The sequence below is a fragment of the Caenorhabditis remanei genome, chromosome II (genome assembly GCF_010183535.1).
Source record: "Caenorhabditis remanei strain PX506 chromosome II, whole genome shotgun sequence".
In the NCBI taxonomy this organism is placed as follows: domain Eukaryota; kingdom Metazoa; phylum Nematoda; class Chromadorea; order Rhabditida; family Rhabditidae; genus Caenorhabditis; species Caenorhabditis remanei.
This window is the reverse complement of record NC_071329.1, coordinates 15650704-15711651: the sequence shown is the minus strand read 5'-3', so window position 1 is coordinate 15711651 and position 60948 is coordinate 15650704. Positions and strand designations below refer to the sequence as shown.

The 60948-nt window shown below is 37.8% G+C and overlaps 14 protein-coding genes across 14 annotated transcripts in view; 8 read left to right on the top strand and 6 right to left on the bottom strand.

Moving 5' to 3' along the window:
* Positions 1–2528: 2528 nt before the first annotated feature.
* GCK72_007209 (uncharacterized protein) lies at positions 2529–3818 on the top strand (the record flags this gene model as incomplete). Its single annotated transcript, XM_053726039.1, has 1 exon — positions 2529–3818. The coding sequence occupies one exon, from the start codon at positions 2529–2531 to the stop codon at positions 3816–3818; it is 1290 nt and encodes a 429-aa protein (XP_053590233.1).
* Positions 3819–4309: 491 nt separating this feature from the next.
* On the bottom strand, positions 4310–7279 carry GCK72_007208 (uncharacterized protein; the record flags this gene model as incomplete). Its single annotated transcript, XM_053726038.1, has 3 exons — positions 4310–4777; positions 5913–6075; positions 7224–7279. 3 exons carry the CDS (start codon positions 7277–7279, stop codon positions 4310–4312), a joined length of 687 nt encoding a protein of 228 aa, XP_053590232.1.
* Positions 7107–7937, top strand: GCK72_007207 (uncharacterized protein; the record flags this gene model as incomplete). The annotated part of the gene is made up of 1 exon (XM_053726037.1): positions 7107–7937. The coding sequence occupies one exon, from the start codon at positions 7107–7109 to the stop codon at positions 7935–7937; it is 831 nt and encodes a 276-aa protein (XP_053590231.1).
* Positions 7938–7993: 56 nt separating this feature from the next.
* Positions 7994–10735, top strand: GCK72_007206 (uncharacterized protein; the record flags this gene model as incomplete). Its single annotated transcript, XM_053726036.1, has 5 exons — positions 7994–9910; positions 9967–10029; positions 10081–10161; positions 10341–10548; positions 10596–10735. The coding sequence occupies 5 exons, from the start codon at positions 7994–7996 to the stop codon at positions 10733–10735; spliced, it is 2409 nt and encodes an 802-aa protein (XP_053590230.1).
* A 582-nt stretch (positions 10736–11317) lies between these two features.
* Positions 11318–12603, top strand: GCK72_007205 (uncharacterized protein; the record flags this gene model as incomplete). Its single annotated transcript, XM_003103784.2, has 4 exons — positions 11318–11505; positions 11557–11696; positions 11989–12376; positions 12432–12603. 4 exons carry the CDS (start codon positions 11318–11320, stop codon positions 12601–12603), a joined length of 888 nt encoding a protein of 295 aa, XP_003103832.2.
* A 1446-nt stretch (positions 12604–14049) lies between these two features.
* GCK72_007204 (uncharacterized protein) lies at positions 14050–15205 on the bottom strand (the record flags this gene model as incomplete). The annotated part of the gene is made up of 3 exons (XM_003103771.2): positions 14050–14544; positions 14592–14782; positions 14833–15205. The coding sequence occupies 3 exons, from the start codon at positions 15203–15205 to the stop codon at positions 14050–14052; spliced, it is 1059 nt and encodes a 352-aa protein (XP_003103819.2).
* Positions 15206–17285: 2080 nt separating this feature from the next.
* On the top strand, positions 17286–18008 carry GCK72_007203 (uncharacterized protein; the record flags this gene model as incomplete). Its single annotated transcript, XM_003103850.2, has 2 exons — positions 17286–17474; positions 17520–18008. 2 exons carry the CDS (start codon positions 17286–17288, stop codon positions 18006–18008), a joined length of 678 nt encoding a protein of 225 aa, XP_003103898.2.
* A 3696-nt stretch (positions 18009–21704) lies between these two features.
* Positions 21705–22971, bottom strand: GCK72_007202 (uncharacterized protein; the record flags this gene model as incomplete). The annotated part of the gene is made up of 3 exons (XM_053726035.1): positions 21705–22187; positions 22755–22852; positions 22902–22971. 3 exons carry the CDS (start codon positions 22969–22971, stop codon positions 21705–21707), a joined length of 651 nt encoding a protein of 216 aa, XP_053590229.1.
* Positions 22972–24170: 1199 nt separating this feature from the next.
* Positions 24171–25175, bottom strand: GCK72_007201 (uncharacterized protein; the record flags this gene model as incomplete). Its single annotated transcript, XM_053726034.1, has 3 exons — positions 24171–24587; positions 24637–24931; positions 24982–25175. The coding sequence occupies 3 exons, from the start codon at positions 25173–25175 to the stop codon at positions 24171–24173; spliced, it is 906 nt and encodes a 301-aa protein (XP_053590228.1).
* A 10802-nt stretch (positions 25176–35977) lies between these two features.
* Positions 35978–37151, bottom strand: GCK72_007200 (uncharacterized protein; the record flags this gene model as incomplete). Its single annotated transcript, XM_003110678.2, has 3 exons — positions 35978–36391; positions 36439–36733; positions 36946–37151. 3 exons carry the CDS (start codon positions 37149–37151, stop codon positions 35978–35980), a joined length of 915 nt encoding a protein of 304 aa, XP_003110726.2.
* An 11782-nt stretch (positions 37152–48933) lies between these two features.
* Positions 48934–49739, top strand: GCK72_007199 (uncharacterized protein; the record flags this gene model as incomplete). Its single annotated transcript, XM_053726033.1, has 7 exons — positions 48934–48975; positions 49027–49100; positions 49147–49186; positions 49264–49359; positions 49407–49500; positions 49556–49640; positions 49691–49739. The coding sequence occupies 7 exons, from the start codon at positions 48934–48936 to the stop codon at positions 49737–49739; spliced, it is 480 nt and encodes a 159-aa protein (XP_053590227.1).
* Positions 49740–50855: 1116 nt separating this feature from the next.
* On the top strand, positions 50856–52037 carry GCK72_007198 (uncharacterized protein; the record flags this gene model as incomplete). The annotated part of the gene is made up of 3 exons (XM_003103735.2): positions 50856–51156; positions 51395–51880; positions 51928–52037. The coding sequence occupies 3 exons, from the start codon at positions 50856–50858 to the stop codon at positions 52035–52037; spliced, it is 897 nt and encodes a 298-aa protein (XP_003103783.2).
* A 2585-nt stretch (positions 52038–54622) lies between these two features.
* Positions 54623–56233, top strand: GCK72_007197 (uncharacterized protein; the record flags this gene model as incomplete). Its single annotated transcript, XM_053726032.1, has 3 exons — positions 54623–54831; positions 54895–55189; positions 55610–56233. 3 exons carry the CDS (start codon positions 54623–54625, stop codon positions 56231–56233), a joined length of 1128 nt encoding a protein of 375 aa, XP_053590226.1.
* Positions 56234–56795: 562 nt separating this feature from the next.
* The window catches only part of GCK72_007196 (uncharacterized protein), a gene marked incomplete at both ends in the record, with an annotated part of 9655 nt that continues 5502 nt past the window's right edge, over positions 56796–60948 (bottom strand). Inside the window, 6 exons of the mRNA XM_003103836.2 lie at positions 56796–56952; positions 57052–57119; positions 57180–57327; positions 57872–57975; positions 58025–58193; positions 60510–60602. Of these exons, the coding sequence (XP_003103884.1) occupies positions 56796–56952; positions 57052–57119; positions 57180–57327; positions 57872–57975; positions 58025–58193; positions 60510–60602 (739 nt within the window). The remainder of the gene's footprint in view (positions 56953–57051; positions 57120–57179; positions 57328–57871; positions 57976–58024; positions 58194–60509; positions 60603–60948) is intronic.

Here is a 60948-nt window from a genome sequence, read left to right as displayed (position 1 = left end):
GGAATTGAGTAGCCGGCCAGAAATCTGGTCTCTTTCTTATGAATTCATTTCTCTGGTCTTCAGTCACTCCAGGTATCAATCTTCCTCCATAAAACAGGTCGCTGAGAAGATGTGTTACTCTGGGATGACATCTGTAGACTTCTCGAAGCATCGCCTGCGGAAACATGTTGCCTATCACGGCTCTCTCCATAGTATTCCCGATTCCGTAGTCCTTCAGCTTCCCATTGAGATTTGATTCACAGTACGGTGGAAGCTGTTGAATATCTCCTATCAACCCATAGCTTGCATTCGGAAACGAAGTGAGAAGACTAATGAAGGTGTACTCCGGAACTTGAGAAGCCTCATCAATTTGAATAGTCTGCACGGAATGTGGCAACAAAACTTCAGATTTGAGAAGAGCTTGAAGAGAATCGATAGTTGTGATGACAAGATCAGGCTCATAAAGACTGAAAAAAGCTTCCAGAAGAAAACGAACCGACGGATCCCTTTTTTGAAACCGAGGAAAATTAAAAGTTTGAAATGCAGCTCCAGTGAAGTGTTCAGGGAATAAGAATTCTCCATCTAGTAAGAAATTTATCATATTCTCCATGTGTGGAAAGCTCAATAGTTCTGAGTTTTTCTCCCCTAGTGCCCAAGACTTGAACACTTTCCCCATTAACTTTGGTAGATCATATTCCGTCTTGCAGTCATCCGACAATTCTTTCCAATTCTTCTCAGAAATATATCGGACGAACTTGAAATCTGAGCGGATTTCCGGTCGAATCTTCTTCGCTATTTCAACCAAATTGACACTTGCGTAATTGCTTTGGGTCAACATCAACTGTTTGTTGTACTTTCGAAGCAAATTTTCCTCAGCCGTATTCTTATGAATCTCCACTGCAGCAGTGACAATAGTCATTGATTTTCCGCATCCAAACGGAGAACATCCCACGACAATTGGAGTGTTCTCCATCATCATGTCCACATAATCACATTGATATTGATTGAGTGCAATTGGAACTTCCGATCGAAAATCGTAAGACCTCGTACGAGTCGGGTAATTATGAGTTATTGGCCTGCCTCCATAGAGAGCTTCCAGAATTCGTCGCCCGTTTTCATTCAATCCTGTTTTGTGAAAGAACCCCGTTCTTAGAACCTGATTTTCTTGTGATTCCTGCTGGGATACTATATGAATTCCTCTGTCGAATTTGTTGTTATTTGGGACATTGCTTGAAAGTCTTGCAGTGATCCAGAGCTTTCGAGGATCAGTTATAACAATTGTCTCTATGATAGCCATCACATTGGTCAAAGGACAATCAATTTTGATTCTGCAGTTAACCAACCATTTCCCTTCCGTCGGATTTTCTGGAGGGTTTTCGATGGAGAACTTCAAGATGAGACCCTTTCTCGAGATATTTTCCATCGGCAATGCTCTACAGTCAAACCGTCCGTTGTTGATAGAGTTAGCGGCTGCATACCCCATTAGAACGCATGTCTCCATTATTTCATTAGGTGTGTTTTCAACATGAATCACTCTTTGGTAACTGGAAAAAGCCTTCACTCCGATATTAAATGCTTCTGTAAGTCTTGGTGACTCTTCGAAATTAAAAATGGATCCGAGGGCAATTGGATATTGATGAATTTTTGAGCATTTCGCGGTAATAGCATTCTTTTGAGACCGGCTTTGATCCATTGTGAAATGACGAAATATCTTCTCTGGAACAAACGCTGTCCCTGTATACAATTTTCCTGGTTCCAAAGGAAGGGATTCAGAGTTTACAACGTTCATCACTTCAGTGTGATCCTTCACAACAGCCGTGCCATTAGATAGCATTGAAAAGGTCACGTCTTGCAGTATTTTTCTTGGGTACACTTGAATGTTGGTGGCCATCCAAATACATTGACCATCCATTTTTGACTGAAACACGTCGAATTCCTCGAATTCTGTCAGTCTCGCCAGTTGCCGGTGGCAAGGTACCCTCATAACCCTGTAGTTCCCCGAGTCCTCAAAATAAATACGCAACGACACTCCGCCAAAGCCTCACGCGCCTACCGTAACCTCAGCGCGTCAGTTCACGTGGACACGTGTACTCCACGTGGCAAAAGTAGTTTTCTGAAGTCGGTTGGCTTTCAGAGTTTAGTTCTAGTTTTAGCGTTGGTTGTTTCAACCTTTGTTTTGTAAGTTTATGCTCTCTTATTTTATTTTCTTGCAATAAAGTAAATTTATTGTAAGAAACTGTGTTCTTTGTCGTCATATTTTATCTGGACCCTATCACCCCGTATTCGTACGCGGGCAACTTGGGGGCCGAATCGTGTCAATCGTTTTTCGTTCTTCTTCCTTGTTTTTCTGTAATTTTCTGGTTTTATTTTTCTTCGGTTTGAATAAACGGAGGAATTATTTACTGGTTTTTGGCAGTTTCTTTCGTTGGATAACGTGGAAACTTGGAGGAATTCTCCGAAGAATCGAAGTAATCTTCGTCGATTGGATAATCAACGAAAAGTAGACAGTTTTTGAATAAAAACTTAGTTTACGGACAACAACGCAGAAGATGAGCGACAAAACATCGTCGAAGCAGTCAACGTTGAAAGTAGACGACAATCGGATGATTGTTGTGGAAACTCAAATGAGCGGGAAGGAGAGAAGAAAGAAAGTGAAGAAGTTCACTAAACTTATCGCTAGCAGCGTCAAAGTGGAGGACGAAACAAGGTTTCAACTCGGGGAGTTGACAGCAAAATGCAGCGAACAGGAGGCGGATGCGATTCTGGAGCCGATGAGAATTTTCCACAGAGAGTTGTTGGAAAAGTTCGAAGAAATCGGAGGAGATGAATGGCCGCGATCGGTGATTCGAGTCATGAGAGAGTTCAAGCTCGAATCGGTGGAAGAGTTGAGAGAGGCGTGTGCGAAGGCAGCGCAAGTGCAAGTCGAGGAGAACTTGTTGACGGAGTGCTGGAATGAGGAAAAGGAGATGCTCGGGGAGCAAATCCGAGAAAGCCAGAGAGAAAAGGAGATGCTCGGGGAGCAAATCCGGAAAATTCAGAGAGAAAAAGAGGTGGCTGAGGCTCAGGTCAGGAAGCTGGAGAAGGCGCTGACGAAACTGAGGAAGAAGCTGGATCAGGAGGAGCGTAAGCCGAATGGCTTGCGGGAGGAAGCCCAGGAAATCGCTGTGGAAACAGTGACGGGTGACGAAAAAACAAGTAGTGAGGAAAAAGAAGGGGTGAAACCAAAGAAGAAGGTGTTCACGATAGGAAATCTTGGAATCCGTGTTGGAAACATGGATCCTACCAAGAAAACTGCGGAGAAGAGCAAGGAAATCGCTGTGGATACAGTGACGGAGGAGAAAAAAGAAGGGATGAAGCCAAAGAAGACGGTGATTAGAGAATCGAAGATTCTCATAACTCCGAGAATCGGCGTAAAGGGAAAATCCATCTTTGAGTATCGGAAAAGTGCGCTGAACACGTGGAAGGATAAATTCGATTTTGCGAATGTAGAATCGATCGTATTCTCGTTAGAGCTCACGGATGACGAGGAGACGAACCAAAAGTTGGGTAACTTGGTTCGAAAGTTAGCTAAGGAAGTGAAGGAGATCACGATCATTCCATACAAAATGGATTGGGCAAAATCGGGATTGGTGGAAAGTTGGAAACGGAGTTGGATAACTGCCGGTCATGTGAAGTGGAGCGATTCGGCTGCGAGTGCGGGCGAAAAGTTCAAAACGTGGGAACAACTGCTGGAGTTCCTGGAGGCGAGGACGACAGAGAATGTGGTGGTGGCCCAACTGAGAAAGGAGTCTGTGACTTCGGAGCCACGGATAAAGGAGGACAAATGGAGTCACCAGTGATGTCATCTTGGTGGACAATCCAAATTGTTAATTAACTATTTTTGTTTTAGTAGTTTTTATGTTAGGGTGGTGTGACTGAGTTTAGGCTAGGTGGTGTGAGATAAGGGGAGAAGAATGTAAGTCGTATCTGTGAGAGTACTCGAACCGGTCGGGGCCCGGTTTCTGTAAAGGGGGGGAAGTTGCCGGTGGCAAGGTACCCTCATAACCCTGTAGTTCCCCGAGTCCTCAAAATAAATACGCAACGACACTCCGCCAAAGCCTCACGCGCCTACCGTAACCTCAGCGCGTCAGTTCACGTGGACACGTGTACTCCACGTGGCAAAAGTAGTTTTCTGAAGTCGGTTGGCTTTCAGAGTTTAGTTCTAGTTTTAGCGTTGGTTGTTTCAACCTTTGTTTTGTAAGTTTATGCTCTCTTATTTTATTTTCTTGCAATAAAGTAAATTTATTGTAAGAAACTGTGTTCTTTGTCGTCATATTTTATCTGGACCCTATCACCCCGTATTCGTACGCGGGCAACTCGCCAATCCAGTGACTCCAATAATATCTCCAAGGAACAGTTTTCCAACGATACTCGTTGTTTCATTACTCTTTGTCACAGTCCTGTCATTGACTTCTATATAACGAAGATCTCCTCGATGATATCCATGAACATTAGCGTGACAAGGAGTCAGAATATACCCATTTGGATTCTCAATGATTACTCGATAGAAAGCATGAATACGAGGGACGTCACGACAACATGTGATGAAATCAATCGGCAATCTAGTCAGCTCGGGATAGGAGAGGAAATTTCTGCTTTTCCAATACAGAGATTCTTCAGCGAATCTCAGGGCACCTTCATGTGTGTCGGCTCTCAGGAGTCTCTGAAGATCCGACAACTCTTCCTTCTTCTTACAGACTTCAGGTTCACCTGGATCAGCGTAGAATTCTGTGAGCACATTTTTCACACGTTCCATGATCTCAAATTAAGATAATATTTAATGATTCTATCGAAGCACGGGGAAGAATTGCTATGAAAATCGAAAAGTTGAGAAATAAAGAACTGGAAAAATGTTCAATTATAATTAATTTACTAGCTGATAAAAACATTCAACTGAAAAAAAAGACTCCAATCGTTCACCGCTCTCTTATTTATTCAGCTGTGAACATCATGAGGAAAATTGGTAAAAATTGTTATTGAAAACACAAAATAGGAAACCGAGCTGTTTTTTGGAAGAGGTGGAAACTGGAATGAAGGAAATCACATATCCCAAATATCAGAAGGAAAAGTCACATGGTTATTGAAACGAGCAGTGAGAAATATAAAAATGAAAAGAGTAAACTAAACATTTTTGAGTGAACTGGATAATAGAGACCAACTGAAATCGAATTGAAAAAAGGGGAAACAAAACGAATCGAAAAACTAGTGTCTCCTATCGCCAGTTCTTTTTTCTCACTTTGGCTATCTGCGTTTCAGGTGTTTTAGTATTAGTATATAGATCTGCAAACTGCTAAAAATGGATTTGTTGATCTCTTGGTCAACAAACAGATTTATATTTCCTCAACTTCATTTCATAATATTTGGACAACTGAAGGGAAATTTAGTTTACAAAACAGTTGGGATCAAGAAATAAGAAATGTATATTGTGTATTCGGTTTATAATTGCAAATTGGATGAATAGAAGTGCTTCATGCAGAATCTTTAACAGGTAAATTATTTGAGATTAAATTGGATTCCCCACAAAGCGATGAAATTTGGAATCAAGAAGGCGATGAAAAAGTTTCCTTTAAAAATTTCAGGTTGATGGTCAGCATGATTGGGAGACAAATCTGAAATTGAAGGTTTTGGCATTTTCGATTTTTGATTTCTGGCGACAACATAATATTATGAAAAGGAACTATTGTCGAAATAAAAAAGTTCCGACTTTTCTTTCACGTCAGAATGCAGACTCAGTAGTAATTTTGCACTGAACCCGCAATTGTCGTGAGAAAAAATATCGCAACATTTTTGTTTTGATAATAAATACCTTTAAAAATCGCAAAACATTCTGGAGGTATGGGGAATTGAACCCCAGCCCTCTCCCATGCTAAGGGAGCGCTCTACCACTGAGCTACCCCCGCACGACAAGATGGTGACAAGTGGCATATATTTGTCTCTTGTTTGTAGATGGCAGAGACAGAGTAGAGATGACATAATGGAAGACAGGTGGCGGCAGTGACGTCATCATCGCGGAGGCTTATCAAGATTCTTTCTTCTTTCTCTTCTTTCATGTTCAACCTGAATTATATTGAAATTTGGATGCGTAGCATCAGGAAAATATTAAAATAAAAGATGGTAATATATCTAATTCTTTCCAATAGTAATGTTTTGGTTTTTGACCTTATTTCTCTTTCCGACTTCCCAACGAATATCAAGATGAAAAATGCAAAACATCAAGCCACCTAGGGGACTCGAACCCCTGACCTTAAGATTAAAAGTCTCACGCTCTACCAACTGAGCTAAGGAGGCCCTGCAATGACCGCAACAAAGAACATTCAAGAAAGAAGAGAAAACGGAAGAAGGGCGAAAGAAAAAGAGTAAAAAGGGTAAGCGGGCGCATTGAAAAGAGAGGAGTGGAGCTATAGGGGAGTGAGTCATTCGTGTTTCCACTTTAAAAATCAAGCAAAAGAAGAAGAAGAAAAAACCTGACAAACTTCAAAGCAACTCAAAAAGATAACAATAAGAATAAAAATTGAACACATATGAAGGAAGGTATTCCCTTCTTCAAGTTTTCCGTCATAAGCTAGACACAATTTGTTTTGTTTCAATTTATTCACGTTCTTCGACATTTCTTTTTGTTCTTATAAATAGCTCTTCTCTTTTAAAAGTCTATCTGCTCTTTAATTGAGTTCATCATCCTTAAGCTACTTGAATATATGATTGTGATATGAAATAGAGAAGCATGTATGTCGAATTAGTGATCAATAATTAAAATTTAGGGATGAGTAATTTAGTACAAAGTTCCCGACTATAAAAGTGAATGTAAACAAACCGAGCGAAGAGTTACGAGTGATAAGAGCAACCATAATTTTTCAATATTAGTTTTTCCTATTTTATTTTTTTCGGTCGCTACTGAAAAGTTTTTTGTTTATTTTTTTAGTCCATATTTGTCATTTGATGGGCCGGCCCAGTCCGGTCAGCCCGTGTGGAAAATATTTTTTGACATTATCATAAATAATTCTTTTCCATATTATTTTTGATAACCACAGGTTAACTGCTCTAACATGACCTTGTACCATTAAAATCTATAATTGTTTTAGATTGGGTCTATGGAGGGTCTTAAAAATGTGCTCACGGAATACTACGTTGGTCCCATCGACAATGGAAACAACAAGGAGAAGAAAGATATCTCGGATCTTCAGAAGCTGCTGAACGCCGACACTCACCAAGCTGCTCTGAAATTTGCCGAAGCTTCACTGGAATGGAGAGATGATTTCTTCATTCATCATCCAGTTCTACCCAGACTTACGACTGACTTCATAACGTGTTGTCGCGAAATCCCAAGTATTCATGCATTTTATCGTGTGATTGCTGAGAATCGAAATGGATATATCATGACTCCTTGCCATGTCAATGTTCATGGATATCATCGAGGAGATCTTCGTTATATAGAAGTCAATGATAGGACTGTGACAAAGAGTAATGAGAGAACAAGTATCGTTGGGAAGTTATTTCTTGGGGATATCATTGGAGTTTCCGGATTAGCGAGAATGACTGAATTCAAAGAGTTTGATGTGTTTGCGTCAAAAATGGATGATCAATGTACTTGGATGGCCACCAAAATTCAAATCTACTCAAGAAAAACACTTCTTAACGTAAGCTTTTCATTGCTTTCTAATGGCACGGCTGTTGTGAAGGATCACAATGAAGTGATGAACGTCATAAATCCTGGATCGCTTCGTCTGCATCCTGGGAAAATGTACACGGGGACAGCGTTTCTACCGGAGAAAATAACTCGTCATTTTACAATGGATCACGGGCGGAATCAGAAGAATCAAATAATCGCGAAATGCTCAAAAGTTCATCAATACCCAAATGCTCTTGGATCCGTATTCAACTTCAAAGAATCTCTCTCACTGAAGCATTTGATATTGGAGTGAAGGCGTTCTCCAGAAATCGAAACAATGTTCACGCTGAAAATACAGCAGAAGAAGTTATGGAGACTTGTGTACTTATGGGATATGCTGCTGTAAATTCAATTAACAATGGAAGATTTGACTGTCGTGCTCTGCCTATGCATAATATTCGGAGAGAGGGAGTCCTCTTGAAGTTCTCAATTGACAATCCAGCAGACAACCCAACAGAAGGAAAATGGATGATCAATTGTCGAATCAAAATCAGTTGCCCTTCGACTCGAGTGATGGCAATCATTGAAACAGTGACTATCGACAACACAGGAAAACTGTGGATCACAGCAAGATTCTCTCAGTCTGTCCCGAATAGCAACAAGTTTGACAGAGGAGTTCATATTGTATCTCAACAGGAATCATTTGAACACCAGGTCTTATCAACAGGATTCTACAATAAGACAAAAACAAATGACAATGGGCGACGAATTCTCGAAGCTCTCTATGGAGGAAGAGCAATAACTCATAATTACCCGACTCGTACGAGAGCTTACAATTTCCCATCGGAAGTTCCAATTGCACTCAACCAATATCAATGTGATTACGTGAACATGATAACTGGAAATATTCCAATCGTCGTGGGATGTTCTCCGTTTGGATGTGGAAAATCAATGACTATTGTGGCGGCTGCGCTGGAAATTCATAAGAAGATGGCCGAAGAGAGTGTGCTTCGAAAATACATGAAACAGGTGATGTTGACACAAAGCAATTACGCAAGTGTCAATTTGGTGGACATTGCTAAAAGGATTCGACCTGAAATCCTTTCTTATTTTAAATTCGTTCGATATATTTCTGAGAAGAACTGGAAGGAACTATCAGAGGATTGCAAAACGGAATATGATCTACCAACACTTATGGCACTGGAGTTCAAAGCATGGGCTTTGGGAGAGAAGACTTCAAAAAAACTGGATTATCCTCAAAAGCTGAATATGATCAACTTCTTATTGAATGAAAAACTGTTGTATCCTGAAAACTTCAAAGGAGAGGCATTTTTAACATTTGAAAACGGATGTAAACGATCAGAGCCATGGCCTAGTTATCTTCTCAAAGCTTTTTTCAATCTTTATGAGCCTGATCTTATCATCACAACTACAGACTCCCTTCAATCTCTTCTCAAATCTGCAGTCTTGCTACCACATTCCGTGGGAGCAATCCAGATCGATGAGGCTAGCCAAGTTCCCGAGTACGCGTTTATCAGTCTTCTTACCACTTTCCCGAATGCTTGCTACGGATTGATCGGAGACATACAACAACTTCCACCGTACTGTGATACTAATCTGAGTGGGAAGCTGAAAGACTACGGTATCGGTAACACCATGGAGAGGGCAGTCGCCGGCAAACTATTCCCTCAAGCGATGCTTCGTGAGGTCTACAGATGTAATCCTAGAGTGACCAACCTTCTCAGCGACCTGTTTTATGAGGGAAGATTGATTCCTGGAGTGACTGAAAACCAAAGAAATGAATTCATAAGAAAGAGACCAGATTTCTGGCCGGCTACTCAATTCCCAGTGATGATTGTGAACAACGAAGATAGAGGATCCAGAGTGGGAACCTCATATCAAAACAACTCGGAAGAGGAAACCGTGAAAACTCTTTTGAATCGTCTTACAAAGAAATACAATGGATATAAACTCCAGCCATCGGACATCGGTGTTATTTCCTTCTACGCTGCTCAAACTTCACTTCTTATTGGCAGTCTACGTGACAGAGGAGTCAAATGTGGTACTGTAGATGCATTCCAGGGAAGTGAGAGAGAAGTTATCATTCTTTGCTGCACCAACGAGAGGATAAGTCAGTTCATGCAAATGAGCAAACGGATTAATGTTGCCATGTCGAGAGCGAGACAAGCGACAATTATCATCGGGAATGTGAATGGTTTGAAAGTGGCAGGATATTGGAGAGATATTGTCCGGGAGGCAGAAAGACACTATTGTATAATTCAAGCGGTGAGGTTTCCACAAGAGTAAAGAGTTGCTTCTAATAATCTATAAACGAATTTCAGGAGTCCCTCGGTGATATTCGAATTCAGCCTTATCGTGCTGCCCAAAGACAAAACACTGAAGAGGTGGTTTGTTATTCTTACCTATTTCATATGTTGATCATTTTTATTTTTCAGTATCACAACAACCGCACCCAAGTTCCCAGAGTAAGCAACCAATCATTAATTTCAAATCAAATGGGTGTGTTGAGCATCTCGGTGAGTGTTTTATTATCACTTCTTTTATTGAAAGAAGTTCGACAAATTGAGTATAGGAAAATTTGGGGCAGGACTTTGAATTTGAAACGGAAAGCACCGTACATATAAGCTCAATCATTGTAACACAATGATCACCAAAAAGGTCGATCATTCAACAGCAAAGGTTTTGTTTTTTCTAGTCTCCAAATCCCGAACTTTCTACACTCCTATCTGCCGAGGTGATGGTCCTGAAAAAAGAATTGGAAGATGCAAGAAAAACTGCAGATCTGTTGAAAAATGAGCTGAAAAAAGTGCAAGAAAAGTTCCAAGAGAAGGAATGGAATCTTTGTGAAATTTGTGTCAGTCCTTACCAACAAGGTGTTGCCGACAAGACACCAAAGTTTTTAGGTGAGTTGGTACCTGTGAGTGTTGTAGCTACTCAATTATCATTTCAGTCTGTGGTCACACCTTCTGCCAGGGATGCATAATTTGTATGACAAGATCTAATACAATTGATTGTCCGACTTGTCGATTTGCATCCCAAGGACCAGCAGAACAACTGAAAACCAACTTTGCTATTTATAAGCATCTTTGACTGAAAGATGAAAATGTCTTAATCTAACTTATTGCGCTCTATTTGTAACTGACAACTTTTTTTCCAAATTAATTATCGTTTCGTATATGGCTTTCTTAGTTTTCATATGCTCTTTTTTTGAATTATGCTCTTCCGCCCCCTCCGTCACCTTTAAATGTAATTCTCCGTATTTTCAGCTCCTGGCCAAAAAACCACTAAAAATAAGTGGTTTTTAACGGTACCAAGACTCGGTATACATTTTTATCTACTAATAAATTATTATTTAGCACATGCCTGTTATTTCTAGCATCAGGTTTCAGGTTTTAAACTCAAAACATAAACAAATGGCACAAAATCGACCAAACTACTAATATTTTATTCAGAACCTGATGTGTTTTGGTTCAGACCCTATTTTTAGCCCCTTCTTCCTCCCTCTATCCACCATCTCTTTCCGAGACGAAAAAATCCGCTGAAACCGCACGGAGACCACACCAGGAAAATGACGAATCCATTGGCGCAGTTTCACCTGTTCTTCTTTCAGGAAACAAAATGCAATCATATATTTCTTATAACTCTAATATTTTCTCCCTTTCAACATTTACAATGTTTTCCACTGTTGAAAACTTAACATTTCCCGGCGTCTTCCACAACTTTTATGACAACTTCGAGGATAGTCTGAAGCCAGTTGGCCAAGTGAAGTCTTTCTTGAAAGTTGTCTCTTTTTTATCATGTACCTCCACATTCATCACAGTATTGATAGTCTGGAATGCAAGCGGGCGGCTTAAAATAGAGTAGGTCAAATAAAAAAGAATTAGGAACACCAAAAGAAAAGTTTTTTCCAGATATCGAAATATACTACTTGCTCAGTTGATATTGGCATTCTGCGGGTGTTTTCTGATTAGTTTGATTTCTCCAAGTTTCCTACTACCGTATCCAATGATCTACCTATCCGGACCATTTGCTATCAACTATCGGTTTACATGTAAGTGAAAATGAGCCTCTGATTAGGGACGGCTCCCGAATGACATTGGAGTTATAAGACGTGAAGTCATTACTTTACCGACGCGTGAAAAATATCGGTAGCGTGGCACGACGGTCCACACTTTGACCTAGTTTTTCTCGAATACCAAACCTCGAGGGCAAAAACTGAATATATATATTTGGAATCAGCGTTTTCTCAGCTTTGCAATGATATAGGTCACGTCCTATAACTCCACGGCCACTCGGGAGCTCCCCCTAGTGACTACAGTAACCCCACCCATCCAATTTTACAGTATACCTATCCTCCCTGGTCGTCTTACTGTACTTCTTCCCCACAATGCTTCTACTATCCTTTGGTCTTATCTACAATTTTATGTCGCTCAAACAAATCGCCTCTGCTTGGTTCCATATCTCCGTCGAGCGATTTCTAAAATGTCTTATTGCCCTTGTCACTCTTATTCTATTCTCAGGAAATTGTTTTCTGATATCTCAAGTATCAGGAAGCCAGATGGCAATGCAGAAGGAGATAGTGGATACTGTAGACGAAAGATGTGAAAAGTTATTCGAGAAACACGCGATTTTTGTATTTGATATCTACAGTATTCCTATAAAACTAGCGTCACTGGAAGCACTGATGTTATCTTTTCTTTCAGTAGTTTTCTGTATCATTTTGACGGCTTTGTAAGTTATTTTTCAAATTTTTTCAAATTAAATTTTATTTACTCTCTGTTTTCAGATCATGCAAACATTTCGAGCGTCAAAAGTCGAATATGTCACAAGCGACTGCTAAAAATCACCGAATGATGATGTACATGCTAGTCTCCTACGTGGCACATTTTTTGATCTACTTCTCATTTCCACTCGCTGCATTCACAATGGCAATTCATGAAGTCAAACCTTTTTTGTAAGTTTTTTAAAAGTCGTTTTAATTTCCAGTGAAACAAGTAGAATTTCAGAGGAAACCTTACATTTTTATTAATCATTAGCCCCGCCCATTTCTTGGGAATCAGTTTATCAGTGACATATTGTTTGATAATAAGTCCTTATCGGAGGGTATGCATTGGAATAATCATGCTGCTGACGTGTACTTCTCGTGGACCGGATACTAGGAATCAGAACTCAAATTCGAACTCTTCAATTTCAATAATTGATAATATAATGAGAAGACATTCGTATCGGGTTTCTTCAACCACTACATAAATAAATATTTGAAGTCTTATTATATTTTGGATACTGATCTTGGTATTTCTTAGACTTGTCACGGTTCGGCTCGGCTCTTGCACTCTGAATTTTCGAAAAACCCCATTTTGTAAAATTTTGACCGGACCGAGTTTCGAAAACTCTGGTATTTCTGATGAGAAATCTGTCTATACGTTGGTTCTGTTATCCATCAAGAAAAATTAAACCATGTGACCCTAGTTAATTTTAGCATCAGAATTTTCAGACACATTAGAACCACACATTCCGATGACAACAGGCTAGACATTTTCCTATGACTTCCGGCTTCCCACCACAAGGGCACACAAAGTCACACTTTTCAGTTTCGAGTCACTCTGACTTTCTGAATAATTTGAACTTACATTTCTGTTTCATTTCCACCTGTTTTCCTCAGAAACATCTGTTTTATTGTGATATTTAAACTATTCGAATCGAATTAAAATGTCTTAAAATTTAAATTTAAATTTATTTATTTCATCGAAGGGCCAATACCACTTACACGTGGAAATGAATTGGTTTTGGGAGTTACATGAAAGAGATGGTTAATAAGTAGGAAAAAAAATAGATAATCGGGATTGGGAGCAAACGGGGAGTAGAACAGAAAGAAAAAGAGGGGTAGAGGGGAGTTATGGGCCTATTGACAAAGTAGCAGAAAAGGAAGCAAAAACCTATTTTGTGAGTATATATAAAAAATAGTTTTTTGTATTTTCTGCTACCCTGTGAGCAGCTCCATCACTAATTGAAGTAAGACAAGAAATATAGTTTGATCACACGAATTGATATTAGCTAGAACCATAAGAGGCGAAGGAAAGATAGTAATTTGTTGGATTTAGTGACAGGAAATGGTTAAGGTTGTAGTGATATATTCTACTCTTAAAGACAGCTGTGGACGGTTTAACCGGAAACACCAATTCAGATAAAGGATTCCAACAACGGAGAACTCTATTAGATAGTATTTGAGAAGATAATTTTGTCGAGTTCCAGGTTAGTGATTTGAGATAGTATCTATGCCGACGTAGTTTTGAATGGTCTAATAGTTTAAATAGAGGGTCATCGATAATCATTTCTTTGGCAACCATTAGTTTATAAGTAAAGTCTTACATGATTTATAAATTGAAAATTGGTTGTGAAGGGTCTCAAGTATTTATAAATGAATCAGTGACCACATGAACGGTCTGCAAGCTCTTATTCGTTTTCTTGCAGCAGAATATAGACTTCACAAAACTCCGATATGGATGGTGCACCAATAATATGGACAGACTAGTTGCCCCGTCTTGAATGGAAACTGTGATAATCATCAGATTATTCTGCACTTGATCATAACTTCCTTCGTTTTTCCGAGAGCTCATGAAAATCATAATAGGGATCGAAAGCAATAGAATGGGAATCATCGTTTGAATAACAACTCCGAAAAAAGCTCGAATTTGTAGTCGACGAGTTTGAGGTGACACATGGGAACTCGTTGAAATGAACAGGTAGTATATACAACAACATGCAAAGAACACGGCTTGAATTGTGAAGCCGAGAAAGACAACAAGACCGTTCATATTCAAATAGGCATTCCAGAAACCATCTTTGGCAGAGGCAAATAGTTTTTCGGAAAAGAATTCTGTTGTTGGGCAGGGACACGTCTGAATAGTCTAATGTGTTCGTCAGTGATTTCTAACACAAAAATTACGTTCAGTACCAACATCTTCGCTTCCATTTGATCTGGCTTATTAAACGCTGGCGGTAAAATTATTGTCATAAACCATAAAATATTCAGAAGTATCCAGATAAACCTATGGGCAGTTGTTTTGATTCTGAATCTATTCCTTGCAATTAAACTGCTTCTATTCTCGAATAAAATTGTGATGGACATAGTAACTACTGAAAAATTGAAAATTTTGTTAGACTCCCGAAATAAAGAAGAAACGTACCAATATTTATAATGTAGTCGATATAAAACTGAATATTAGTAGGGACACCCCAATCAGCGAGTAATCCTATTGTAAAACCGATTTTATACGGATGAAATGAATATGGACAGGCAAAAAAAGCAAATATTATAGAGGAGACCATACACCAAAAGTTCAAATTATTGATACTCCCTTTGATATTTTTCATATTTTCTGGAGTTTTCTTGAGGATACAGTAGGCAGTGAGTAGTTGGATGGGAAGAAATAGTAGGACGATCACACGACTTGTATTCACAAGTCCTTGCTTGGAAGATAGGAATCTGCTATCCGGAATACACAGATGGGGATAGACATTCTTGAAATATTGGGCCAGTGCATCAGTTGTCTCTGTCATTTATTCAATGAATGATATCTTCTGAAAAATAAGAAGATAGGTGTTAGTAGTGTTACTAGACTAATTTCCTATCATAACTTCCTCTGACCAGAGTTTTTACTCATTAACAGTTAGGTTACGAAGGGGAGGCATGTCTGGGAAAACAAAAAGTTGTAATGCACGAATAGTTCTGACCACTGCGTGTCTAAAGAGCAAAAACAAATCAGATGAATCATTATGATCTGAACAAGTGCGTGTCTTTGAAAGATATTCGAAACGTTTTTCGAAGAATTTTTAATCAATCACATAAGATTGGGGCAGTGAGGTTCGCAAATTTAAGTTTGATTCAATCTGGGGCAATCTGGGGGCTTTGCCCGTTTTTAAACCCCTGAAATCGACAAATTGAGATTACGGTACAATTTTATTACTCCTTTTGACACCATGTTCAAATCGAACTTTGCAGCATATCACTCGTTGACTGACGAAATTCTAAAAAATTGTTATTAAAATATTATTTTGTGTTGGCGATACTTACTCCAATAGATAGTCTTTTACCCATTTTTTGCAGAACTGTTTACCCATTTTTTGCAAAACTTCCATATTTTCCTTTTGTCGTCGTTTATCATTATCTGAAAAAGTTTACGACGGAAAGTCAAGTGTATCGACTGTTTCCGTTGCAATCCTCGTAATGTTTTTAAACCATGATTTTCAACGACCGTGAATGAAAAAAACTTAAAAAATGAGAAAATGAACAAGAAAAATGAACACTTCAGGAACAAAAATCATATGGAAAAGGGTGGAATTTTTAGCCTCCCAACCAGTCGGTATGGGATATGGGATCCGTACCCGAATTCGTCTCCTCTATATATTTGGTTTTTTTGCCTGCCCATGTTATTTTTATCCGTACAAGACTGTTTTTACAATTGGGCTTCTCACAGAATTCTTCACAGATTTGTCTATCAGGACCGTTCATTGTCAATAATTCATTTATAAATACTTGAGACATTTCTACATTTTACAAACAATTTCCAGTTTATAAATCATGTGAGACAATCTAGTTTGAATAGTTTAAATACTGTTTATTGTTAATTACCGTAATAATATTACGACTTCAATTGTCGTGAAAAAAGTCAGATCAAGAAAATGTAGTCGAATGCAGTGCCATTTTTTTCTGGATGCACGATTTTGTTAGGTCAAACAAGTTAGAAACCGGTTGACAAAAAATGACCTTCGCAGTTTGTTTTTCAAATTGCTATGACTAGTTCTAACAGGTTTCATACTTTCGGGGGTTATATTTTGAAGAATCCAGTAGATGGAAAAGATTCTGTTGGTGCCAGTTCCAGGACTTTGACATAAGAATACTCGAACGCTGTTGTACCGTATATTTTACACTAAAACTACGGATCTTCTGACCAGAACTGGATAGTGACTAGGTTGTTGTTCGTACCGCACATGAATTTTTCAAAACCATTTTTCTCCCTAAATCTTAAAAGATAGTCCAAGTTTTTTTAACACAAACCACTATGAAACCAAACATCAAACTCCTATTTTTTGAACGACAGACAAACTTTTCGGTGCACTGCACTGCTTTTGATTTTGAGAAGACAGAAGAGAAGAGAAATATTTATATTCTTAACGTACTAGTATCATTCCGTACCTCTCTCATGTCTGAAAATATTGATCCCATATCCCAGTACTATAAAAATGTCTATTCATCGATTTGCACTCCAGATGACAGATTTCTGGCTTCCAAACAAGGATTTGTGTATACCTGTCGTGTTATTGAATTGATAGCCTTCCCAATCCAAATCCTTTCTACCTACTGTATCCTAAAAAAGACGCCTGAAAGTATGAAACCTGTTAAGACTAGTCTCATCAATTTGAATATTTGGTGTACTATTAATGCAATCACATTCGCTTTTTTCATTTGCCCTTTTTTGTGTTATCCATATTTCGCCGGGTTCAGCATCGGTATACTCAGTAGTCTTGGTATGAGCATGAGTCTACAATTTTTCATTTTAATTGCAGTCAATTCAGGCGAGTTTTAAGTTTTAAGATGCAAAGAATATTCCTAATTTCCTAATTTTACAATCTTTCAGTCATGGTCATTTCCGTCATCATGTTGTTTGAGAATCGAAGCAGTTTGATTCATAGAAACAAGTTTCGTTTCAAGTCAGATACAACTAGAATCCTATGGATAATAGCAAACACAGTTGGATGCGGTGGAACGTTTGCTCCAGTATTCTTCAACTTGCCGGAACAATTGGAAGCAAAATTGTTAATATTGAAGGTGAGTTAAAGACCTCAATCCTTAAAATTTTTTTCCCATTTTCAGGGAGTTCCCTGTCCTGCCAAAGAGTTTTTCACCGAGCCAATTCAAGTCCTGACTACCGGAGGATTCTGGAATACTTACATGACTGTTACGTGCACTTTCATCTACATATTGCTAATCTTCCAATTAATTTTCTTCACTTCCTGTTGTATCTACTATCTTTTTATATCAAAGACGTCACAAGTGTCCTCTCAAACACGTCGGATTCAAATCAGAGGGTTTTACGGGATAGTCTTTCAAACATTTATTCCAATTTTATTGATGATGATCCCTCTGACTATTTTCGCCAACAAGAAAAAGGATGGAAGTTATGATCAAGTGCAGAATAATGTGATGATTATCACAGTTTGCATCCAGAACGGGGCAACTAGTCTGTCCATAGTATTGGTACATCATCCATATCGGAAATTCCTCAAGTCGATTTTTTGGAGATCTAAGAAAAATGAGACTTCAGTGGTTCATGTTACCAGTGAAGTATGTACTAGAAGTTAATGTTGAAATTTTTGTACCATGAAGAATCTTTTGAACATAAAATCTGATCTGATAAAATTGTCGGTTTTCTCGTCTTCCATCTCCACCTGGAAATGACAAAATTATAGTTGAATGGACATCTGGAGGGACCGCTGGCAGATAGACATGATCTCACAGATTCAGAATCCTGGCGTGCCGCAGGCGCGTTTTTGTCGAAGTTCTGATTTTTTTTCTTAGAACGTTTTAGTCTTTAGATTACATTTGACGGCATACGGTCATCCGGACATCCGGACACACATACAGACTGACTTTAAAACTTATTGGTTTCAACAGGCAGGTTGTCAAGTCTGGCGCGCCTTCGACGCGGTTTAAGTCGAAATTTTTTGGTTTTTGCTTTTGATAAAAACTTTGGATTTTACTGAAAACTCTCACGTTTTACCAAAAATTTTAAGTTATTAGCTCGGCAGTTGTTACAACTGAGCTCCATCGAAATGCTCTTGAAAAATGTCTCATTTTCTCTGAGTCTCTCAATTTCGCCCACACTTTTCTTCGGTTCCGGTAGAGCGCGGTTGTGAGAAGCGTACCGTGCTATTATTATCAACAAAAACGATGAAAAACTAGGCAAGCAGTTAAAATGCTAGTCTGGCGCGCTTGGTCATTAAATATATAATCTGATCAAACTGAAAGATCTCGTTAAAAAAAAAGTCAGCGTTTCCCTGCTCTCAATTTTCTGATGAATCGGTTGACTGAACTAATGAATGTGACTACAAGGCGTGTGTTTTCCGCTACAGGAAATGTTATGACAAGACCGGAAATCAGTTCTATGAAAGTAAATTTCTAGATATCTTCTTCAATTGCTCATAGTCTATGAACATGTCTGATACGCTTAACCCACTGTTCCAATATTTCATAAATGTTTATCCTAACCTGTGCATTTCTGATACCAGATTCTTAGCTACCAGACAAGGATTACTATTCATATGTCGCTCAATCACTATATTCTCCCTTCCTATTCAACTTCTCTCTGCCTACTGTATCCTCAAAAAGACTCCGGAAAACATGAAACTTGTCAAAAGTAGTCTCATTAACTTGAATGTAATGTGCATAGTCTCTTCTATCACATTCTCTTTCATTGCCTGTCCATACTTTTGTTTCCCATTCCTCGCGGGTTCCACCATCGGGGTTTTCACTGATTGGGGTGGTCCAATGAGTGTTCAATATTATTTTGTATTAGCTGTTAATTATGGTGAGTTTTTCATTTTAAAAATTCAAAAATATTAGACAAGTATGCAGAAATGTTTCAGGAATGATAATTTCAATCATAATGTTATTCGAGAATCGGAGCAGTCTGATAACAAGGAATAAGTTCAAAATCAAAAAAATTTCAAACCGCTTACTATGGATAATGGTTAACTTCTTTGGATGCATGGGACTCATGGCACCAATATTTTTAAACTTGCCGGACCAAGTGGATGCGAAAATGGCAATTTTAAAAGTGAGTTACCGTACCTCTCAACAGGTTATCAACTTTGGATTTTCAGTGGAAAATGACCAACTTTGACAGTGTATTTCGATCTGACCTGAGTGTCTAATAAACTCAACTTTCTATGGGCTGAACATAGCAAAAATAGCACATCATTTTTGTAGTTGACCATTTTTTTTGTAGGGACACTACCATGAAAGTTATAGGTCATCAAAGTAATTTATCCCTGAAACCGACTAATATCAGTGCACAGTAGCGAAATTTAGGAGCTTTTTACTTTGAAAACCTGTAACTTTCAAGATAGTGTCCCTACAAAAATATGGTCAACTACAAAAATGATGTGTTATTTTTGCTCTGTTTAGTCTATGCAAAGTTGAATTTATCGGACAGCCAGGTGACACCGAAATACACTAGCAATTTGGCCATTTAACATTGAAAACAGCCTAAGTTAATAATCTTTTGAGCGGTACTGTATTCAGTAAATGACAAGAATATAAGACGGTTGAAATTTCAAAATTTTTTGCTAGCGAATTAAAAAATAGATTTCTATAAATAATCTGTACTGAAAGTACAATATTTCCGTGAATTTGAACGATTATGCAATAAACTGGCAATTGCTAGAAAAAGTTGCACGTGAAGCACAGAGTTTTCCAACTTTGATCTGTTCACGTCATTTTCTGTTCTTTTTTCAAAGTTTGTTCAAAAGTACAAGTACAGAATCGGTATCAATACCGATTCTGTGAAATTCCTCCAGATTCGGTATGCATACCGATTCTGTACTCTGCATAAAAGGTCACGTGAAAAAAAGGATTTATCCAAGTTTATTCAAAAGTACAGAATCGGTATCGATACCGATTCTGTACCAAACAACAATTCTGTATAAAAGGTCACGTGAAATATTGAAAATTCACGGTTTCGCATTGTCAAATTTTATTTATGATATTTTCGTTTACGTGGATTCAAATCTGATGTTCATTGAGTGGTCAAAATGACAAAAATGACAATTTTCGATGAATAATCACCTAGATTTTGTTATTCGATTTTGATCAACTTCACATTTTCTTATTCAACAACACAAAAAAGTTTGTGTTAATGAACATTGCAAAAAAGGTTTTGAAGTGTTTCCTTTTATAGTAAGAAAATGTGAAGTTGATCAAAATCGAATAACAAAATCTAGGTGATTATTCATCGAAAATTGTCATTTTTGTCATTTTGACCACTCAATGAACATCAGATTTGAATCCACGTAAACGAAAATATCATAAATAAAATTTGACAATGCGAAACCGTGAATTTTCAATATTTCACGTGACCTTTTATACAGAATTGTTGTTTGGTACAGAATCGGTATCGATACCGATTCTGTACTTTTGAATAAACTTGGATAAATCCTTTTTTTCACGTGACCTTTTATGCAGAGTACAGAATCGGTTTGCATACCGAATCTGGAGGAATTTCACAGAATCGGTATTGATACCGATTCTGTACTTGTACTTTTGAACAAACTTTGAAAAAAGAACAGAAAATGACGTGAACAGATCGAAGTGAAGCAAATTTGTTCTACATCATGATTTTTCACACATTTTTGAACGAAGTCTAAAACTAAAAAATAAATATGTACTAGTACAAAATTTCTCAATTTTTAAGAAAATAAGTTCGTGAGCAAGAAATTTTGAAATTTCGACCGTCTTATATCGCCAAATATTGGTTTAGATTCTACCTTGTCCTAACATTGAATTCTTCACCGAACCAATTCTCGTCTTAGCCGAAGGTTCTTGGAACACTTACATGATTGTTGTGTGTACGTTGACTTACATCGTTCTGACCATTCAAGTATTATTCTTCACGTCATGTTGTGTCTACTACCTATTTATATCGAAGACGTCACAAGTGTCCCTTCAAACTCGTCGGATTCAAGTCAGAGGGTTCTATGGGATATTCTTTCAAACTTTTATTCCAATCTTGCTGATATTGGCACCTCTCATGATTCTGATGAACAGACGGAGAGATGGTTATGATCAATTGGAGAATAATATAATGATGTTTACCCTCTGTTCTCAAAGTGGTGCTACCTGTTTGTCTATATTATTGGTGCACACTCCGTATAGAAATTTTATTAAATCATTAATTTGGAAACAAAGAGAAAATGGAACACCGATAACTCATGTCACCAGTGATTTGTCTATAAGGGCGTGAATTTGTTTTTAAATTTTTTAAATTTTATAAACTTTTATTCAAATCCGTCTTTCTCCAGAAACATTAATCACATTAACCTTCTTCCCTCCTCCTCCTCCAACCAACGATTTCAAAAAGTTCCGATAAGGACTATGAATCAAAAGAATTGAGAGACTAGTCGCTCCATTATGCAATATAATCGAAAGTCCCATCAAATTATTATTGAACTGATCATATTCAACTCGTTTCTGTCTCTCTAGCTGCACAATCATCGGAATAGAATCGCATAAAACTGGTATAAGAGTTTGTCCCAACATTCCAAAAAACGATTGAATCTGAAGGCGTCGAGTGGCGATGGACACTTGGGAGCTCTTGAATATAAATAGATAGTATACACAGCAAACGAAAAAGAACACAATTTGGGTCAAAAAATTGAAATATATAAACATCACGGTGGCAATCATATAGGTATTCCCAAAATCTTCACCAGCTAGCACAAAAGTTGGCTCGGTGAAGAATTCTTTAGCAGGACAAGGAAGCCCCTAAATAATCGAAATGTTTAAATTTCAGATACAGTACCGCGCAGTAAGATATACAATTTTGCCGTTTGGAAATTGTCCAAATTTTACAGTGTATTTCGGTGTCACTTGATTGTCCGATAAATTCAATTCTGTATGAGATGAACAGAGCAAAAATAGCACATAATTTTTGTAGTTGATCATTTTTTTTGTAAAAACATTACCTGCAAAGTTACAGGTTGTCAAAGTGAAAACCTCCAAAATTTTGCTAATTGAATTTAGTCGGTTTCATTGATAAATTACTTTGATGACCTATAACATTCAAGACAGTGTCCCTACAAAAATAGTCAGCTACTACAAAAATGTGTGCTATTTTTGATCTGTCCAACTCATACAAAATAAAATTCGTCGGACAATCCGGCGACCATTTTCCAATTTTCACTGAAAACAGCCAGAGTTGATTACCTTTTGAGTGGTACTGTAGAAGAGTAGACTCACTTTTAATATATCCAATTTGGCTTTCATCTGGTCCGGAAGGTTCAAGAAAAACGGGATCAAAAGAAGTATACTCCCGAAAAAATTAACACATACCCAAGCGATTCTAGTAGAAGTTTTCGAGATGCCAAATCTATTCCTTGCTATTAAACTGCTTCGGTTCTCGAACAAAACCATTACAGATATAAGAATCACTAAAAATTTTTAATTTAAGTTTATCCATTTCCACATTTCTTCAATTACCAAAAGTCATAGCAAGTCCAATAATAACCTGAACTATCGCAGATGCTCCAAGATCCACAGCGAATCCCATAGTGAAACCAGCGAGATATGGGAAATAGTTGAATGGAGTCACGAAAATGAGAGAACAATTCCAGCTAGAATTGCACAAATATTGACATTCAATAGGCTTGATTTAACATAATTCATAGATTTCGGAGTCTTTTTCAGAATACAAAAAGTAGTTAGAAGTTGAATGGGCAGAGAAATGGATTCAATGAGACGAGAGTAGAAAATAACACCTTCTTTTGACGCCAAGAATCTAGGATCCGGGATACAATTAACGGGATAGACAGTTTTGTAGTAATTTGCCAGATATTCGGTTTCCATTGCCAGTATCCACACTACTGAACAACAAGTTTCGGCCCAGAAATTCTTCTGATCTCACGAATTACATTAATGTTCAGTGGAGCGTAACAGACCATTATGTCGGAGATATGTTGAACTCAAAGCATGTTTTGGGGAGAGCGGAAGTATGAATACACAAAAAAGCACAAAGATTGTGGTTCAATGAGCTAATTAATTTTACGATAATTTCAGACAAGTTTGAAATTTTCTGAAAGTTCAAAAAAATTTTTTTTAAAAAATTTTTTCATGTCGTATGTTTTGATCTGAATATCCCAATAAGGGCTGAAACTTCGTACCGAAAAAATCGACAAAAAATTTTCGAAAACCTCGAAAAAATATTCAAGAATACTGCCTGAAATAAATTCGGAGGCGAAAATCTTGAATTTGTATGGAACAGACCCCCCGAAACCTGTTTTTGATACCAAAATTAGAAAGCATTTCAGGAAAAAAAAGAAAAAAATCACTATTTTTGTAACTTAATTTTTGAAAATTTCAGCAGAATTTTCAAAAATTTTTCGCCGTAAAATTGTTCAAAAACCACCGAAAAAACCTGAAGAGTTTTTGTCCGAAAAGTTTTTCGCACAGCCTTGATTCCAATGTCAAAGTTCACAACTCCAGGACTACTACGTATTTCTGCTGACTTTTCTATAAAAATCCTTCCGGTCTTGGCTGATTTCTGTTTGTCCGGATGTCTTATAACCTGGTACTATATGTCACAAAACGGATTTCAAAAAAATATTTCAGAAAAACTTTATTATTTCTCACTTGGTGTCATTATTACCTTTCAATCCAAAATTATCATCACAATTCAAAATATAACCCGTTTGTAACCAAAAATATGACATTTTAAACAACGTAACCGTAAAAATTTAATATGGAACCCCCTTATTGTATTCGTGCATTAAAACTACCCCATCCCATATACATTGGGTTCTGTTGCATAGCTGGTTGATTTTGAAAGACGTCAGCAACTGGTGGCATGCTAGAATTCATAGGCACCCCTGGAGCCATTCCTGAACTCATTGGTGGAACCATAGGATACATTCCCATTGGCATCTGCCATGGGTACATCGGATACATCGGATACATATCGTTGTAACTCATTGGAGTCCATGGGTTATACGGAGGGGTCCACGGAGCTGTTGGTGGGGTCACCGATCCATACACTTCTGGTGATGTGGATTGCCTTTTGACTCCACGTGGTGAGGATCCAGAATCTCGTGATTTGTTGTGTCCTCCTGTGTCCTTGAATCCGGAGGCAAATCGGTTCATTTGAATTTTCAATTCCTTGATGTCATTATTCTGAAATTGAAATAGTTTAATTGGGACTAGATAAAGAAATATAACCAACCTGATAAGCAGTCACAGCCATGAACTCTGTGACCTCCAATCGGAATCCCTCAATCTTCGAATCTCCCATCTTCTGAATCCCAATTACAGGCATAAATTTGTGCATGCTTTGCAACACAAATGTATTCGGTTTTTTGAGATCCGGGTCATTAGTGATTCTCACATGCTCGAATGAGATTGGTTTTGTCATCCAATAACTTCCCGCTCTCCACCCATCCAGATGTTGTTCCGCTTTAATCGGTCGAACTTCATCGCCTTTACCAAACACATTCCACTTATTATGAAGGAATTGATATCTGAAAATGAGATATAAATTTGACATTCCCTCTGAACTCAATCTACTCACCTGTTTATATCTACTCTCTCGAAGTGAATGAAAATGCCATACAGCTCATTTGGATCCAACCCTTTCAGACTGTAGTTCAAGTGTGGGAACAATTTACGACCTTTTCTCGTGACAATCATTTCAGTTTGAGGGTAGAATTGCTTCCATTCGTCTGGGTTGCTCAAGGAAAGTTCGATTCCGGATGCGGTGGTCATCTGGAATATATTTAAGATTAGTGTTCGATTTTCAAAACACAAAAGAATCAGAAAAGGAGAGGGAGAGGGAAAATGAAGATTTGGAGAAGATTGAATCGACAACCACCAGCCTCTTGATTCCTGGTGAACACTGATGCTCCTAGGAAGACATGAGTAATGGCATGGGTAATCGAGACGAGAGAACAATACGACCGTTCGCCACGATGCAATGGGCAATAAATGACTGAGAAAAGACATCCGTCGACGTTGTGCAAAAAATATGGGCGGAGCCAAATAGACACCAGCCACTGTGAGATGGTCCCGCCACCAATGACCATCTGTCCTATAGTTACTGGCAAATGGCCAAATGATTGTAAACAATATGTGAAGATGAGGAAGAACACGCTTATTAACTGTGAACACGTAATTCTAGAACATTGGGTTTGGGAAGATCGATAAGTTATGAACTAAGAATAGGAGTGAGAATTGGAATACAAAATAATAGTGAATAAAGAAAGTTAATAAAGTCAACTATGGAAATGTCACAAGTACTAAAAATTCCTGGAAAACGGGAACAACGTGAGCAAAAATTTGGAGCATTTTGATTTTTTGTTCATTTGGTGCAGAGAGGTACATCAGCCTGGATGAAACTTTTATTGGATCAAGTATACAGAAACTGCCAAAATTTCAATTTTTCTTTTCTGTCAGTAACTTTGGTTTCAGCGAGAGTCTCAGACCACGAGAACAATTAATCTTCAACAAGAATCAAGAATTAAGACTGGAATTGAGAAGAATTGATTTTGATCTTGGAAAGGATACAGTAATCCGAATATCGAGAAAACTTAAGTTTTCTGAACCCGTTTAAAGCTACAGTGCTGTCCAAAAAGGTAACATAGTTTGTCTGGAAAGTGAATTCCATCTTTAAGAGTGTGTAATGGTATAACTGACTAGGGATGGATTCCGGATCGAAATAGAATTACAGGTATCACTAGAACCGAAATTTTGCTCTGATTTCAAATTTGCAGTCTGTTTTTGCTGAAGATCTCGTGAAAAAAGTTAGTCTCGTTTTTGTGGATTATCAGCACGTTTTTGAAATCAGCGCTAAAGTTCCGTTCTAGTGATATACATCTCGATCTGTAACTTCATCTCAACCCGGAATCCCTTCCTCGTGAGTGCCCCAAAAAGTAAACTTGTACAAATCACACATATCAAAGAACGGACACTCCCTAGAGAGTTATGGTCATTTTAGGGGGACAGCACAAAAATCATTATATTTTTCCGTGAAATGGGACGATTTGAGGTAGAAATTACTTTGTCAATATGTAACTTGCTAGGGAGCGCTCGGACAAAAAATTGATCAACTACAAACATGAAGCTCTACTTTTGATCTCTCTGATTTATAAAAAGTTTACTTTGTGGGTCAATCAACGTTGGCCATTTTCAACTGAAAAAGGAAAAACGTAGTATAAATATATTTGATGGGTACTGTAGATCATAATTCTCGATTCTTCATTTGCTAAACCATTATTGAGTCAAAAGAAGACGACCGGTGTCTTTTCGATGTTCCAAGTTTGGGATGTGTAAATGACATGAGGATTACATAAAAAGAACACACGTCATATTTGGGAGACGTGGATGGGAAGACGTGAAGAACACGGGTGATACGTGAAAAGACATGGATGGGAAGAAGACAGTGATGGAAGAGGGCAAGTGGTGGGGAAAAGACACTGGCCACACCTGGGGAATTATTGACTCTTTTGGGGGAAATAAGAATCCGTTCTAGCTTCTATATGAGTTCAAAGAGTTGAGAACTTTGTAGCATAGTGTGGGAAATCAGGAAATCACCGAGGATTGAAAACAGAGTTCCAATTTATTGGTAGCATACACTATACAAAACATCGTCTGCCTAAAATCCAAAAATAAAGGATTTGTCAGGACCAGCTGATTTAGGATCAAGAACGACACTATTCAACGACTTATGAATTCCAGATTGATCTGCTCAAGAGGGCACAATGAAGGTAGTGGGGAATAAGCATGAACAGATTATGATCTCGGAATCGAGACCAGAGTTGAAACAGATTTATATTAGGTTGATGCATTTGTTTCCTTTTTCTTTTTTTGGGTAATTTTTGGTATGAAATTTCTAGAAGAGTAATAGTTCACATAATAAGAAACATTGTTGGTTAGTAACTATAACTCATTGTGAGGAACCCTTTTTTGCTACCACTTTTCGTCTTCATTTTTTTCCTAGAAAATGTTGACAAAAATGGGTGAGCTATTCAGAATTAAAGCAAGCAAGAAAAGTTATTTATAAAAAGCAAATAAAGGCATTCCAAATAAGCAACGATAGTTCAGTGCGGGTCCCTGATGAAAGGTTAGGATCAGCAATTTAGGAGTGTGCGAGTATTTTCGATATTTCTTTAACTGTAGATAGGGAAATTGGTGGAAATGTTTATTTTTGAGTAAAGTAGACATTGATGTTTCTAAATTTATTTTGTTTCCAATATTCACATCATTTGTCCTTTTTCGCAGGAAGCCCGAAGTCAACATCATCAAAATCACTTGATTTTTGAGTTTGATGAGGCCTACTGCTCCTACCTCTAAAGCAATCCACTAGATATTTTGCACATTTTTAGATCAATGTGTGTACTATTGATTACTTACAATAAAATAATTCAGACTTATTTGTGAGCGTTCAGAAGAGGCCTAGACTCCACTTATTTATTTTTTCTTATTTTGTTGTAATTAGCCCTTGAAAATGGTTGAATTTGTGTTAAACTTGGTTTTATTTGGTGAAAACTGATAGGTTTACGGTAAAAAACCACGAAAAATATCAGGAGGCGAACAAAATTTTCAAGCTGATACCGTTGAGGCGATTGGAAGTGATAGCGATGGAGCTGGCGTGTCTTTGGCGCGTTTTTTCTATTAACTTCAAGATTGGTGGAAAGCTGAGGCGCCTTTGACGCGCGACGGGGCTGGCGTGCCTTAAGAAGAAGCGGAATTCCGCTCGGCCCTGTTTCCAAAAGAGTGGATAATTAATTGTATCAAAAAGGCATGTCTTAAAACGTCAACTTTCTCCGAACATTTTCATGAAAATTTCTCAACTCCCTGACTCAATTTTTACAGTGTGAAATTCATATCTACCTATCAAATATTGATACGAAACTTCTCAACATCATATTACTATAGTGAAACCAAAATAATCAATTGAGTGCGACGACAAAAATGAAACCGATAACTGAGAAAATGACAGAGCCAAGAAATAAGGATATGCGTTGCTCTCACAATTATCTGTTCACACTTTCTTGTCATCTGAATATGTTGGGCTTCACACTTTAAGTTTCCGAAATAATTCCCAGTTCACACTTTTCCATTTCACTGTAGTGTTAACGGCGGTCTCTCTGTGCTCACAAGATTTGGGTACACAGAAAAGTGTGAAACGTCAAAGGGGGCAGTCGATAGGGGCCAGACACCTGGGAATTGGAAAATATGTGAGATTGTGAGTTGGTTTTTCAGGATTTTCTGGTAGAAGAGTGACTTATTTCAGATTTAGAGTTTACCCCGGATCCATTCCAAATCACTCCCTTATAACCCCACTCCTATCTAACTTTCCTGCTACTCATTTTCCTGAGTGAGCAATTGGTTCGATTTCACATGAGAAATTGAATTTTGTTACGAGAGAGGGTCAGAACTTCCAACTTTTGCGAAAAGCTGCTATTAATACTTCAAGAGTGCAGGGAATGCGGTTTTTAAAAAAGCGGAAGGCGGAATAAAATTGTATTTTTTCGAAAACGATTTTGGTCTTATTTTATTGTTGCTAGCCCTTGAAAATGGTTAAATTTGTGTTAAGCTTGGTTTTATTTGGTGAAAACTGATAGGTTTACGGCAAAAACCTCGAAAAATATCAGAAGGCGAACAAAATTTTCAAGCTGATATTCTCTAGGCAGAATAGGGGAAAAACCTAATACAGTCGTGCCGTTGAGGCGATTTGAAACAATTGGAAGTGATAGCGATGGAGCTGGCGTACATTTGACGCGTATTTAAATTAAACTACTGTCTGGCGTGTCATTGACGCGTTTCGTCTATGAAATAGACGAATTTTGGTCAATTTTTAAAGTGTGAAATTCATATCTACCTATCAAATATTGGTACGAAACTTCTCAACATCGTAATACTGTAGTGAAATCAAAACAATCAGAAGGGTGCGACGACAAAAATGAAACCGATAACTGAGAAAATGAGTGAGCCAAGAAATGAGGATATGCGTTGCTCTCACAATTATCTGTTCACACTTTCTTGTCATCTGAATATGTTGGGCTTCACACTTTAAGTTTCCGAAATGATTCCCAGTTCACACTTTTCCATTTCACTGTAGTGTTAACGGCGGTCTCTCTGTGCTCACAAGATTTGGGTACACAGAAAAGTGTGAAACGTCAAAGGGGGCAGTCGATTGGGGCCAGACACCTGGGAATTGGAAAATATGTGAGATTGTGCGTTGGTTTTTCAGGATTTTCTGGTAGAAGAGTGACTTATTTCAGATTTAAAGTTTACCCCGGATCCATTCCAAATCACTCCCTTATAACCCCACTCCTATCTAACTTTCCTGCTACTCATTTTCCTTGTTTTGAAACAGATCATCAGTGAGTTCTATGCAGATCAATATTTTCCATCACCAAATCAAATGAGTGAACTAAAGCGATACACACTAGCTCTCGCTCAGACTTTTGAACTCATTTCACCATGTCTGAAAATATTGCCAACTACCTTTTCGAAAAACGTCCACTCTATTTATTAAATACGCTCCAGATCACGGATATCTTCGAAATCTGGTTTACGGTTTTACCTATATCCAGGAATATATCCACTGAAACATGATCTGAAAGTTGCAATGAAAATTTCGAACATTTTTATTTTATTATTTTGTGTACGTATGTTTCAATTGTTCCCTGCTAATTCTGTTATTCACCCACAAGTGTCTTCCCATCCATGTCTTTACGTGTCACCCGTGTTCCTGTGGATTCAATCCTTATGTCATTTACACATCCCAAACTTGGAACATCGAAAAGACACCGGTCGTCTTCTTTTGACTCAACTATGATTTTTGCCTTGTGACAATCTCAAAAAAAGGAACATCGAAGAGACATCGGCCTCTCGTTCTCACTGTCTTTTTGTTTGTTTGACCGGACCAGTCTAACTAATAATGAGAAAATGAACACGGGTAGGATTAATCGATCAAGGAATAGAAGGAATTATGGAAGTAATTAAAGGGGGTGAAATTTCGGAATAATTCAGCGAAGGGTCGAAATGGTCGCCCTTGTCAGACTTCAGTTGTCCCTAGTAGATTTTTAATTTTGATATCAGACTTTGTGCTCCCTAGCTGATCTCTCCTCAAAACTGTTTTCTATATCTACCCCCATGTTCTTTTCACGACGCTTTATAGACACGTAGTGGACACGTTTCTCACGTCAGAACTATTCGTGCATTCTCCCAGACGGAGACACGTCTCTCCTCGTTAATGAGTAAAACCTCTGGTCAGAGGAAGTAAAGAGAGGAAATTAGTCTAGTAACACTACTAACACCTGTCTTCTTATTTTTCTGAAGATATCATTTATTGCATAAATGACAGAAAAAGCTGATCCAATGGTCCAATATTTCAAGAATCTCTATCCCCATCTTTGTATTCCGGATAGTAGGTTCCTATCTTCCAAGCTAGGATTAGGGAATACAAGTCATGTGATTGCCCTGCTGTGTCTTATAATCCAACTACTCACTGCCTACTGTATCCTCAAGAAAACTCCGGAAAATAGGTAACATCAGTCGGTTTACGTCGCCTGACGGCGTCTAAACCTCCTTTCCTTCACCACCCTTTTCAGTTTTACAGCGCCTGCGGCGCTTCTTAGCTGAGCAGCCCGTTCCAACAAAGCACAATTGTGAAATCTCTCCTTTCCAGACTCAAGTTCCACAAAGCTTCTCAATGACTTTTCCTATCCTAATAGAATATGGAATTTAGAATGAGCTGTTTTTGAATTTACCAATTTGAGCTTTCTTCCTATGTTTTCCTTATTTCAAAACAATCTCACAGAAGGATGTGAACTTGATAACTCTTCTTGCTTCCCTCCCCAAAAGGCGAGTGATCATACCGATATGAGTTTTTTGACTGATCGGCGGCGATGCCGCCTCCCTCCTCGGAATATGGTAGACTAAAACCACATGTTTTTACAAAAGTTCAAGAACTTGAAAACTTTTCTATTCACATCTTCAAAAAATGGATTCAAAGTATTTTTTCTAAAGTTTTTGACTGATCGGCGGCGATGCGGCCTCTCTTTTCGGAAAATGGCAGCTAAGACGGTGTTTTAACAAACCCTCATCTTAGAGTTCATTTTTTTAGGTAGCCGAGCAACGACAAATTAGCTTATTCACAAACCACCATCACTACTTGAGTAGCATTCTTCCATTTAAAGGCGTATTGTCGTCTGTTGTGATGTTTTCATATTTTAATGTATGAGTTTCGGCGAGTTCATTTTCATATTTCAAGAATTTTTAATTCGGTTCACAACCCGCTGAGAGCGAGCGCCGGAAAGTTTGGTCATTGAAAGGGTCGCAGAAAATTGGGGGCCGTGGCCTAGAAATTCGATGATTATTTTTGTTGTATTTCTTCAATAATTTTGATAGAAAACGGCAAATATTAATAGGAAAACACTAAAAACTATCGAAAATAACGGCAGAAATAGCAGAATACTGAAAAAACCAACGGAAAGTTTGGCCAGCGAGAATTTTCTAGAAATTTTACTTCTGTAAAGTTGTTTTTTCAGTATTCTGCTATTTTCGGCGTTATTTTCGATAGTTTTTAGTGTTTTTCTATCAATATTTGCTTTTGTCTATCGAAATTATTGAAGAAATACAACAAAAATAATCGAAAATACCGTCAAAATTCAAAAAATAAACTTTTTCGAAGTCGAATTTCTAGGCCACGGCCCCCAATTTTCTGCGACTCTTTCAATGACCAAACTTTCCGGCGCTCGCTCTCAGCGGGTTGTGAACCGAATTAAAAATTGTTGAAATATGAAAATGAACTCGCCGAAACTCATACATTAAAATATTATGAAAACATCACAACAGACGACAATACGCCTTTAAATGGAAGAATGCTACTCAAGTAGTGATGGTGGTTTGTGAATAAGCTAATTTGTCGTTGCTCGGCTACCTAAAAAAATGAACTCTAAGATGAGGGTTTGTTAAAACACCGTCTTAGCTGCCATTTTCCGAAAACGATCTTGGACCAGATACATTATAATGATTTTGAACCTCTGATGTAATTATACTGACATGGAATGACTCCCGACTGGCTCCACAAAATTTGTGATTTTTTTGGCTCATTTGATAGATTCTGCAAAAAAAAAGACAAATCTAAGAGCTTTTCCGGTGACTGGACCTAATTTTCGAGATTTTCAGATTTTTAGAAAATAAATTTTTTCAATTTTTTTTTCATCATTTTTTTTCTCAATGTTCTCCCATCTGGCGAAAAAAGCAAAAACAAGTAAAAACTACAGAATTTCATAGGCTTTTTGATAGAATATGAAAATTTTTTTGTTCATGTTCCTACTTTGACCAGACCCCCGAAAACTGAGAGTCAAAAAAAATAATTTTTTCTGTGAAGTCGTTGGGTTGTTTTAAAAAGCTTTAAAAAATAGAAGAACTCATGCAAACAAATTTTTAAAAAAAAATTTGGGGGTAATCGCGAAAAAAAAAGAAATAAATTTTGTTGAAAATTTCGGTTTTTCAAGATTTTGATGGCTATATAGGAAACATGTCATTTCTTCTGTTTAAGCTTTGAAAACGTTGGTATATTCAAAGAAATCAATAACCACAGAGTTTTAAAACCTGTATCAAGAAGTTTGAATGTTTCCTGATCAGTTTCCAATTCGTAGCAGAGGCTCATAAAATGCATTCTTTTGAGGTGGTGAAAATTTCAAAAGCTTGCAACGTGCTTTAAACGTCAGATAAACGATTTTCGCTTCGAATGCAAGCTTAAAATAGAAGATTCAACAAATTCGGTCACTTTAAACAAAAGTTTAAAATTTTCATTTTTTTGAAAATTTCAGAAGGGGGGACCACATGAAATTTTCATGAAAAATGAAAAATTTAAATTTTCGTTTAAAGTGACCGAATTTGTTAATTCTTCTATTTTGAGTATTTTTTCACAGCGAAAGTTGTTTATCTGACGTTTAAAGCACGTTGCAAGCTTTTGAAATTTTCACCACCTCAAAAGAATGCATTTTATGAGCCTCTGCTACGAATTGGAAGCTGATCAGGAAACATTCAAACTTCTTGATACAGGTTTTAAAACTCTGTGGTTATTGATTTCTTCAAATATATCAACGTTTTTAAAGCTTAAGAGACAATCTCTGACTGGCTCGAGCATAGGCCTACAGGCCATGTTACACATGTACCAAGTTGATCCGTTTCGGCTGATTTTTTGATATGTTAGTACATTAAGAATTCTAAAATTTTTATACCATACCAGATTAGGCTCCGTCCCCTTTGACCTACCGAAACGATCGATTGAAGTTGAAAAATGAAATTTTTTCTTTCGAAAGATAGGATCAAAATCGCTTCAGAAATGAATTACCAGCCTTATTTTGTGCATTTTATAAGATAAACTATTTTTTCTAGCTCCCCTGCATCATACAGAAAAAATCTTTTTTTTGAAAAAATTGCCAATTTTTTCATGTTTTTTGGATTTTTCGGCAGGTCGAAGTACTGTGGTCCGAAGTAAATTTATGATGTTTAGATACATATTTGTGTTGGCTATTTGAAAATATGAACACCTTCCCAAGATTTTAGTGGCTAGCCGAGTTATGATCAAAAAAGTGACGAAATTTGATGCATTTCAACGTACCCCCCTCCATGGTATAAAATGGTTGGGTGACGAAAATTAAAAATATTTTGGATTTGAGTTATTTAAAGCTTAAATGATTCTCACAGAAATTTGCAGACAATTCTGACTATGCTTCAGTGAATTACAGACACTCATCCATTTTTTCGAGTCAAAAAGTTTGAGCTCTCGTAGCTTTCCAGATTATGGCTCAATATTTTAGAAACACCTGGAAAACAGTGAAATATACTTTAGAAACAGAAATACATAAATGAAAATTAATTTTAAGATAGAATGCTGGTATTTCATGTCTCAAAATATCTTACTCTCGTAGATCCATGAAGCTATCAGATATGAACTGAAACGAAAGTTGAACAAAGCGACAAAAACTGACTCTCAACTATTTATTTATGTCTATAAAGTATATTCCACTATTTTCTCAAAATTTCATAAACTTTGAGTAATAATCTGAAAAGTTTCGAGAGCTCAAACTTTTTGACTCGAAAAAATGGAGGAAGTGTCTGTAACTCACTGAAGCATGGTCAGAATTGTCTGCAAATTTGTTTGAGTACTATTTTAACTTTAAATAACTCAAATCCAAAATATTTTTAATTTTCGTCACCCAACCATTTTATACCATGGAGGGGGGTACGTTGAAATGCATCAAATTTCGTCACTTTTTTGATCATAACTCGGCTAGCCACTAAAATCTTGGGAAGGTGTTCATATTTTCAAATAGCCAACACAAATATGTATCTAAACATCATAAATTTACTTCGGACCACAGTACTTCGACCTGCCGAAAAATCCAAAAAACATGAAAAAATTGGCAATTTTTTCAAAAAAAAGATTTTTTCTGTATGATGCAGGGGAGCTAGAAAAAATAGTTTATCTTATAAAATGCACAAAATAAGGCTGGTAATTCATTTCTGAAGCGATTTTGATCCTATCTTTCGAAAGAAAAAATTTCATTTTTCAACTTCAATCGATCGTTTCGGTAGGTCAAAGGGGACGGAGCCTAATCTGGTATGGTATAAAAATTTTAGAATTCTTAATGTACTAACATATCAAAAAATCAGCCGAAACGGATCAACTTGGTACATGTGTAACATGGCCTGGTGGCTTGAGCGAGACATTGTCTCTTATACAGAAGAAATGACATGTTTCCTATACCCATCAAAATCTTGAAAAACCAAAATTTTCAACAAAATGTATTTCTTTTTTTTTCGCGATTACCCCCAAATTTTTTTTTGAAAAATTTGTTTGCATAAGTTTTACTACTTTTCTAAGCATTTTAAAACAGCCCAACGACTTCACAGAAAAAATTATTTTTTTTGACTCTCAGTTGTCTGGTCAAAGTAGAAACATGAACAAAACAATTTTCATATCCCATCAAAAAGCCTATGAAATTCTCTACTTTTTATTTGTTTTTGCTTTTTTTGCCAGATGGGAGAACATTGAGAAAAAAAATGATGAAAAAAAAATTTTGAAAAAAAATTGATTTTCTAAAAATCTGAAAATCTCGAAAATTAGGTCCAGTCACCAGAAAAGCTCTCAGATTTGTCATTTTTTTTGCAGAATCTATCAAATGAGCCAAAAAAATCACAAATTTTGTGGAGCGAGTCAGGAGTCATTCCATGTGAGTTATTTCCGTAATCTGATAAGATATTTTCCAAAAGGATTCGAACTTTTTTCTCAATTGCATTCATCAATATTAGCTGAATAATTCATTTTATTCAAAGTTAACAAGAAACAATAAAATTATCAAACGCAATACGTTTCAAAAAGGAGCTGTCAAAGTTTGAGAGCTGAAATCAAAGAGATTATGACAATTATTTTGAACTCAGTCTGATATTCAGAAGAGAGAGAGAAATTAAGAGATAGTGAAGTAAAAAGAAAAAGAAAAAAAAGAGATCTGGGGGGAGTTGTTTGGTACAAACGGACGAAATTAAATTCCTCCGAATCCATTGTGAGCGTTCTCAGAATTCATTGGATTCCATTGATTCATCATATTCATTTGATTATGATTCCAGTACGCTTGTTGTTGTTGATAATATGTATTCCAATACGCGGAATTGAAATCAAACACTTGATTTTGCATAGGATAAATTGGTTGCGTTGGATATGGATTCTGATTGAACTCGAATGGAGTCAATGGATTCATTGGATTCATTATTGAATCAAAATTCGGTGGAGATACAAGAATTGGGCTAGAAGATGATGATTCAGATGACGTGGATCTTCTTTTCACGTCGCCTGGCAATGTGTTCTCGGAATCAATTGAATTTCTTCTCTTTCCATTCGAACGGAATCCTGATGCGAATTTGTTATGAGCCACTTTCAATTTGATCATTTCATCACTCTGAAATATTGCTTTTACTTTGAGAGATCAAAATATTATATGCGTACCTGATAAGCAGTTACCACAATGAATTCAGTAAGATCCAATCGAAATTCTTCTCCCGGATAACCTCCATGTTTTGTGATTGTAATAACCGGTCGATACTTGTGCATACTTTGGACAAGAATCAATTTGTTGTCTTTGTTTTCTGCGTCGTTTGTGATTTTCAAATGAGAAAACGAGACAGTTTCCTTCATCCAATGTGATCCTGGACGTGCTCCATCTGGATGTTCTCTGTATTTGATCGGGTGAACTGGCTCTCCTTTTCCAAATTCTTGCCATTCTCCGGCGTCGAACTTGTATCTGAAATTATTATTTGGATGCACTAGATTACATATTCTTTGCGGATTCCGAGGTAATCATCAATCGAAACCGGGAATCCCGCTTTCATATCTGCTATTTTTGAACCCCCCACTCGACGTTTGTGAGTCCGAAACCGCCGTGTTGAGAAACTAGCGATTTTTTCGATCCATCGTTCAATTCCCCATTTCATGAGTTGCCTCATCTAAACTTACTTAATATGATCGACGCGTTCCAGGTGAATGTGTACAGTATAAAGTGTTTGTGGATCCATTCCCTTCAAATTATAATTCAAATGAGGGAATATGACTCTTCCCTTTTTCTTTGTTACGACCATTTCTGTTTTTGGAAAGAATTCATTCCACGTCTTCTTATCGCTCAAGGAGATTCGAATCCCAGAAGGAGACTCAAGGCTATCCATTTTTGTTCTGAAAGACAGGTGAAAAGTTAAAATAAGAAAGAAACGGAGGAAGAAGAGAACAGGAAAAAATGGAAGAGAGAGCAAACTACGGATGTGAACTGTGAATGTGAACTGTATGAATGAATACAGAAATGACGTGACACACGGTTATAGATAAGTGGGCGGAGCCGGAAGTAGACCATTCAGAGAAGACACATTTGAGATGACAGTGAGAGAGAGATGTACCAAGCGTGTCTTTCGATGGGACCAACCTCTGTTTGAGTCAATGAACGAGTCCGAAACATTCTTCTCAGAGAAGACTAAACGATAAGAAAACGAGAACAAGATTTGGAGAAGATAGAATCGGCAACCACCAGCGTCTAGATTCCTGGTGAACACTGATGATCATATGAACAGGAAGGAACTGGCATGGGTAATCGAGACGAGAGAACAATACGACCGTTTGCCACGATGCAATGGGCAATAAATGAAATAAATGACTGAGAAAAGACATCCGTCGATGTTGGGCAAAAATATGGGCGGAGCCAAATAGACACCAGCCACTGTGAGATGGTCCCGACAATGACCATCTGTCCTATAGTTACTGGCAAATGGCCAAATGATTGTAAACAATATGTGAAGATAAGAAAGGACACGCTTATTAACTGTGAGCACGTAATTCTAGAACATTGGGTTTGGGAAGATCGATAAGTTATGAACTAAGAATAGGAGTGAGAATTGGAATGCAAAATAAAAAAGTTAATAAAGTCACCTATGGATATGCCACAAGTACTGAAAATTCCTGGAAAACGTGCTTGAACAAAAATTTCGAGCGTTTCAATTTTTTGTTATTTTAGTGCAGAGAGGTACATCAGCCTGGATGAAACTTTTATCGGATCAAGTATACAGAAACTGCCAAGATTTCAATCTTGCTTTCCTCAGTATCTTTGGTTTCAAAGGGAGTCTCAGACCACGAGCACAATTAATCTTCAACAAGAATCAAGAATGAAGACTGGAATTGAGAAGGAACGATTTTGATCTTGGAAAGGATACATGTAAATTTGCTGAACCCGTTTAGAGCTACAATATCGGCAAAAAGGTAACATGGATTCCGGATCGGGATAGAGTTACAGAGTTTCAAATCTGTATTCTGTTTTTGCTGAAGATCTCGTGAAAAAAGTTAGTCTCGTTTTTGTGGATTATCAGCACGTTTTTGAAATCAGCGCTAAAGTTCCGTTCTAGTGATATATATCTCGATCTGTAACTTCATCTCGACCCGGAATCCCTTCCTCGTGAGTGCCCCAAAAAGTAAACTTTTACAAATCACACATATCAAAGAACGGACACTCCCTAGAGAGTTATGGTCATTTTAAAGGGGCCTGCACAAAAATCATTATATTTTTCCGTGAAATGGGACGATTTGAGGGAGAAATTACTTTGTCAATATATAACTTGCTAGGGAGTGCTCGGACAAAAAATTGATCAACTACAAAAATGATGCTCTACTTTTGATCTCTCTGATTTATAAAAAGTTTACTTTGTGGGTCAATCAACGTTGGTCATTTTCAACTGAAAAAGGAAAAACGTAGTATAAATATATTTGATGGGTACTGTAGATCATAATTCTCGATTCTTCATTTGCTAAACCATTATTGAGTCAAAAGAAGACGACCGGTGTCTTTTCGATGTTCCAAGTTTGGGATGTGTAAATGACATGAGGATTACATAAAAAGAACACACGTCATATTTGGGAGACGTGGATGGGAAGACGTGAAGAACACGGGTGATACGTGAAAAGACATGGATGGGAAGAAGACAGTGATGGAAGAGGGCAAGTGGTGGGGAAAAGACACTGGCCACACCTGGGGAATTATTGACTCTTTTGGGGGAAATAAGAATCCGTTCTAGCTTCTATATGAGTTCAAAGAATTGAGAACTTTGTAGCATCCTGTGGGAAATCAGGAAATCACCGAGGATTGAAAACGGAGTTTCAATATTTGGTAACATATGTACACTATTTAATACACCGTCTGTCAAAAATAAGAGATTTGTCAGGACCAGTGATTCAGGATCAAGAACGACACTATTCAACGACTTATGAACTCCTGATTGATCTGCTCAAGAGGGCACAATGAAGGTAGTGGGGAATAAGCATGAACAGATTATTATCTCGGAATCGAGACCAGAATCGAAACAGATTTCTACATGAAACTGTCGGACTTGAAGACCGCGCGGCACATCCGACTACGGTATGGCACTACTGGCACTAAGTTTTACGGCTCATAACTCGGTTTACAGAAGGATTGCAGAATTTTATTTCGGAATCTGCGGACTTGAAAGTATAAGAGCCAAATTATTGAATCGTTTGAAAGAAGATACAGCAGGGACTTTACTTGTTAGCAATCGGTTCGATACCACATGAGAAATTGAATTTTGTTACGATAGAGGGTCAGAACTTCCAACTTTTGCGGAAAGCTGCTATTAATACTTCAATTTTGACCAGAGTTCATAAGAATGCGGTTTTTGAAAAAGCGGAAAGCTGAAGGCGGAATGAAATGTTATTTTTTCGAAAACGATTTTGGTCTTATTTTGTTGTAAAAACCCCTAAAAATGGTTATACATATTTGTGTCAAATTTCGTTTTTTTTTTCAAATAAAACTGATAGCTTTGCTGCAAAAACCTCGAAAAAATATTAGTAAATTTGAGTAGGAGAGAAAACGTTTCAAACTGATAAACTCTAGGCGGAAGGCGGAAAAACATTAAAATGGTGAAAGGCGATGGGGCTGGCGTGCCGTTGACGCGTTTAGTCTATTAAATTCAAGATTGGTGGAAACGTGGGCGGAATAAAATAATTTTCGGGATTCAGCCCTGTTTCCAAAAGAGTCGATAATTGATCGCATCAAAAAGACAAAACCGGTAGTCTCAAAACTCCAACCTTTTCCGGACAACCTGATTTTCACACTCAATTTTATCATAGTTGTCAAGGCCCAAGCCGGGCCGAGCCGGTAGAAAATTTTCAAGGCCCGGCTTCAAAAAATGATTTTTTTTCCAAATTTTTTTCTGAAATTTTTCCAATTTCTCATAGAAAATCTGACTATTTCCGTTTGATTTTTCTAATTCTGATTGATAGGCAAAAATTTCAAAAATTCGAAAATTCAAAACTTTTTGAACTTTTGAATTTGGCGCCAATTTTCTTGATGCCCGGCCCGGGCCGCGCCATGACAACTATGATTTTTATAGTGTGAAATTCATATCTACCTATCAAATATTGATACGAAACTTCTCAACATCATATTACTATAGTGAAACCAAAATAATCAATTGAGTGCGACGACAAAAATGAAACCGATAACTGAGAAAATGACAGAGCCAAGAAATAAGGATATGCGTTGCTCTCACAATTATCTGTTCACACTTTCTTGTCATCTGAATACGTTGGTCTTCACACTTTAAGTTTCCGAAATGATTCCTAGTTCACACTTTTCCATTTCACTGTAGTGTTAACGGCGGTCTCTCTGTTCTCCCAAGATTTGAGTTCACAGAAAAGTGTGAAACGTCAAAGGGGGCAGTCGATAGGGGCCAGACACCTGGGAATTGGAAAATATGTGAGATTGTGCGTTGGTTTTTCAGGATTTTCTGGTAGAAGAGTGACTTATTTCAGATTTAAAGTTTACCCCGGATCCATTCCAAATCACTCCCTTATAACCCCACTCCTATCTAACTTTCCTGCTACTCATTTTCCTTCTTTTGAAACAGATCATCAGTGAGTTCTATGCAGATCAATATTTTCCATCACCAAATAATATGAGTGAACTAAAGCGATACACACTAGCTCTCGCTCAGACTTTTGAACTCATTTCACCATGTCTGAAAATATTGCCAACTACCTTTTCGAAAAACGTCCACTCTATTTATTAAATACGCTCCAGATCACGGATATCTTCGAAATCTGGTTTACGGTTTTACCTATATCCAGGAATATATCCACTGAAACATGATCTGAAAGTTGCAATGAAAATTTCGAACATTTTTATTTTATTATTTTGTGTACGTATGTTTCAATTGTTCCCTGCTAATGATGCCATTGATTTACATAAGTCTTCCCAACCAAGTCTCCCAAATGTGGCGCGTTTTTCTTTTAGGGTGCTCCACCGATACTTCAAACCCGATCGGTTATTGGTAAGAAAATCGGTTAAAATATGCGCCGGTTTTTAGAAAAATAAATCGATTTTTCTCCGGGGAAAAATCGGAAAAAATCGATTTTCTTCGATTGTGTTTTGAAAAAAAAACCGTTCGGTTTCGGTTTTCATCGGTTTAGAAACCGATTAAAAAACCGATTATTCTTCGATTTTTACCGATTTTCATCGGTTTTTTCTGAAAGTTCAAATTCTACAGTAGTTTGACACGTTTCTATCATATTTTGCAGTGTTCTCAATTTAGATATTACGTTAAAATTGATAATTTCTCATCTTTTTTCAAATTTTCAATAAGAATAGAAAAAACGTGTGAAGTTATTGAAACGTGTCAAACTACTGTAGAACTTGAACTTTCAGAAAAAACCGATGAAAATCGGTAAAAATCGAAGAATAATCGGCTTTTTAACCGGTTTCTAAACCGATGAAAACCGAAACCGAACGGTTTTTTTTTCAAAACACAATCGAAGAAAATCGATTTTTTCCGATTTTTTTTCGGTTTCAAACCGGTTTTTGTTTTTGAAAAACCGGTTGAAATTAAACGATTGTAGAAACGATTTTCACCGGTTGAAAAAAAACCGGGTTTTCTTCGATTTTACCGCCGGTGGAGCACCCTGATTTCGTGTACGTATGTTTCAATTGTTCCCTGCTAATTCTGTTATTCACCCGCAAGTGTTTTCCCATCCATGTCTTAACGTGTACCCCGTGTTCTTGTGGATTCAATATTTATGTCATTTACACAAACTTGGAACATCGAAAAGACACCGGTCGTCTTCTTTTGACTCAACATTAATTTTTGCCTTGTGACAATCTCAAAAAAAGGAACATCGAAGAGACATCGGCCTCTCGTTCTCACTGTCTTTTTGTCTGTTTGCCCGGGTCAGTCTAACGAATAATGAGAAAATGAACACGGTTAGGTTTAATCGAAGGAATTATGAAAAGAATTAAAGTGGTTGAAACTTCAGAATAATTCGGCGAGGTGGCGCCACTCATACTTCAATGTCAGTTTTCCCTAGTAGAACAAAAATTTTGATATCAGACTTTGTGATCCCCAGCTGGTCTCTCCTCAAAACTGTTTTCTATATCTACCCCATGTTCTTTCTATGACGAGCGTGTCCTTGTGCACTAGTGTCATCTCAGACTCGTCGACTACAGAGCCGATGCTTTTTCGGAATAGTATCTCTAACTTTAATTCCAATTTTGTTACTTCTGGTCTCTTTGATGATTTTCTCAAACAAACGGACAGATGGGAATTATGATCAGGAGAAAAATAATATTACGGTTATCACTGTTTTCATTCAGAATGGAGCTACCAGTTTGTCTATATTATTGGTTCATTAGCCATATCGAAAATATTTCAAATCTTTATTTTGGAAATCAAAGGGCGTCGGAACATCAATAATTTCAAGTGTTTTGTCTATCAGGATGTAATGTCTTATTCATCTTTTTACTTCTTATTTTCATATTTCATACATAAATCGTTTGAGTCCCCGATTTTAGGAGAGTCATTGAGGATGGTAATGGTGTTTTGATTACAAAAAAGAATTGTTGAAAAAGTGGAAAATTTGGAATGGTTCTGATCATAATGAGCAATTTCTCTTGTTTTCGTTTTATAGACACGCAGTGGTGAGAAAAGTCGTGGAAATGTTTACGAGACACGTTTCTCACAAACCAGTTCCATTGGTCGAAAAGTCTCCAAAAACGACGCCAGAACTATTCGTGCATTACAACTTTTTGTTGTTTCCCTTCTCCCCAGACGTCTTCTTTCGATAATCTTTATTACTAATAATATTCAGCAGATCCGTTTGTCTGTCCGTTTGTCGCCGACTCTAGCGCCTTCTGTACTGAACCGTTTTCAATAAAACTTACACAGATCGCTTGGAAATTTTCCCCGGATGATGCCCGTCTATTTTTTAGTTAGAATAGTTCGAAACTAGGTCACTACGTGAAAAAACGTGGTTTTCAAGTCTTTCATTGCCTTTCATTTCCGAAATAGGGAAATAGGAGTTCACGGGAAAAATAGTTATAGAACTTTTCATTCTTCAAATTTTCGTATGGTTTTGAGAAGTTGTTTGGACATCTCGGGTCAGATCTTTCTGTAAACTTTGACCTGTTTTTTGCTATAAACAGACGGATGTGGACAAGACGACTCAGATGTTGAAATGTAGGTTAGAAATATCCAACTGATCTGTTTGTCTGATAATAGTAAGACATATGAGTACTTTCAGATGTTGATTTTCATCCAACGGGAATTCCGAGAAAAGTCCAGATGTGAATAGAAAAGTCTCCAAATTCCTAACCTTCAGTAAAAACATGTTCAAATAGAGAAAAAATAGACCAAATTTCAGCAAAATGGTTTTCGTAAAGGTTTCTCAGTCTCAAGCCAAAAAAGGCGTTTCCTGTATTTAGAACAATTAATTCTGAGACCTCGGATGTCTCCACTATTAAAGAAACGCCAGAGGTGCTGTTAAACTCAGAAGCCTACTGAGAGCATAGAGAATCCAAGAACGGTACTCAAGAAGTGATGATGATTTTTGAAAAAGGAATTTCGTCGTTGATCGATAACCTTCAAAAAAGTGACAATTTCTGGGATGACGATTTGTTAAAACATGGTCTTAGTCTGCCATATTTAGAAGAGGGAGGCGGCATCGACGCCGATAATGTTCAAAGTTAAAATTGATATTTGAATGATCACTCGCCTCTTGAGAAGGGGAAAAGGAGGTACCAAAAAGTCATTAGGAAAATTTGTTGAAATCTTTTCTGAAAAATCACTTAACTGTTCTGTACCGGAACGAGCTGCTTAGCTAACTTAAGCTACCAACAAGTGAAGAAGTAATACGATCCAGGAGTAGGATAGAATTGTGAGACCTCGATAGTTTGAACCATTTAAGAAGCGCCGCAGGCGCTGTAACACCCAGAAGGGTGGTGAAGAAAAGGAGGTTAAGCAGCCGTTAGGCTGCGTTAACCGACTGGTAAGAACTCTGTTCAAAAGAAGTTAAGATAGGAAATTTCAGAGGAACAGGAAATTCCTACTTTCCACTTTTCACGCGTGCGATTCGTTTCGGATAGAATGACTTGCAACCTTGAAACCGTACATATGGATCAATTATAGTACAGCGAAAAAGAAAATCTATGAAAACTTGGGATTGCAGGAAGGGCTACCTTAAATATCTCGAAAAGAGTTTGCATAAGGGACACTCAGAAGCTTGCTTTCCTTGGCTCAATACTCTGAAAGTAGCGATACTATTTGTTTTTGTTGGAATTAACCCAAACATGGAAGGTTCGCTTGTCAGTTTATAAACCAGCAAACCGCTATATGGAGAGCAATAGATTCGCATAGGCTTACGGGGGATTGACATTTCCGTCAATGAACCAGTAAGCCATATTATGCAGGGTAAGTTCCCATAGGTTTTAGTGAACCGCTATATGGAGACCAATACATAGTTACCCATAGGATTGCAGGGACTAGTTTAGATACCAGCAATCCATATTATGGAGGGTAAGTTCCCATAGGCTTGCAAGGAATACACTTAACAAGGGAACCTTCCAAATCGGAGTAAATTCCAACAAAAACAAATAGTACAGCCAAAGAAGAGGACCTTTAAGTTCTTTTTTCAAAATCAGATATCAGATTAAAACTAATGACGAAGTTTCAGAGCTTTTAGAAACACAGGAAATTCCTACTTTCAGTAGTGCGATCCGTTTCGGATGGATTAGACGTTCGCGCATAGCGGAGTTGCACACTTTATAACGTAGGAATTGACATTTTAGTCATCGGTTTTAGTAAACCATAATATGGAGACAAATAGACACCCATAGGATTGAAGGGATTGATATTTCAGTCAATTAACTAGCAAACCATATTATGGAGGGTAAGTTCCCATAGGTTTTAGTAAACCACAATATGGAGACCAATAGATACCAACAAAAACAGATGGTACAGCAAAAAGGGGACTTTTGAGTTCGTAATCATCCCTTTTCAAAGTCTGATCAATTCTGATGTCGAAGTTTGAGAGAATTCAAAGACATAGGAAACTCTTACTTTCAACTTTTCACGCATGCGATCCGTTTGGGATAAATCTATTTGCAAACTTGAGACCGTACACAACGGATCTGTTGAGGAGGTTTATAGGGTTGGTGAACCCAAACCAACTCAAGAAGTGAAAGGTACGGTTACTTAGAAGGCAAGACAAAGAGGAATAGATTAAACGGTTTATTAAAGTTATTCTCAAGACGATAGATACCTTTTCCTGGTGACGAAGAACGCACGGTTTCAGTGGAGGAAGCACTAGACGAGCGGGAAGCCATGATGGAGGAGACAAAGATTCTTGAGTGGCGACGGAGGCGCGATAACTCACAGATACTGATTAGATGTTTCTCGAGAGCTTCCGTTGACTTTGCCACGTAGTAGAGGTCGTTCCGGTGAGAAGAAGTAGTGCATGTCATTCGGTCAGTGGGTAAGGTAATTCATCAATCTTTGAGGTTAACGATAAGTTTACGGAAGTAATCTTTTTAATTATACGTGAAGGTGTCTTCGAGTAAGACTGACCCAGTTGGGGAAATATGGATGGAATATTATTTCCACGACAGGATCCATAGTAGTACAGCGAAAAAGAAAACCTATGAAAACTTCGGATTGCAAGAAATAGATTATTCAGTCTATAAACCAGTAAAAACAATATGGAGACCAATAGATAACCATAGCTCGGGCTACAGTAAATATCTCGAAGAGGGGCGTTTCATCTTTGTCCCACGCGCAATTTATAGAACCAGAGCACCGGTAATGAATTGTTTTTTCACGGGATGTTTTTCACTTTCTCGTTCATTTCAAACTACTCTGCTCGCCACGGAATGTGAGTTTGAGTGAAGAAGGACCCAGAAGCTTGCTTTCGCCCCGCCCAATGGCACAGTGCCCTAGAAGTAACGCTACTATCTGTTTTTGTTGGAATTGACCCCAATTTGGAAGGTTCACTTGTCAGTCTGTAAACCAGCACCAAAATATGGAGATCAATAGATTCGCATAGGTTTACATGGGATTGACTATGTTGTCAATGAACCAGCAAACCGCTATGTGCAGGGTAAGTGCCCATAGGTTTCAGTGAACCACAATATGGAGACCAATAGACACCCATAGGATTGCAGGGACTAGTTTAGATACCAGCAATCCATATTATGGAGGGTAAGTACCCATAGGCTTGCAGGGAATGGACTGTTCACATGGGAACCTTCCAAGTCGGGGTAAATTCCAACAAAGACAAATAGGTCAGCAAAAAAGAGGACTTTTCAGTTCGTAATAATCCATTTCAAAAATCTGATTAATTCTGATGTCAAAGTTTCAGTGATTTCAGAGGAACAGGAAATTCCTACTTTCCACTTTTCACGCGTGCGATTCGTTTCGGATAGATTGACTTGCAAGGGCTACCTTAAATATCTCGAAAAGAGGCATTTGACCTGTGCCCCACGCGTAATTTATTAAACCAGAACACCGGTCACGACCCTTTGGCTATATGGAGATTAATAGATTCGCATAGGTTTACAGGGGATTGGCATTTCCGTCAATGAACCAGTAAACCACAGTATGCACGGTAAGTACCCATTGGTTTTAGTAAACCACAATATGGAGACCAATACATAGTTACCCATAGGATTGCAGGGACTAGTTTAGATACCAGCAATCCATATTATGGAGGGTAAGCACCCATAGGTTTGCAGGGAATACACTTCACAAAGGAGCTTTCCAAACCGGGTTCAATTCCAACAAAAACAGATGGTACGTGCTATAAGTTTTGGATGAATTAGACGTGCAGAATTAAAGCCGTACACACAACCTGCCGCCGAGGCCGCAGATTAACCAAATAAACTGAATTTTTGAACTTCGACTAATCTTCTGTTCCTCTACAAGGCCGTCTGAATAAGCGAAAAATTTACCATGGCTAGGTACTCCAATGTAAAATTGACCACCTTATTTTTAACAGCCTTGATGGGGTCTGGAGGGGAAAAATCCATTTTCATGTTGTGGAATTTTTCGTCGGCATTGACACCAACTTGGAAGTTTCACTTGTCAGTTTATAAACCAGCAAATCGTTATATGGAGACCAATAGATACGCATAGGTTTACAGGGGATTGACTTTGTTGTCAATGAACCAGTAAACCATATTATGGAGGATAAGTGCCCATAGGTTTTAGTAAACCACAATATGGAGACCAGTAGATACCCATAGGCTAGCAAGGAATAGACATTTCAGTCTATAAACCAGCAAACCATATTATGGAGGGTAAGTACCCATAGGCAAGAAGATAATAGACTTTACAAAAGAACCTTCCAAGTCGGCCTAATTCCAACAAAACCAAATAGTACAGCCAAAGAAGACTTTTGAGTTCCTAACCATATTTTTTCAAAATCTGATTGATTCTGATGTCGAAGTTTCAGAGTTTTCCGAGACATGGGTTACTCTGAAGGGGAAATATCCGTTTGCACATTGTGGATTTTTTTGATAGACATTTCAACTACTAGCGATCACACCTGAAAATTTTCTTTGATGACCTATCTATGTACTTTCTGACATTTTTTTGGGTCATCTCTTCAGGTTTATATGGCCAAAATTAGGAAGGTGTGTGTGTGTTCTTTTCGATGTCAAATGACGACAAACTCAGCAAGGAAATCAGATTTTTTGAAAGATCAAATCAACGCAGGTTGAACTTGTTTTGTGACGTATTCAGATTCGGTTTAAACCATGGTGGAAACAAAATTTTGTACTGTAGAAATCGGTTTTGTTTGGAACTGACGAAAAGCGGACAGTTAGATCTTGAAAAATAGTTATTTTCATACTTGCAACCGGGCCGTGAGCGGGCCTTTGAATAACTTGCTTCAAAATGAAAATTAAGAGTCGATCAACCTGCTAAATTATAGATCTTGGTGAGCTCTACTCAAATCTATTTTTATTTTCACTGTAAGTTTAGTGAGAACCGCAGTACAATCCATTAAGTGGTCGGGCCGTGATTCAAGGCCCGGCTGTTCACGGCCCGGCCACTAAATCGATTGTACTGCGGTTCTCACTAAACTTACAGTGAAAATAAAAATAGATTTGTGTAGAGCTCACCGAGATCTATAATTTGACAGGTTGATCGACTCCTAATTTTCATTTTGAAGCGAGTTATTCAAAGGCCCGCTCGCGGCCCGGACTCGGCCCGGTTGCAAGTATGGTTATTTTCCTATTCAAAGAGAAAACAAAAAAGAATCTTCCTTTCAGTTTTTCTGGATTTTGTTCGTGGGGGTAAACTGTTTTAGCAACATTTTCACAACGAAATGAGTCGACTTTTTTTAACGAATCGATGCAAAATCCCGAGGAAAAGAAAAAATCCTCTCGGAGCCAGGTCTGAAAATTAGGTTGAAAGAAGTTATGAGCGTTCAAAGTACCAGAAATCGCTCCTCGTGGTGCATTTTTTACGTTGAAGATTTAAAAATGTTTATTTTCAGTTCATTTTTATTCACACGTGCTCCGCCGAGCAAGACCGCCATGAAAACATAATTTTCTGAATATTAGACGTGAGACCCTATAAAGCAGAGAATCTTCAAGATAAAGATCTGGGAAATTTTGATTATTTCATAATGTTGACAATTCAAATCAAGCCGTCACCTTTCAAATACGCGGTATGATCCCTGATTTCAAGAAATTGCTTCGCTAGACTAGAAGATTTTCAGAAATGGCTATTCTTGTGTACGCTTTTAAGATTTATCCTGTGGATTTTGATTCTTGTAATCTATTACAATGAAAAGTGAGTCCAATTATTAATTCATGAAATCTTACTGTACTTGATACAGAACCGGAGAGAAATATAATTTCAATGCAGCAGATTATTATGTTAGAGACAACCACGAAAACCTCATGTTGTGTGATGTAAGTTCCCTTTTTTAGTAAAAAAACCTTCTTTATTTCAGGTTTTCGCATCGATTTATCTGATTCTCGCATGCTGCTTATTGGTTTTTTTCTTCACAGAATGTGCAAAAAGATATATTATTTTTTGTTACATTCAGGTGAGTTTCAGAGTGAAATAATGAAATCAGTTTTAAATACTTTCCAGATAATTATGGCAATTAGTATGACAGTTTACTTCTATCTTCCATTAATCACAGGTGTCGAAGCGGACGCGGTCAACTTTCATCAGAAGCAGTTTTGTTCGTTTTTTTATCAGAATTTCCTGAATTAATAATACCAGTTTTTGTTTTTTAGTCACGACTCATCTTCGATACAATCTTTATTACCCATCCCTATTAATCAACTATCTCATTTGCATATACTTCTTCCGAAAATCTGCGTAAGTTTAAAAGCAGTTCGACTCGTTTTCAGATTAATGGTTTTTTCCAGGCGCTATCATCTGGAGAACATAAAAAATGACATGTTTTATAAACACTGAAATCTGGTTTCTTAAATAAATGTGTTTTGTTGCGAAAAATAGAAATTCAAGGGATAATGATGTACTGTCACGGATTCATTTTTCTCTGTCAGTGTTTGTGTGCACCCCTCGAGCAACATAGAGAATCAATTCTTGTCTTATACAGTCCGCATCATAAAGATAGGACATCCACTAAAACTTGACATTCTAAAAATCCCGATTAGTTATCAAAAGTCAGCGAAAACAGTGATTTTTTTCGATTTTTTTCTAACAAGTTTTTTTTACTAATAACTGTTGTGAAAACATTTAAAGAGCGACTAATTATTGCACTCAAGATTATATAAGATGAAAAAATTTCACATTTTCTTAGTTTACGAGTTGATAATTACTGAATTTCGGTGGTGTTCCATCTTTCTGACACAGCCTCAAAACGGACTTTTGAGCACAGAGCTGCTGGAAGTTGCTCAATCCAAACGATCGGTTAGGGTTTTTAGGGTCGCCGAATTGAACTTCTCTCACCGATTTTTAATCACTTTTCAGGATTTTTCAGAACGTCAAATTTCAGGGGGTGTCCTATCTAAATGACGCGCGTTGTATTTATGCAGATCATTCCCAGATGTAGCCCAATTTAGTCAGTCCCATATATATATATGGCATTCATAGACAATCTGTCCCTCTTCGTTTTGACGTTTCACACTACATTTTTTTATTATTATTGTGCATACTCATCATCCTGTTCTTCGCAGAGAGACCTAGGTTAAATGTAAAGTGTTTCTCATTCATTATGTGACTATCGATTTTTTCAGTTGCTCTCGTCATTGTCATTTCACATCCTATCTTTGTGTACTTGGCCTTCTTCTTCTTCTCATTTTATGCCTTGCGTCCCCCGCCTCCCAGCGGGCTCCACATCTTTGTGTACCTGTCCGTCGGTCTCCCCCTTTTCTCCTTATATTACTGTGGCCTAGAAATCCCGCCTTGCAAAAACTAGTTCCCAATACTATTTGAACGGGTCCGAGAGAATCAATATATACTTTGCGATTCGGGTCCAATGCGTTTTTTTTATTTTTCTCGTTCTTAGTATCTATTGTTTAAAACAAATTCTGTTTCTACCTAACAAACCTTTTCTAATTTCCAGACATGTCCACCAGACCTCGCCGCAGTTGTGTCAAGGCAACCGCCGTCGCTCCAGAATTGGATGAAGAGAAGGACGTGTCAGTCGTCCAACTGTCCTCCGACAGCGACGGGGATGTCGTCCAATTGGAAGATTCCGACGATGATTCAACACCGCCTGTGTTGGAATTGGAGTCTCCAATTCAGGAGGAGCAGAAAGAAGAAGTTGCATCCGATTTGGCGACAGCACTTCAAAATTGCATCGGAGCGCAGAACGAAGAGAAGGAGAAGGTGAAGGTGGTGAAGGATCCGTTCCCGAAGGATATAAGTAAGTCGTGGGACTTCAAGAATAGGGCTGGGCAACTTACTTGAATTCTTGTTTTGAATATTTAATATCTTGGGTGAAAGTTACCAATTCTTACATTAGGCGACCAAATTCAGGGAACAAGATTCTGCAGTCACCATAAACTGAAAACATGGTTAAATAATTTGCCCAGTCCTGTTCAAGAAGTAATTTTCATCTAAAAGTATCACTTTACGAAAGTTTTCAGTTTTACCACTTTCAGACCTGCTTCAACTCTTGAAACCTCTAGTGGTTGCTCCGACAAGAGTTCCACTCGCCACAGTTCCCCGCCAATTTCAAGTTTTCCATGCGACAAGAGAGGGCAGAGAACTACAAAGACTCCAAAACAACATCCTCCCCGCTCGGAGTTCGATGGCTCCGGCATCATTTATTGTCGGATCAAACACCGACAAGGGGCCGGTTCGAATCTTGGAGAATCGGAAGCGGGAGATGGAAAGAAGTGCAATGATGCCGGTAGCCAAGAAACCCTGTTCTCCACTGGAGGCCTATAACGGAGGAAGACCTGGCGTGAGGTTCGGAAGAGCGCCGATGCCTACAGGAGTCGTCGCCATGCCTCCAAAACTACCTGCACCCACACCTCAAATTGAGAAGGTTTCCGAAAATCAGCACAAGGAGATTTTCCAGGAACAACAACAGGAGGTCATCTCTCGAATCATGAAAGAGACTAGTGATGACTCTGTTCTGCTCGGTAAGTTAGGGACCACACCTTTGAGTTTACTAACTTCATTATTTCAGGAACAAAAGTACTCGACGGACTCAATACTCTCAACGAGAGAGGTGGAGCAGAGTATGGAAAGTTCTCCAAGGAGCTTTTCGACTTGATGATGAAGTATGGAATCCAGTAATTGAAGATCTTCCCCGTATATGTTGATCAGCCATTTTCTGTCTTTTTTTACATATCCTCTCCCAGGCTTCTCCTGCTCCAATTTCCCTTTTTTTGCAAACCCTCAGAAATTTATCGTCATTACTCTCCTGTGTCCTTAATTTCACTCATTCCGTAACTTTTTTTCATTTTTTTTGAGCTTTAAACAAATTTTATATGATTGTCCTTGTCCTTGTTTTATTCCACTATCTTTTTTTTCCTACTTGATATTTCTCTTTATAATTTTTAATAAAATTGCTACTATAGTAGAAATTGAATAACACACTTGTTAAGGCTGAATACCAGGGTTGAGAGTTTATGACATGAAACTTTGTACTCTTGCAGGGGTTTCAAGGTAGTGTAATTTTCTAAATGAGTTCTCTCAGTTATAGAGCACTTACTTGAAAAATGTCATGACTGGTCAAAATTTTGTGAGAAGTAAAGATTCCTGGACGCAGAAGGTGCCTAGTTTGAAACCTCATGTCTTGAAAACGTGAAAAGCTATCAAAGTTTTTGAGATATGTGCCTTAAAAAAAAGCAGCGGCACGGAAGAGAGGAACAGAGACGCAGAGAAACTAGATAGTCTAACGTCTTTGCGTCTCCTTAAAACATTTGAAAAGTCACCAACACTCACCGAAAAGAATTTCGTATCATCTGTCACCGAACCGAACCGTCAAAAATGAAATTTAAAAATTTTGCTTTTTTCAATTGAAAATGTCCTACTTTGAGACTGTGTCATTGTAAAACTACCTGTCCAACAAAATCACTTTTTATGGGATCAAACAAACCAAGAGTAGAACCTCATTTTTGTAGTTGGCAACTGTTTTTTACTCCTTATTATCAACAAAGTAATTTCTCCCTCAAATCGACCATTTCCCTGCAAAATAGTGCGATTTTTGAGCTGTCCTCTTAAAATGACTATAATTCTCTAGGTAGTGTCCGTACAAAAAATTTGTCAACAACAAAAATAGAGTTCTACCTTTGTTCTCTATGATTTATACATAATTTACTTTTTTGGGACAATCAGTTTTATCATTGCAATCTTTCAAAGTTGGAGATTTTAAACTGATAAATGCAAATTATATTATCTTTGGATCGGTACTGTATGTCCTGAAATAATTTTCCATCATTTTCCTTATTTTCACGTTTTCCCAAAATTTCCCAAAACTCAAAAGGGCTCTCGTAAAATTCAAAATTATCGATCCCGCAAAAATTCAAATTTCTTGCGCGTCTCAACGTAGCGCGGTTGCACGTCATTTCCCAGGCTGTCAATATGTGTGTATAGCTACAGAGTCAGTGCATACCGTGGACGGACGGGTGGGGACACCTCTCGCATTCTTGTTATTTTCTGTTTCGCGCATTTTTTATAGAGAGCAAAGTCTCTTCTTGACTCTTGGAACTGGGGTTAGGTTAGCAAGCAATAATTCTAGACTTACAAGATAAAAATTTGGAAAATATAGTATCTAACCACTAGATACTCGGGGACTGTAGTAGTGTAGTACTGTAGTATAGTAGTATAGTAGTACTGTAGTATAGTATTAGCTCGGCACAGTGCTTACAACTGCGCTCCACCGGAATGCCCTTGAAAAATGTCTCTTTTTCTCTGAGTTTCTCAATGTTGCACATTGTTTTATTCGGTTCCGGTAGAGCACGGTTGTAAAAAGCGTGCTGTGCTAATAGTACTGTAGTACTGTAGTATAGTAGTATTGTAGTAGAGTACTGTAGTATTTACTCCCCAGACCTATAATAGTGGGCCATCCCGGTGGCAATATCCAGTTTTCATCCGGACTGTTTGATATCAATAATATCGAGTCACTGCCTCTTTTCTTGTCTTTTTAAAATTTGAGTTCTCTACCCAGAGTCTGTCTTTTGCTGTTCCTATACCTACATATAGTTCTCCCAGACCTTCTCCCAGGTTCTCATACACCTATTGTAATTGACCCTACAGAACACCTGTCCATCTCTTTTTGTGTGTACTACAAGACACCCATCTTTCAAATATAATTCTTCTTCCCCCTCCATCTCTCCCTCATCTTCATGTATTGTTTCTACACAGACAGTCTTTTGTCCTGATCCTGTCCTTTCCTGACAAGACCTGGGAATTGGATGTCAAATTCTGAATATCAGAATTCTATTTGGTTCCTAACAAGGGAAGTCTTTGGAGGTGCGGTTTTCAAATGACCTTCAAATTTGGTCATAGGCACTTTCCACGTCGGGGAGTCCATTTCTGCCATCAAAACCGACTAAATGTCTCTGCGGGCCAAGTTATGAGCTTTTGAAGCATATGGTTAAACGTTTTGGAATTCTGAGCGGTGGTGTCCGATTTAGAATTCCACGTAAACAGCTAAACCATATGAAAAGTTTGAGAGCTCATAACTCGGCTCGCAGAGACATTTAGCAGGTTTTGATGACAGAAATGGACTTCCCGTAGTCGAAAGTACCTATGACCAAATTTACAGCGCGTTCGAAAGCCGCCTCTCCAAAGACTTCCCTTGTATAATTTCTCTCTTTCCGCTTTTTTTCAAGTTTCATTTTCCAACTTTTCCAACTTCACTAACTATTTTTCAGATGATCACTTCCTCTCTATCTACAGTATCCGGTATCGAACTTTCCTTGAGCAACCCAGACAAATGGAAGCAATTCTATCCTCAAACTGAAATGATTGTCACAAGAAAAGGTCGTCTATTGTTCCCGCATTTGAATTACATTCTGAAAAGGTTGGATCCAAATGAGCTGTATGGCGTCTTCATTCATTTCGAGAGAGTAGATAATAACAGGTGAGTGCTGGCTTCATAGGGTGTGTGTGGAGTACATGTCCAATTCATAATTTCTATTTTCAGGTATCAATTCCTTCATAATAAGTGGAATGTGTTTGGTAAAGGCGATGAAGTTCGACATATTAAAGTGGAACAACACTTAGATGGGTGGAGAACGGGAAGTTATTGGATGACAAAACCAGTCTCATTCGAGCATGTCAGAATCACTAATGACCCAGATCTCAAAAAATCTAATACATTTGTGTTGCAAAGCATGCACAAATTTATACCTGTAATTGGGATTCAGAAGATGGGAGATTCGAAAATTGAGGGATTCCGATTGGATGTCACAGAGTTCATGGCTGTCACTGCTTATCAGGTTGGTTATATTTCTAACAAGGATAAATCTTAGGAAACGCGGCTTGGGGCTGTAAATTTGGTCATAGATATTTTCGACTAGGGGGAGTCCATTTCTGCGGTCCAAACCTGCTAAATGTCTCTGCGAGCCAAGTTATGAGCTCTCAAGCTTTAAGCGTTCTCACATGGAATTCCAAATTGAAAGCATATACGCCACCGCGCTGTTTACCTGTGCTTGTACGTTTCAAAAATAAGAGCATCCTTGCGTATACTATTTGCCGATTCGGAAGTCCATGAGAAAAAGCTTGAAGTTTGAGAGCTCATAACTCGTCTAGCAGAGACAATCAGCCGATTTTGATGGCGAAAATGGACTCCCCGTAGTCGAAAGTACCTATAGACTTCCCTTGTGAGACAGTCTATCCTCTATATTTCCTAATTCCAGAGCTCCGACGTTATTGCACTGAAAACCAAATTGAACAAGTTCGCACGCGGTAAGGATCTACCATCTGGCTCAGCTAAACCGTCCCGTGGAACTAAGCGTCCAGCCACGTCTCCCGCAGTGCTCCCCTCACCACCATCGTCGTCTGAGCCCAGTTCGGTGTCACCACCTCATCTTCCATCTGAAACGGTGTCGCCACAAGAGAGTCCACCATACAGTCGATTGCCATCAATCGAATCGATGGTGTCCTCAGCATCACATTCTGGCTATCATGCACCAGTCACAGCGAGTCCACCTGAAAGCACTCAAACTACTGGATATTCATATTACACTCATGAAAATGCTCAGGCTCCAATGAATAATGAGAACCCAACTGAACAAATGCAAATGCACCAAATGAATGAGATGTCGTGGTACCCAATGGATATGCATCAGGATATGGGGAATGATATGGTACCAGTTATGGGAAGAGAAATGCCTGGAATGGCTTCACAGATGCCAAATGGGAACTTTTCACCAATGGCGGAGAATATCCTTGAGGAAATGCCAGTGTTGACAAATTTGGACTCATGGAATACGAAGAACACGAATGATATGCCAAACTTGGGGTCTCCCTATTATCAATAGGCTTATAAATATCAATATTAATATCAATTATCACTATCAATTATCAATACCAATATAACATTTGCATTCTTTTTTTTTACCAAACTGTTATTTTTGTGATTGATTTTCAAGTGTGTTTTGTGTCATTGTGAACTTTTTGACTTTAATTGTTTTGAATCATTGAATGAAAGCTGAAAATTTGTTACTATCATTGAATTTTTAAACAAGAAGTAACGACTTTTTTCCAAAACCCTAAAAATGTGCAGATTTTAGCGATTTTTTTCTTCTATTTTGCACTCGGAATATCCAATTTCTGAGATACTATTTGTTTGAATACTTGAAAATCATAAATAATTTATTTCTAGTTGAATCAGGATTGAGGAATGCATGAACTTCAAAGAGATCAATTTCACAAAGTTTTGAGATGAGAAACGATAAGAATCACCAGTAATATGAAAAGCGTTTGTAAAAGGGAAAAGAAATGGATAAGCAAAAAAGAGAAATGAAAGAACTAGAGGGCTTGAGGGTTTAGAAATTATTATCTTAATTATCAAGTAATTATCAAGTAATTATCAAATTCTTTTTACAGATCAATATGATCCACAGTCTGACGTCGTCTCGATCGATGTCTATCAAGCATTGTCGGCGTTGGCGCAGAAATTTTTCGAATTGCAGCTAGCGAGTGTTCATAGGGCATTCCTCTGACACTGATACTTCGTTGTTTCTGGTTGCCAGTTGATCTGAAACTAAAAGAATTTTGAAAATGAGTCAGCTTCAAAGTTTTGAATCGGAAAGGCTCATTTTTTAATTTGAAAAAAAAACAAGGAAATGCGACTTACCTCATATAGCAAGAGTAATTAGCACAAGTGTTATTGTCGGTTTGGATGTTGAAGAATGCGCGGAGAGCCTGGAAATTGGAAAAAAAAATTAAAGATGTTGAATTTTAGACTAAAAAATATTACTGTACCTTCTTAAAACCAGGCATTCCGTATGCATATATAAGTGGGTTCAATGCACACGACATATGGGACATGATAACAGTCCATAGTGTCAAACTGTTGATTGAAAATTGGGGCCAGAAGTAGTCGATGGTGTTGATGATATAAAGGGGGTACCTGGAAATAGGGGAAGTTCGAAAAAAAATCTTGTCGAAACGCAAAAGTTTTAAAAATGTTGGAGTTTTTTCTACAATTGAAAACGCGCCAACAGTACGCCAGGAAAATCGGGAAGAAATTCTGGTAATTCTCAATTCGGATAGCCACCCGATTTTTCCCATTATTTCCCATTTTTGTCTAGGTCCGGCTCGGTCCGAAGACCCGGGAAATTGGCGCCAAAACTCAAAATTCAAAATTTTCCGAAATTTTTTTACAAAATAGTCAAAACTTCGTCTATTATTCAGAGCTAAAAGATTTTCTGAAAAAATATCAAAAATTCTCCAATTTTCGATGAAAAATTGAAAAATGGTTATTTTTTGAAGCCAGGCCGGGCCGGAGGTCAAGTATGGATTACATAAATCCAAATGAAACACGCAAAACCTTTCAAAAATTTTGGATTTTTCATACAACAGAAAACGCGCCAACGGTACGCCAGGGTACTTGGCTTGGCGTACCGCTGGCTTGAAGATACTCCAAAATTTCCACATTATTTCCAAAAACTCACCAACAAATCCCATAAGAAACCACCAAAATCAACAATATCCGAATCAACTTTCTCCTTCCAGCCATCCTCCGTTCACGCTCTGATTGTCTCAACAGACATTTCACCTGCAAAAAAAAATGCAATCAGTTTTTCAACACTCTCTTAGATACTCACCTGTTTCTCCTCGGTCCGTATCCTACTGTAGATACTTGAATACAGTAGTACAATTATTGCAGTTGGTGCGAGAATTGTGGAGAAGAAGATGACATAAACGAGGTATCGGTAGTCGACAACCATTGTGAAGTAGCACATTTCACCGTTCTTGATGAAGAGGGATTGGGTTCTGAAATTAGAAATAGATTTCTGTCATGTTGTCGGTTTGTCCCGATTTCCATTTTAATCAAACTTGTCAACTTTCAAAATTTTTTAATTTTCAACCCCAGGCAGACGCCCCGGGCTCCGGGTCGTCGTTTGCATTTTAGTACTATTTTGTACTTTTAGACTCTTGCATGTTTAGTAAATTGGCCACAATTAACTTCCAAGGAGGGCTAGACTAATTAGGTCATTCATTAGACTAGCTGCAGACTACTCAAAGTTTTGCGAGTTTATAGTAAATCCTCACAAACTTTTCTTCCAAATCCCTATAATTTTAATGTGTTCCATTAAACTGCTGTCTATATAAAAAAGAGACAAAAAAGAAAAAGTCACATGTTAATTTGTATCTCATTATGCGACCCCCTCCCACTAAACACTTCATTATATTGCAATTGTCTGAAACGGAAGGAGGAAGAGAAGCAGAATTTGATTATTGGTCAGTGAGAATTCGGGGTGATCTTTAGGATAAGAGGATTCAGAAAAAAAACTCAAAAATTCGAAAAATTTTGAATTTTGGCGCCAGTTAGCTGACAAGGGCCGGTCTTGACAAGTATGGGGTAAGAGATTTCAGTCTGTCTGTGTGTCGGGGAGTCCGGATGTCTGCGTTAACAAAATTTTGGGTCTCGGCATACTTGTCAAGGCTCTAAGGCTCTGGTTTCAAAAAATGAGCCAATTTTTAACAAAATTTTGAAAAAATCAATTTTTTATCGAAAATGTGAACATGTTTGATGAATTTTCAAAATGTCTTCTTATTCTGAATGATAGTCGAAGTTTTGACTTTTTCGCGAAAAAAAATCGAAAAAATGTGAATTTTGAGTTTTGGCGCGAATTGTCCGGGCCCGAGCATTAACAAGTATGAATCTTGGATGTCTGTTTTTCTGTTCCGGGTGTCTAGATTTTCAAATTTCAATTAGATCCGTCTAGAATCCTGTACTTCTTTCCATTATCCGGATGTCCGGATCCGGATATCTTCATGAGTCATCACCTCCCAAGTCCCCTCTTTTTCCCTCAATTTCTTAGAATTCCTCATCTCAGAATTTCCGTTTCTTTCCTTCACTCCAAAAGTTAGTTGCATTGCAATTCATCTATTTTAATTTCCTCGTTCCCTCCATTCGTCATCAAAGAAATCGTAGTCTTCTCATCGTATTCTGCTCGTACTTTACTTTTGTTACGTTTTTCTCTAACTCTCCTCTCATCACACACTGTCTCTATCATTAGTTTTTTTCTTGGCGTTTTTCTGGTGCCATCGGAAATTAGTAGTGAAAAGTAAAAAATGGAGGTTTTAATTCAAGGAGAGAAAAGTAATTTTCTTTGGGAGCTGGAATCAAACTATCAAGTTTTCAAGATGGGGGAAGAGATCAAGAATGAATTTGAAAGAAAACTCTGGAGTAAAGGAGCTTCAGGAATTCCAAAACTGTTACATCTTCGTTCGGAGACAAAAAAAATCAAAATCAAAAAATTCGAAACCAGAAAAATCATATTTCTTTATAATCGTTCCGTTGTCAGCATCGAAAATACGGTTATAAATATCTCCGTTTCGAATTGAGTTGGTTTCAGATGTTTCAAAATGTCGTAGTTCTCATACTTGTCAAGGCCCGGGTACTTGGCGCCAAATTTCAAAATTCAAATTTTTCGAATTTTTTGGCTAAGAAGTCAAAATTTCGATTTTTCCAAAAGTTCGGGCCTTTCTGAGCCTTGTCGGGCCGGGCAAGGCCTTGACAAGTACGGCGTTCAGAACAACGTGCATCATCGGATTTTTTTTTGAAATTTAAAAAGAAATACCGCTTTTAAAATGAACACGACCAGAGAAAATTGAAAACTAGAGTTTCCGTAATATGGTGCATCGACAGTCAGAATGTATGAAAACCGGTCAGACTATAGAGACTATTACAGGTGGCTAAATTCTAGTAGGAATACAATTACATTCTTTAATAATTAAAATAATTCCAGGATCAAAACAGTTTTACGAAAATGCAGATCTTATATAAAGGAGGGGATTGAACAACTGATTTTAGCAACATGGTGCATCGGTAGAAAAACTTTTTGAAATTATATTAGGATAGATCGATTGAGCTTTTTGAGAAACATACCAATTGAATGATTTTAATTTTTTTAAATATCGTTTTTGAAATTTAAAAAAATTTAAAAATTAGAACATGGTGCATCGACATATGCACCATGCAACAATACTTCTCAAAAACTGATTCAGTTTTTCCTTTTTCTGATTTATAAAGTTGCAACTTCTATCGAATCCCCTCTTCCCAATCAGAAATAAAAAACTCACTCAGCGAACCCAAACACATTGAACAGTGGTAGGATAGCGACCAGCAGACCAAGAATCCATGAGCATGTCAACAAGAAGATAGCTCGTTTTCTTCTGAAAACAAAACAAGTTGGGATGGTTTAGGAGACCAGTATTTTTTCTTTTCTAATTTGGGAAGGAGAATGTTCTCGAGTTTAGAGAATCAAAAAATCAGATTTTCAGGTTGTAAGTTCCGTTAACAAGGAAATTCTTTGTAAACGCGGTTTTCAAACAATCTATAAATTTGGTCATAAATACTTTCAACTACGGGAAGTCCATTTCTGTCATTAAAACCGGCTGAATGTCTTCGAGAACCGAGTTATAAGCTCTCAAACTTTTATACGGTAAAGCTTCTTCACATGGAATCGCAGAGACATCCGATCCCCTTTCTAGTAATTTTTTTTCAATTTTTACACCCCTT